The sequence below is a fragment of the Lacerta agilis genome, chromosome 12 (assembly GCF_009819535.1).
Source record: "Lacerta agilis isolate rLacAgi1 chromosome 12, rLacAgi1.pri, whole genome shotgun sequence".
Taxonomy (NCBI): domain Eukaryota; kingdom Metazoa; phylum Chordata; class Lepidosauria; order Squamata; family Lacertidae; genus Lacerta; species Lacerta agilis.
Window position 1 is genome coordinate 501,262 of NC_046323.1, and position 72,089 is coordinate 573,350.

The following is a 72,089-nucleotide window of genomic DNA, read 5'->3' on the forward strand; positions in this document are numbered from 1 at the left end:
GTGCTCTTTTCTGATGAGAGCAACTTTTGCATCTCATTTGGAAACCAAGGACCCAGAGTCTGGAGGAAGAATGGGGAGGCACACAATGCCAGATGCTTGAAGTCCAGTGTGAAGTTTCCACAGTCTGTGTTGATTTGGGGAGCCATGTCACCTGCTGGTGTCGGTCCACTGTGCTTTATTAAGTCCAGGGTCAACGCAGCCGTCTACCAGGAGATTTTGGAGCATTTCATGCTTCCTTCCGCAAATGAGCTTTATGGGGATGCTGACTTCATTTTCCAGCAGGACTTGGCACCCACCCACACTGCCAAAAGGACCAAAACCTTGTTCAATGCCCATGGGATTACTGTGCTTGATTGGCTAGCAAACTCGCCTGACCTGAACCCCATAGAGAATCTATGGGGCATTGCCAAGAGAAAGATGAGAGATATGAGACCGAGCAATGCAGAAGAGCTGAAGGCCGTTATTGAAGCATCCTGGTCTTCCATAACACCTCAGAAGTGCCACAGGCTGAGAGCATCCATGCCACGCTGCATTGCGGCAGTAATTGATGCAAAAGGGGCCCAAACCAAGTACTGAGTACATGTGCATGCTTCTATTTTTCAGAGGTCCACTTTTGTTCTATTTGGAATCCTTGTTTTCATGATTTCATTTAATATTCTAATTTTCTGAGATTGTGAATTTGGGGTTTTCATCAGCTGTATGCCACAATCATCACAATTATAATGAGTAAAGGCTTGACATCTCTCGCTTTGCATGTCTTGAGTCTATCTCATATATTAGTTTCACCTTTTAAGTTGAATTCCTGAAATAAAGGAACTTTTCCACAATACAGTGGTGCCCCGCTAGACGAATGCCTCGCTAGATGAAAAACTCGCTAGATGAACGGCATTCGCTAGCGGAAGGCTGCCCCCCCCCCGCAAGATGAAAAAGTCAATGGGGCTGCCTCGCAAGACGATTTTTTTTTTTTTAGTGAAAACTAGCGGTTTTGCATTGGTGCTTCGCAAGACAAAAAAATCGCTCTACAAAGACACTCACAGAACGAATTATTTTCGTCTAGCGAGGCACCACTGTATTCTAATTTTTTGAGTATCACCTGTATACTTTACGGGTTCGGTGCATACATTTCCCGGTGGCTGTCTGATAGTTCATCATGCTGTGGCAATTCTATTGTCCAGATGGTTGAGCATGGTGCTGATAACACCAAGGTTGTCAACTCCATCCATTTGTGTGAAGTCAACATTCTCCCAATTTTCCACTCACAGAAATATGATGGTACCCATTATTCAGATACCTGCTTTTAACATGTAATTAACTGCAGTGTTTCAGGCATCTCTCTGGGGAAGTATGATTTAATTCTTAAACCCACCTCTAATCCCAGTTCTAGTGGGTCTTGGGTTCAAGATGGGCCAGGGAGGTCTGGCGTGTCACGCAACCAATCCTTCTCAGCGCCCACGAACGTGTTCGCAAGCATCGTGGTCCGGAACATCCAATCCCCGACCCATAGTGAGTAGGTCTTGTTCTAGCAATGTTAACCCCATGTCTTCTCAGTCTCTCCAAGACTTCCCTAGCATCCTGCAGGTTTGCAACGCACCCCAGCTGCGGAAGGTGCACGAGCAGCCTGTGGAGCACAACGGGGGGGGGGGCGGCTGTGCCTTATTGTAAGTATGCATATGAGGAGGCAGGGGGTCAGGGCCGTCTTAGAGGGATCGGCCGTTGTGGCGCAGCGATCCCTCAGTGGCCCCGGCCTGCCGCCTCTCCACCCGCCTCCCTCCCGCGCTGGCCGCCCCTCGGGAGGGGGGGTGGGCGAGCGGGGGGTGAGGGGCGTGGCGTTGGAGCGGGCGCTCGCACGCCGGCGGGCGTGGAATGAGGGAGGGGCGGGCGGACGGGTGCTCGCGCACCGGCGGGCGGGCGGGCGGGCTGCAAGCCAGACGCCCTCGCCTCCCGGAGCCCCAGCTCCTTTCCCGTAGCAAAACGTCACAACTTTGGCGGTTTCAGGCCTTGGGCAGAATCCTTTAGTCATCTTCTTAAATGGGGGGGGCATGGGGCGGTGACTGCATGCCCCTAGTGTGGCAGCGATAACAGGGTTCCCCGTTAAAGGGGTATTGGGGGGAGGCATTGTCCATACGCTGAGAGGTTGTCATTGCTCTCCCCCACCAGTGGTGGCAAACGGGGGGGGGGGGTGGGCTCTCTGCTTGAACATATGTTCTGCAGAGCCAACCCAATCCCCACACATTCTGGATAACCCTGCAGTTTCCCAGATTCCCGGCTGGGGGGCTGGGAAGGATAAATGCCCAATGCCTGAGCCAAGGTCTCCCTACATCTGAATTATAATAAAGTTGTGGCCAATTTTAATCCCAGAGCATGTTGTCTTGTGTCATTATTCCGCTCGGGGGTCGCCTGGGGTTTGGGGGACTCCGCCTGTTCATGCAAACAAACAAACAAACAAACAAACAAACAAACAAACAAACAAACACAGTGGTATATTTATTGAATCTCTCAAAGCAGTTTTCATAAAGGACTCCTTAAGTTCTATGTGATTCTGGAGTCTCCTTTCATGAATCAGGAAGCATGTTTTGAGTCATTCAAGAACTTTGCCAACATTGGAAAAGTAGCTCAGAGCACTTAAGCTCAGGGAAATCAACGAGTTGTAAAGTGCCCAACTTAACTTCTTGCTCATGGTCCCGACATTCAGGAGCAGGAATCTATCACCCTTTGTATAAATCAAAAGATACTTTCTTCTTGAAGAACCATCATGTTTTATTTATATTTTTAATATATTTTTATTGCTGTCCAGGGATAGCTCATCCCCCACAAACCTTCAAATAATGACAAGCCAACTGGAAACATTGCTCCAGGCTGTGAGGCATTTCAGAACATTTTCCCAAGGACAGAGGAAGAATGTTGCTTGCTTTTGCCTAGTCCACATCTTCAGCAGATCAGAAATAAGGGCCAATATGCATGACAACATGGTGCTCTTCCCTGTGCAAGGGCCCTCAGCCCATTGTTCAACATCTTTATAAGTGGCTTGGACAAAGGAATTGAGGGGATGCTCATCAGGTGGGCAGATTTTTGCAAAAATAAGATAGGTGGTATACAAAAAGTTGTCATCCTTTTTATTTGGTTATGTGCTTCCCTGGGGTCAAATGTTTTAATAATAGGCTCTACAACTTGAGAGCTACAGGCTGTGTCCAGTGGAGGCATTGCCTCACAAACAGAAATCAAACCGGCTCTCTTCACACTGTTTATTCAGACCTCTCAAAGAGTCTCCTGTAGTAATGGAGAGATCCAGAAGAATGACACACTTGCCTCTTATTTGCATAGCCGGGTTGCTTCTATTACAAGAGATTCTGGAGTAATTTGGAAAAAACAGCAAGAAGAGTCCCTCTCACCTCAGCAACGCTGCCAGATCCCGGGGTGCTTTAAGTTGAAGCCAAACATCACTTGGAAAAGGCTGGGAGAGAGGAATTATCAGTTGACAGAAAGACTGCCCCTGCCACAGCCTCCCCACTCAAGAGCTCTAAGCAGTCCCAAACCTTCCTTTTTCTTTTCACAGGTATTGCACAAATCTGCCCACTTGAGATCAAATGGAAGAATGGGTTGGGCAATAGAAGCCACTCACTAAAATGCAACCCCCAAGTTGTGCACCCCCAAAAAAAATGTGCTAAGGAGTTCCCATGCCAGCAGTTATTGCCAATATATAAGAGGTGGCTTGAATGAAAAGGTATGGGTTGGAATTTTTATGAGGACACGACTGTGTGGACGTTGCAAAAATCTTCCCAGCATAAGGAGCACAGAGTCCACAATGAACTGGCATGTGGAAGCACCGTGAGTGGTCAGTGCAGTCAAGCTGATTTCCTGGCCGCAGGTCCCATGGAGGGGGGGCATTGGCTGGATGTGTGGCCTGCTAGACATAGCTACTGTCCTGTTGCAACACCTAAACACCATTTTAAGAGCCTTTAATTCAGTTGAGCCTATATGTATTTTCAGCGACGCGGGTGGCCTTGTGGTCTAAACCACTGAGCCTCTTGGGCTTGCCAATTGGCGGTTCGAATCCCCATGATGGGGGTGAGCTCCCGTTGCTCGGTCCCAACACCTGCCAACCTAGCAGTTTGAAAGCATGCCAAAAAAGTGCAAGTAGATTAATAGGTTTCCGTGCACTGCTCTGGTGTCGGTGTTCCGTTGTGCCAGAAGCGGCTTAGTCATGCTGGCCACATGACCCGGAAAAACTGTCTGCGGACAAATGCCAGCTCCCTCGGCCTGTAAAGTGAGATGAGCGCCACAACACCAGTCGTTTGTGACTGGACTTAACTGTCAGGGGTGCCTTTACCTTTTTACATGTTTTTTCATCTCAGTCTCTGAGGTAACTAAAATCCTCCTTTTCCAATCCGCCGAGTTAATGGCTTAATCAATCTTATAAACACTTTGGATAGAGCTGATCAGATTAGCTCAGATAAGGTTAATTTAGGAGTGAACACCTTTCCTGAGCTGTAGTTTAGACATATAGAGCACTTAATGCAAAATAATATTCTTAGTATGGCAAATATAAATCTCCTCTTAAAATAAGCTTCCCTGCTTGCTTTTCAAAACCCCTGCCATTTTTTTGCTCCATGGACTTATGACATATTGAAAGGGTGAGTAGTCTCCCTATCAAGAATACTACACTTATCTTGGAGATATAGATGCAAGCTTTGGAAAGTATCCTGGGGAAGAAAATTTGAAAACATATGCTATAATGATTGTATAACATTTATGTTATATTTAAATAGTTTATTTAAAAAACAATTATATTAAATACAGACTAACAGAATATTCATAATAAGTATATTTTACAGAAAAAATAGCCAAGTAGAAACATGTTTCTTTTAAAAAAATGTTCTTTGAGCTTTCTTTTTAATAAAATATTTTACCCGTGAAGATAAAAGTTTCTCATCAGACCTGTATAAAGACAAAACAAAAATGCTTTTACTTTGAAACCTTGGGTGTGATCCACTCCACACTATATTACTTATAAGTAATTTCAATGGAATAAAAATCAGCTCATCCTTAACTCCCCAACTGAAATCCAGGCAACTAAAAAAGTGCTTAGCTTGGATTGGGTCTTATCCAATATGTTTAATATCTTTACAAAGCTTATAGTCTATAAATTCTTCAACATAGAAGGAGAGTTATCTTTCAGGATCAAATTGGTCACAGGCTGTTAATTTTAAAAAAAAAGTCAGTGGAGACTCCCTGAATCCATTCTGAAGTGCCCTTTAATTTTTTTCTGGGTATCCATAGTGCAGATATAGTTGGGATTTCAGAACTCCTTGTGTGACAAGATGGAAAGCCAGAAGTGTGTCAGTGGCAGGTTGCAGCTGCAGAGACCACAGAGATTGACTCCCTGCAGTATAAGAAGGGGCCAAAACTCAGAGCTCCCAAGTCTAGTGCAGTCTATGCTGCAGCCCAGTCATTCCAATGCCACACGCAGATTCCACAGAAGGTGGTGGATATCCCTCATTTGCTTTCTAGATTGTAGCAATGGACATCTCCTTTCCCCTTCCCATCATATCCAGGGAGTCGCTGCCCATATTTATCCACACACCAGCAGTATCCTCTTTTTCGGCCTCTGGATGGACGGCACTGCAAGACAAAAGACGAGATTTGATTAGTGGCAACAGATCTACTCAAGCCAAATGTTTTTGGTGGCATTATGCCTGGCGTATGGCATGAAAGGCAGATTGAGAATACATGGATAAAAACTGTAGGAGAGAAACAGCAGTGACCTTACTGTGGGAGTCTGCCATAGATCGCCAAGCCAGACGGCAGACTTGGATGATGCCTTAATGGGGAAATTACCAAACATTCACAAAGGAGAGATATACTAGTCATGGGAGGCTTCAACTTCCCTGATATCTGTTGGGACTCAAACTCTGCCAAGAATGTATGCTCCAACAAATTCATCCATTGCCTCACGGACAATTTCATTTCCCAGAAGGTGGAAGAAGCAACAAGTCCTCACCAATTGGGGGGGGGGGGACTGACTGAAAGATGAAGCAGATGTACTTGGAAACTTGGGCGGAAGTTTCATGATACAGAGGCAAGGGAAAGCTGAGTGTAGTCAGACATGCACTCTGGACTTTAAGGCGGCCAATTTCAAAAAGGTGAAGCAGTTACTGGGTGAGGGGCACCTTTGGCTCCTACCAAAGGTCTGCTTTCCCCCAGTTCAGTTAACCCATACACAAAAACCTTGGAAAACTCTTTGGTGTTTTCCCTAAGTCTGAAAAATGTGCATGCATCTGGAGGGCATCAGCAATATCTAACTACTTCCAGCACTTTTTCAATGTTTTGCCTGCCTTCACTCTTAAGACTTGCTTCACTTGCAAAATCTGCTCATAAAGCAGGATGTATAGAGAAACGTGTTAGTGGTGTGCTGCCATAAACTCATTTCCACTAAGAGGAGCCATGTGGGTATCTGCGCACCTTAATGATGAAGGCACAATTCAGACAAGTCTATGCACTTTTAAATTCCACTGATCTCTGTGGGAAAGGTTTGTGATAGTCATCAATGCTCCCGTTTGAATTCAGCAAAACTTAAATGTGTTATAACTTTGGGTAGATATTGCCCTGAGGACATTGCATGAGGATGAAGAATCCCCTGGGGCCACAGGCACAGTCATGCATTTTAAGATTGGGCTGTAGGGTTTGAATCCTCAAGCCCAAAGGAACTCAGAGAATTTCCCTTGAGCATGTGGTTTGAGACTCAAAGCCTAAGTTGTACATCGTCATCTTATCAGCGCTGCCAGTGCTGGGAATGAGTGGAATTTTGATGATCCACATAGAAGGCATACAATCGAAGTTTACTTCCAATGCCAAATGACTGTTAAGGTCAGGCTTCCTCAAACTCGGCCCTCCAGATGTTTTGAGACTACAATTCCCATAATCCCTGAACCCTGGTCCTGCCAGCTAGGGATAATGGGAGTTGTAGGCCAAAAACAAGTTTAAGGAAGTCTGGTTAAGGTTCTAATTACCGCACCATAAAAGCTATTCATAGCAGCCCCAAAATGTGAAGAAGCCTTATAAATCACATTAGTGTGTGACATTACACACTACAACTGTCCACCACCACGGAGCTACATCAACCTTTAATGAGCCTATGGTAACCTCATGAGTAAGGGAGTTGCACATGGATCCTTCATTTGGGAAAGAAAGGCAGTTGATTTTTTTATAGGCTGCAAAGGGAGCACATGCCTGGCCAAGCCACTCTAGTTGCATCTGCTTGCCAGAGGAATTCAAGGCTTGCAGCTGACATTTATGAGCAGATACATAATCCCCTGCAACAGAGTTATCACTTCATAATGAAGGCCTGCATGCCCCTGTCTTTGTAAATAAATAAAAATAATTTCTAGAGAAGAAGAAGAAGAGGAGTTTGGATTTGATATCCTGCCTTTCACTCCCCTTAAGTAGTCTCAAAGCGGCTGACATTCTCCTTTCCCTTCCTCCCCCACAACAAACACTCTGTGAGGTGAGTGGGGCTGAGAGACTTCAGAGAAGTGTGACTAGCCCAAGGTCACCCAGCAGCTGCATGTGGAGGAGCGGAGACGCGAACCCGGTTCCCCAGATAACGAGTCTACCGCTCTTAACCACTACACCACACTGGCATTATTCCCTGACATGATTTATCCAAACAGCAAAAGCAGAGGTTTGCTCCAGAAATAATAATTTAGTAAAAATGGTGGGAAAGAAAGACTATTTTCCTGAACTCCCCTTTACAAGTTTAAAATAGCAAAGGTTATGTTTGGACTACATATATTAGGAAGCATCTCAGGTGGGGATAGAAAGCTCTCTCTTTAACACCTGTGAATTGTCATATCGTGTGATCCTTGGCAAACCTCCTTCTCCCAAATTGTGGAAGCTGCTGTCCACATGTTAAATTATCATCATCATCATCATCATCATCATCACCATCATTGTTGTTTTATTTATACCCTGCCCTTGCAAAAATAGCTAAGATGTATAAAAACCTTGCAAACAATTACTGGAGCTGTGGAGAGCCTGGTGGGACTACATTGCATATGTAGCGGACATGCAAAGGATTAAACCATTCTGGAATGATATTTATCTTGAACTTAAAAGAATATTGAAAGTGAATATCCTGGGGAAGAACCATAATCATTTTTACTGGGCATCACTGGTTTGGAAATTCCTAAAAAGATAAGGAAAATCATTTTGTATGCCGCCACGGCTGCGAGGGTTATAATAGCTACACATTGGAAAAGTGGATACGTGCCCACCAGATTTGATTAGACATTGAAACTGACAGAATATGTGGAGTTAGATTATTTATCAGAAAGAATTAAAGATAAATCCAACCAGGAGTTTTTTTTCAAATTGGAAATGTTTTAAGGAATATTTAAAAAGTAGTTCCTGCAATCTGAAAATGGTAGTGGCCTTTGAGTAATTTCTGTAGATAATAAATATCAAAAGGGAAACGGATAGAAATGGCAATATCTTAAATAATAAGAAAATAGACAAATATAGGCAATAAGTTTACTAGCACAAAATGGAAAGGGACAGGAAGTCATTTATTTATGAATAATATTATGATTTTAAAAATGGCATCTTTCTTTTTATGCGTGTGTATGTAACATTTGATGATTTAGGGTTGATGATAACAATGAATATAAATATACTTTGGAAACATAGAATATATATATATATATATATATATATATATATATATATATATATATATATATATGATGTAAAGTTATGCTGTAAAGATACAATTGTGAGCAATAAAGCAGAAAAGATTTTTTAAAAATAAAGAAAACAAAAACGTGTTCGCAAAGGAGGATTATCTTAAGAAAAAGAAAACCTATCCATCGCCAAGGACTGTGGCCTCCTCCAAGCCCACCATGATGGTCTTTGAGAGCCATATGAGATGTTCCGGTTTTTGCATGTCTACTATTGGGAATCTGACTGAGTGTCTGCTCAGAGCCTCCCTTTCTTCCTCACAGATGTCAGTCACACTTTCAGCACTGGCGGTCAAGGGGTAGGGAAAGGAACCATTTCGCCAGTTGTATTACGGTGCCTGGTGGGCTGCTAGGTGCTTAAAGGACAGAGGTTCGTGACACAGATTTGCACAGCCTAATTTATCTGTAGAGATACCTCTAGGCAAGGCAAGTGTTGGGGGTCTTACCAGCAGTGCACTTTAAGCCAAGTTACTACATGGAAAACATCCACGCAGAAGATCCAATGAGGACACAGCTGGAGCAGAGTGAGGAAAGTCCCTGGGTGTCTCATAGCAACTGAATGACAAGGAGACCAAACTAACTGATGCTTTTAAAATGGTGTCCCAAATTAGTGATGCATTTCACAAATGAGACCAGCTTCCCTGCAAAGACTGCTGTCCTGGCCCCCACCCCCAGTTGTGAGGCAAGACTCAAGCCTCATCCACATGAACTATGACAACCTGAAGATACTCACAAAACAAGACATTTATTTGCATGCTGAGCTCTTTGGGCTATTTCACCCCTACTTTTTGCTAGGTCTACAATCCCTCAGCTAGGACAGTTTGGGAACAGCGGGTCCCTCTTTCCCTTCTCTGGCTGCAGCCTCCTGTGCTGGGCAGACTCCTCTCCCTCCCAAATGTTTGCTTTATCCATGTTTATATCATTACAGTATATGAACTAACACCGCCTTATACTAGCTGAAAAATAAAGGGTGTATTCTTAGACTTTCAGGCAGGAAAAGCAAACATCATGCCACAATGCTGGCTGTCCTACAGAGAGATCCTCAAGGGGTTGGCCGACTGGCACTCTGTGCATGCAACAATCCTATGTGCTGAAATGGAGCCCTGCCCCAGAACGAGAGGAAAACCTGTGACAAGAGGAAAGCACTAATACTGTAATTATTATTATTATTATTATTAATAATAATAATAATAATAATAATTTGTACCCCGCCCATCTGGCTGAGCATCCCCAGCCACTCTGGGCGGCTCCCAAACGAATGTTAAAACAATACAGCATTAGATATTAAAAACGTCCCTAAACAGGGCTGCCTTCAGATGTCTCTTAAAAATAGGATAGGTGCTTATTTCCTTGACATCTGATGGAAGGGTGTTCCACAGGGTGGGTGCCACTACCGAAGAGCCCCTCTGTCTGGTTCCCTGTAACCTCACTTCTCACAATGAGGGAACCGCCAGAAGGCCCTCGGCGCTGGATCTCAGTGTCCGGGCTGAACGATGGGGGTGGAGACGCTCCTTCAGGTAGGGGAAAGTGGGGCACGTTGAGCCATTTTTTACTTTAAGCTCTACACACCTCAAAATAATGCACATAACAGAAAACTTTTGCATTTAATATTTATTAGGTACTATTCCAAACAAAATCAAAGGGTTAATGTTTCACATTTGATGGAATAAAATGACAAAAAAATCACATTTAAGTTTTTCAAAATAATGGATCAATGTGTCCCAGTAGTGGGGCACATTGATCCTTCATTTGGGGCACATTGAGCCATTCCAATTTAAGAGCAAATAAGGCATTTTTACTACACAGTATAAACTTCCAAAAGAGTTTCAAAAATATCTCAAAGTTCTTAAGAGTCACTTCAACTTGTACTCATTAAGTAAACATGGAAATGTTACCATCTTAGAAACACGAGCAGTTCCTCTGAAGCAGAGTGGTTTAGGCAACAATTTTACAGTATCCTCAAAAGGAATCAAAGCCTCTGGTTCAGAAGAGGGAGTGAACTTGGGCTGGTCATTCACTTTGGACAGAACACGTTTTAGAAATTTTACAATGAAGTCCCCATATTCATCAGTTCTGGTAACTTCAGCAACATAATGGGAAATTGTGGTTTTTCCTAAAATCTTCACGATAACTAAGTTCCCCTCTTTCACATCAGTCTTGTTGAATTCTATATTTTCTTCTTCCTCTAGTTCATCTTTAGAAAAGGTTTCAAAATCAGTCGAGTCACTTTCAAGCAGCTGGTTCGCATTCAACTTTTCTTTCATAATTTTTGACAAAGCACTTGTCTTTTCTTGTTCAGGAAAAGGTCAGTCTGTCACAAAAGATGACAAATATTCGTCATCTCCAAATGTATCTTGGTTGAAAGGACTGATATCAGTGATGGCAAATCCTGCTTGGATGTTGCTAGGTGTAAATGCAAGAGGGTAGGCTTTGGCAACAATTTCTGGTATGTTGTAGATTGTCATTGGTTTCCCAGGATTAGTGGTCATCCATGAATCACAACTACTGTTGTAATATCTCTTAAATGGTCCCTAAACACATCTGCCGAGAGGTTGCAACTTGTGGCTACAATGGGGTGGGAATGCGAGCATTGTCACTCCATTTGCCTTGGCGAGATCCAAAACCTCAATAGAGATGTGGCTGTCATGGTTATCTAGAATCAGAAGCACTGGGTGATCTTTGGAACTTCTAGAGTATTTGATGAAATGGTTCATCCATCGAATAAAATTATCAGCTGCCATCCATCCACTGGGATGTGTAGCACCAGTGCTGTCTTTTGGACCATTTTTTATCATATAATCTTTGAAATGCACCCTTGGAAATATGAAAAGTGGAGGAATGCTGTTTCCCAATGCATTTATACACGCACACATTGTCAAAAGAGTTCCCAGTTCTGCTGATGTCATTCAGCCAACTTGCTTTGCACCTTTCACAGCAATGATTTTGGATGGTTTCTGCACTGTGGTTACACCAGTTTCATCTACATTGTATATATCACCTGCTGAGAAATTACTTCTTTCTATAATGAAGTGGAGTTTATCAAAGAACTCATTTATGTTAACACGGTTGTTGTTCTTGACAAACTTGTTGCCTGTGGAATGCGAAGTGACAGCAAAGCACAATGACGTTTCATAAATCCTTCTGCCCAATCTAAGCCAGCCTTTTCCATTTAACATATTTTACTATTGTTACGAGACATATAAATTTATTAATTTAAAAATTTGAAGAAGTGTAAACTAACAGAATGTAACACAAAAACTAATAAACTATGAATTATATTTCCCATGGGGTACATTGATCCAGGCTCAATGTACCCCATTCCCAATTAGATCAATGTGCCCCACATCGCCATTTCAGACATACATCTATTTTACGCAAAACAGGCTGGCAGCCATGACAAATATTTTAGTACATACTGCAGCTATGTTAACTATGATCACATAAATGAAAATATATTTCAGCTACCTTTACAACTTTTAGAGCTACATGGTTCACAATAAATATTTTTTTTTTACTAAAGCTTACCTAATTTAACAAATCTGGATTTTTAAAAAAACTTCTTTGAAAACACAAACCCAAACACAATGACAGTATGTAGTATCACTGTTGTTGTTGTTGTTTTGCCACAAACTTTGTATAAAAGCTAAAGTACGGTTTTAAAATGGAAAGGATCAATGTGCCCCATGGCTCAACGTGCCCCACTTTCCCCTATACAGGACCAAGGCCATTTAGGGCTTTAAAGGTCAGCACCAACACTTTGAATTGTGCTCGGAAACGTACTGGGAGCCAATGTAGATCTCGCAGGACCGGCGGCAACTCCCACTCACCAGTCTAGCTGCCGCACTCTGTATTAGTTGTAGTTTCTGGGTCACCTTCAAAGGTAGCCCCACGTAGAGCGCATTGCAGTAGTCCAAGCGGGAGATAACCAGAGCATGCACCACTCTGGCAAGACAGTCCGCGGGCAGGCCTGCGTACCAGATGGAGCTGGTAGACAGCTGCCCTGGACACAGAATTAACCTGGACAGCTGTGAGTCCAAAATCCATGGACAGCTGCGAGTCCAAAATGACTCCCAGGCTGCATACCTGGTCCTTCAGGGGCACAGTTACCCCATTCAGGACCAGGAAGTCCCCCACACCCACCCGCCCCGTCTCCCAAAAACAGTACTTCTGTCTTGTCAGGATTCAACCTCAATCTGTTAGCCGCCATTCATCCTCCAACTGCCTCCAGACACTCACACAGGACTTTCACTGCCTTCACTGGTTCTGATTTAAACGAGAGGTAGAGCTAGGTGTCATCTGCATATTGATGAAAACCCAGCCCAAACCCCCTGATGATCTTTCCCAGCGGCTGCATGTAGATGTTGAAAAGCATGGGGGAGAGGACAGAACCCTGAGGCAACCCACAAGTGAGAGCCCAGGGGTCTGAACACTCATCCCCCACCACCACTTTCGGAACACGGCCCAGGAGGAAGGAGCGGAACCACTGTATAACAGTGCCTCCAGCTCCAGCTCCCAGCCCCTCTAGACGGTCCAGAAGGATGTTATGGTCAATGGTGTCAAAGGCTGCTGAGAGATCCAGCAGAACTAGGAAACAGCTCTCACCTTTGTCCCTAGCCCGCCGGAGATCATCGACCAGCGCGACCAAGGCAGTTTCAGTCCCATGATGAGGCCTGAATCCCGATTGGAAGGGATCCAAATGGTCCGCTTATTCCAGGCGTGCCTGGAGTTGTTCAGCAACCACCCGCTCAATCACCTTGCCCAAGAATGGTAGATTTGAGACTGGGTGATAGTTGGCCATATTGGCTGGGTCTAAAGCTGGTTTTTTAAGAAGCGGTTCAATGATCGCCTCTTTCAGCGGGTCTGGAAGGACTCCCTCACAGAGGGAAGCATTCACCACCCTGCAGAGCCCATCGCCCAGCCCTTCCCGGCTCGCTTTTATAAGCCAGGATGGGCAAGGATCAAGGAGACAGGTGGTCAGTTTCACTCATCCAAGCAGCCTGTCCACATCCCCGGAGGTAACAGATTGGAATTGATCCCATGAAACATGACTAGACAGGGCTTTTCAAATTCAAATTTATTGCGGCTATAAGCCCATAAAAACATAAAATATGGAATATATGACATAAAGTTACAGCAAACCATAGACCCTGGAGTCATAGGGAAACAAACCACAGCACAAATACAAGTTTTAAAATTGCAACCAGGGAGCAGAAAACAAAAGTATTAGTGGTCGTGTAGTTGGCCACAGCGCCTTTTTTGAGATATGACAGAGTTTAGAAACCTTGCCACCTGCAAGGTTGTATAGGAGTCATTGTCTTGCAGGAGTAAGGCAAGGTGTGACTCAGCTGGTGCACCTGTAAGTTTCTGAGCTATTGGTCTTAGTAAACAGGGCTCTAGCACTAACAATTGGCTGAGCACTGGTGGGGAAAAGATTTTTCTTCATTTGTCCCTTTGCTACATAGGTGAATTTTGGATCAACTGGGTTTAAATATGACTTCTTCAATAACTGTTGTCATTTGTGAGTGCTTTGTTAGGGGTGTGTGGGAGCAATTGATATCCTAATGGACCACAGCGGATCACTGGCACGCAAAGCCACTACATGGCACCAAAATCAGGACGGTGCATTGTCAGGGTGGGACAGAGCACAGAAGAAACCACTTGCGTACATCAGCTCAAAAGGCTTTCTGCAATCTCACAGCCAGGTACATATAATCACAGTATTATGTTGCTGTGGATGTGCATCTCATAGGGCAACACAGCAGGAAGGAAACTATATGATCTCAAAGAGCAAGCTAGAGAGCCTGTTTTTCTGCCACCAGAGAATGAGTAGGTAGGTAGCCGTGTTGGTCTGCCATAGTCAAAACAAAAAAATAATAATCCTTCCAGTAGCACCTTAGAGACCAACTAAGAGAATGAGTACCTAGGGCAGAGGGTTATGGCAGAAAGTGTCTAACCAAGCAAGATTAATAAGTATTCATTGCTTGAATACTTAAGTTTTCTGCAGATTCACTAACATAGAATCACAAAATTGTAGAGCTGGAAGGGACCCCAAGGACCATCTAGGCCCCTGCAATGCAGGAATCTCCACTAAGGCAGGGATCAGCAAACTTTTTCAGCAGGGGGCCGGTCCACTGTCCCTCAGACCTTGTGGGGGCTGGACTATATTTTGGAAAAAAATATGAACGAATTCCTATAACCCAGAGATGCATTTTAAATAAAAGGACACATTCTACTCATGTAAAAACACGTTGATTCCCGGACCGTCCGCGGGCTGCATTTAGAAGGCGATTGGGCCGCATCTGGTCCCCAGATGGGGGACCCCTCCACTAAGGCATCCGTGACAGATGGCCAACCAACCTTTGATAAAAAACCTCCAAGGAAAGAGAGTTTGCAACCTCCCAAGGGAGACCTTTCCACTGCCAAACAGCTCTTCCTGTCAGAAAGTTCTTACTGATGTTTAGTCGGAATCTCCTTTCTTTCAGTGTCTCCTCGAACTGCAACGGTGCCTCTTGCTTGCCTGGGTGGAGACGTTCCTATAGAAACCTCTGGCTGCTTTGTGGCTGCCGTGAAGGCCAATGTCCTGCTGCTTACACTCCAAGCTCAAGTGGCGACGGACTCCAATGGTTAGTTCCCTTGGAACGTATCTCAGCAGAGACCATGGTGTCTTTAGGGTATGTGGTTTTCTTTGCACATTTTTAGCACTTCAGTGGGTCTTGCTTCTCCATTAGATTTCTAGGGAAGCCCCCAATTCAGCTTTGTGTCCAGCACAGAGCAAGTCATGCCCCTTGGTATTGACTTCCAGCATCAGCCAAAACTCCTCGGCTCATTGCTACCCATCCTAGAGGGACCTGGCATCCAGCCAGGTAAAGGGTGGGCATGTGAGGAAATGCCTACCTCCTTCTGGGAGAGCAGCATCCCTTCATTGCCACAGCGGCCACACGGCTCACTCTGGGAGATGCTGATGAGAACACTGAAGTTGCCAAAGACAACAAAATGTGAAATTCTGGTACGATCTTTAACAGACCACAATCCAATTATGGTCAGAGTAAAAGAGTATTCGGGGCAGAGTAGAAGATGGCGCCTAGATGAAAGAATCTTCAATGATGAATTATTTATAGTAAAGGTTAAAGAATTATTGAAAGAGTTTTTTGACAATAACGCTTCAGAGGAAGTAGACTTAACAACAGTTTGGGATTCAAGTAAAGCTTTCATCAGAGGTATATATATTCAGCAAAGAAGTAGAGTAAGGAAGGAAAGGGAAAGAAAGGTTGAAAAGATTAAAAAAGAAATAGAGGAGAAGGAGAGAGATTTAGCAAAAAATCTAAAGGACACAAAATTAGCAATGCAATTAAAATTTTTGCAAAAGGAATTAAATATTCTGGTGAGTCAGGAAATGGAAAACAAAATTAAATGGGCAAAACAAAGGACCTTTGAATCTGGAAGCAAGGTAGGGAAATATTTGGCATGGCAATTAAGGAAAAGACAAAGTGAAATGACAATTATGAGTATTAAAGAGGGGGGGGAAAGTTGGACAAACCTGGAAGATATACAAAAATGTTTTGTTAAATTCTATAAGAAATTATATAAAGGTAGGAAATTAAATGAGGTTAACTTAGAGAATTATTTCAAGAATCATAAGATAAGCCAGATCAATGATGAGGAAAGAGAATTATTAAATAAACCAGTGTCTAAACAAGAAATATATACAGCCATAGCCAAATTGAAACTAGGGAAGTCCCCAGGTACAGATGGCCTGTCAAGCCAGCATTATAAATTATTCAAGGAGGAACTAGTAGGAGTGTACCAACAACTGGTGAATAAAATTATGGAGGAAGGAATATACCCCAAAACATGGCAGGAGGCATTTATAATTTTAATCCCAAAAGGGAAAGCAGAGAATGATCAAGTGGAAAATTTCAGACCAATCTCCCTGCTGAATGTAGATTATAAAATCTTCGCTGAAATATTAGCTAATAGATTAAAAGGGGTCTTGAGTAGGATTATAGGACAAGACCAACAGGGATTCTTGCCAAAAAGGAAAATGTCCAGGAATATAAGAATCCTCTTAGATTTGTTTGAATATTTGGATTGGCACCCGAGTGAAAAGGCGGTATTCATCTTTTTAGATGCCGAGAAGGCATTTGACAATCTACTTTGGGGGTTTATGAAAAAAGCTCTGGAAAAAATAGGAGCAGTGGGGAAATTTCTGAAGGGAGTGAATGCAATCTATAGTAAACAAACAGCCAAATTAATTATAAATGGAGAAATAACAGAGGCATTTGAAATATCAAAAGGAACCCGACAAGGATGCCCGCTATCCCCTTTATTATTCATCTTATCGATAGAGTTCCTATTGAGAGAGATTAAGGAGGATGGAAATATTAAAGGAATAAGAGTAGGAAAAAATATTTATAAATATAAGGCCTTTGCAGATGATATTATCTTAATGTTAGAGGAACCAAGGGTATCAATAGATAATTTGAAAACTAAATTACAAGAGTATGGTGAATTGGCGGGATTTAAAGTAAATGGGAAGAAAACCAAAATACTTATTAAAAATATAAGGAAAAATGAATTGGAAAAACTTAAGTTAGATTTGGAATGGGAGATAGTTAATAAGATTAAATATTTGGGGATTTGGGTTACCCCAAGTAATATAAATTTGTTTGAAAACAATTATTCTAAATTATGGAAGGAAATTAAGGAAGAATTGGAAAGATGGAAGAGGTTAAATCTGACTTTATCAGGGAGAATAGCGGCATTAAAAATGGCTGTATTACCGAGAATCCTGTTTCTATTTCAAATGTTGCCAATTATGGTGAAAAAAGAAACATTTGAGTTGTGGAGAAGGGATTTTAGTAATTTCATTTGGATGGGGAAAAAGCCGAGAATCCAATATAAAGTGTTAATGGATGTAAAGGAAAGGGGCGGTTGGGGAGTTCCAAACCTTAAATTATATCATGCTGCCGCCTGTCTATGCTGGCTGAAAGACTGGATCCTATTAGAAGATCAAGAATTACTAGAAGTAGAAGGTTTTAGGAATGTAGGAGGATGGCATTCATATCTATTAGAGGAAAAGAAAGGAAATAGTAAGAATTTTAGAGATCATATATTTAAAAAATCATTATTTAATATTTGGGTGGAGTATAAAAATTTATTGGAGACCAAATTTCCGTGGTGGGCATCGCCAATAGAAATGACATCAATTAACAGCAGGAGTAAGGAAGGAAGATGGCTAACATACAGAGACTTGCTAATGAAAGAGAATGATCAATTTGTATTAAAACCATACCATCTAATTAAATGCCATTGTGATAGCTGGTTGCAATATTATCAAATTCAAAGTCTATTTCGGAAGCACAAGGAACTAGGAATTAGAGAAGAGAAGTCTAAATTACAAGAGTTATTGATTGAGAATTCTAATAAGATATTAGGAAAAATCTATAAATTTTTATTAGAATGGGATTTAAAAGAGGAAGAGGTTAAAAGTGTTTGGATAAAATGGGCACAGGATTTTGGAAGAACAATTTATAGAATCCAGTGGGATAGGTTGTGGAAGGTAAACATGAAATTCACTGCTTGCATGGGAATTAGAGAAAATATGATGAAGCTAGTATACAGGTGGCATCTGACACCAGAAAAACTAGCAAAAATCTATAAAAACAATTCGGATAAATGTTGGAAATGTCAGGAGAAGGTAGGTAGTTATTTCCACTGTTGGTGGAAATGTATTAAGGTTGCTAAATTCTGGAGCGAGGTGTATGACAAAATGAAAAAAATGTTGAAGGTGACGTTTGAGAAAAAGCCAGAAGCCTTCCTTCTAAGCTTGATCCCTGAGAATATCCCGGAAGATAGGAGAAATGTATTTTTATATGCATGTGCAGCGGCGAGGATGTTGATTGCTCAAAATTGGAAAGGGGAGAAGATCCCAACAATTGAGGATTGGCAGATTAAATTAGTAGAATATATGAATTTAGCAAAGATAACAGCAGCAATTAGAAATGTCCCAAAACAAAAAATCAAAAGTGAGTGGAAATATGTGGAGGATTACTTGATTAAAGAAGGTATGAAAACAAAATTGGTGATTTGTCTAGAATGAGACACATAAGGGAATATATAGATGGATAGTATATTATATGACAGATTGATGCATTTGCTGGATGGTGGTATTGTATTGTATGGTGAGGAAAAGTAAGAAATGTTACAACGTAGAGGGAAACGATATACAAATGACGGGGAGTCATTGTTTTTAATTTTTTTTTCATTGTTTTTTTGGGGGGGTTATTGGTTATCTTTTTTGTGATTGTGTTTGTATTGTATGATTTGCATTTTCTTTGTTGTATATTTGTGTGTGAATGTATTCTTTTAAAATATTTTGAAATAAAGATTATTTTAAAAACTAAAAAAAAAAAAAAAAAGAGAACACTGAAGGGGCCAAGCAAGGCCAGTCAATGCCTCACAAAGAAGCCAGCCAACTGGTTCAGCATGTTCCCCTTGCACAGATTCTCACCATCGTACATTCACAGGCTCCCTGGTCTGGAAGGGACCCTCAAGCCTGTAACAATATAATGCAACTTCCTCCACACAGGAAACTAGCATATCAGGGAGAAGGGTTCTACCTTAGCCCTCTACCTGACACTGTTTTTTCATGACAAAATAAAAATTTCTTTCCAGTAGCACCTTAGAGACCAACTAAGTTTGTTCTTGGTATGAGCTTTCTAAGGTGCTACTGGAAAGAAATTTTTATTTTGTTTTGACTATGGCAGACCAACACGGCTACCCACCTGTAACTGTTTTTTCATGTGAAAGTGTTGGCAGGAGATGAAAGAATGTAAGCATACAAATCTCTACTTGCAGTCTGAAGTGGGACATCCCAGGAACAGGGTGAGTGAGAAGAAGGCCTTCTAAGCTGGTTTGCTTTAAATGCTGCATCATTTTCCTATCTGCTGCTTTTCTCCCACAGCTCCCTCTTCGAAATGTTTTTCTACCCCCGACTTTGGCAGAGCTACAGATGTACACACACACACCGACATGAAGCAACACACAGTACAATGCTTGCTCCAGAGGAATTAGGAGCTGAAATTGGGGGGAAGGGTGGCCAAGCTGGCAGTGGAGAGGACTGTGCATAAAAATAAAAATAAAAATGCTGTGTCTGATAGGACAGAGCCCCAAGGGGACATCTGAACGTATCCAAAGTGCTGGAGTGCAAACAGTCCTCCTGGAGCAGCACAGCTGCTGGAATTTCAATGCCCACCCCCACCCCTGCCCACCCCATGGAATAAATCCAAGGTTCACACTAATAAGGAGTGAGGCATCAGCTGCTGCTGCATGGAGCCTGTGTCTGAAGTTACTGCAAACGATAGCTGTGAGAGCCAGCGAGCACTAATTTCCAGGAACATGTACTCATTTATTGTTCTTGGTAATAAATCAGGCAACAGCCCAAAGTGGCAAACGCCATGCTTACTGTTGATTAATTTGATCAACTTTTCTTAATTTATTATGCCTTGGTTGTGGCAGTGGGAGAAAAGATTGTTAATAATGCCGTTATCTTTTAGGAGGTTATATTTTAGAGGGTGAGAAGTGAAGACAGCGTAGAGGTCAGGAGACCATCTGATATATATGCACTTTAAACACACTGAACTCACTTCTGAGTAGACACAGAGGAACTTACTGTTTCTTAAAAGAAACATGCATAGGATTGCACTGTAAAGAGTGTATCTGCCTCTTTTAGAAAGGACTTTCCCTGGAAAAATATGTTTTGCAATGCAACAATTGTCACCCTGATCTCAATTGTCTGCCTTGCTTTCCAGTCTCCTGCTCATGCTTTCAGGGGACGAGGGAAGGTGGATGGGTGTCACCCTCCTGAGTGCCAGTCAGTCAGTTAGCACATGGGCACATGGGGCTCCTACTAAACATGGACACAGCTGGTATCCCATGAGCTTTACCATCAACAGGTAACTGCATGCTTGCATAGTGTTAAGTTGTTGTATCTGGCCACCAATCCAGAAATATTTCTTGGGTGCCTTACAAACAAGACCAAAGCAGTATTAAAAATATAATGTATAAAAATCTAAAAACTATTTTTTTAAACAAAAATTTCCTAGCAACTGCATAGTTTACAGCACAGATTAAAATTATAGCAGTCAAATGTTAAGTTTAAAATGCAACTAAAAAGGTCTCTGCTTGGCACCGAAAAGACCACAGAGAAGGCACCAGGTGAGCTGTGGAAGCATGAGTTACCACCATGGAAAAGGGCCCTTGTTTTCTTGGTAAGCCACAACTCCCATCCCTTGGCAGAGAATCTGCAGCATCTTCAAGTTTAAATGCATGTGGCTTCGAAAGCTCCTTGCCAACCTCTCCAGCCCCCTCTGCCCTGAAGAGAGCTAGCCCCTTGCCTATCTAGCAGAAATCCCACCCCTGCTTCTTCAATTCTGGATAAAAAGAAGCTAAACGCACAATTCCAAATTGTTAAAAGCCAGAAAGAAGACCCTGCAAAATGATATCATGACTATTGTAAAGAATTGGAAGACAATGTGAACTATCTGAAAATGGTTCTAATTTGTTACATCTGGTCCATGCGGTCATGAAGAGTCGGACATGACTAAGCGACTAAACAACAGCAACAAATTTGTAACAAGGACCAACAAAAATTCACAAAGTAGCACAGACACTTTTGATTTAAGCAAATCTCTTCTTCAGGATGGACGTGAAACAAAAAAAAAAAAGGGGGGGAGAATAAGATGTTCCAAGTGGAAGCTCAGACTTCTCTCCCCAGAGTGATTAAGGCAGATTGCGCCTGGTAATAAATATTGCTTTCTCAGAAAATCTAAAAGTCAGCAGTTATTAGAATCCGTTTGTTGCCCTAATATTGGTCTATTGTAAGAAGATAGCAGAGCTAGGGGAGAACATGGTCACTGTAAAAGGAACAAGATCTAGATTAAGTACTTGAAACCTGAACTACAGCCCCAAATATAAACGGAGGGAAATCCTCAGCTGTTCAAGATAAGCTGTAGGGGTAAATATAATGCAAGTGTTGCACTCCTTCTACTTGGACAATGAAGAAAAATGAAATCAAGGCCTTTATGCCTTGGACGATTGAAACTGCCTTTAAAGATGTCACACACAGAGAGAAAGTCAATACAGAGCACCATATTAGCAACATATAGGGAAGCAATTCTTTAACATAGAAGTCTGTATACTCTTTGGAATATACAGCAGGGGCATTCCATGAAAAGTGGTCCTGTGGTCTAAAATATTAAAATTAAAGATAAAATTCCCCAAAAAATATTTTATGTAGTTCAAGTGTATATTTTGTTAAAATGACAATATAATTTGATATAAAGAAAATTGGGGGAGTGAAAATTGGAAATAACTGTACAAGTTCAGAAAGTCACTTTCTAAAATGAAATCTTAATGATGAGTTCATGTTTTTTTAAAAATGCAATAAACATAATAAATAATAAAATATTAACATATATCATAACAAGTATATCTGTTCTGCCAAAAAATATTTGGCAGAAAAGTATTTTTGATTTTGATTAAATTTTGTCCATGTTAAAGTGACTGGTTCTGGCTTCCAGTGTCACACACGTCACAATAAGTTAATATTTTTTATCTAATAATGTAGCCATGAACTTCACCATGCTGAAATTTTTTTTTATAAGCTTACTAAACTTAAAAACACTAAAAAAAAGTTTGGAATTTTTTTTGAAAAAAATATTAAAAAATATTGGGCTTTTTAAATTTAGTCACACACGTCACTATTTGTGACGTGTGTGACTGTGACGTGTGTGACAGGAGCATTTTTTTAAATTAAAAATGCAAATACATGTAAATAATAAAATATTAGCATAGATCATAACAAGTACATCTGTTATGGCAAACAAATATTTGACAGAAAAATTTATTAGATTATGATTAAGCTTTGAAGTATTTTGCTCCATAATTTGGCATCAAAGGGCTGTGACTGTGCCATCTTCAAAACATCACAAAAAATTTATGCTCCATCAATATTCATTTGCTGACCAAATATTTTTTTCTATTGAGTAACAATTCACAAATTTGAAGTTGCATTTGCAAGTCAAGGTAAGAGTAGTATGCTTAAAAATAAATAAATAATGTTAAATGTGGAAGGCCTCCTTCCACCTGCCTTGCCCCACCCCCTGGCCCGGGGACTCTTCATAAGGGAGCTGTTCCTGAAAGAAGAACTGTGAGGGGAGATGTGGCTTGGATTTCAGATGAACAAAGAGCTAGAGAAAATTGTCCAAAATTAATTCACTTTGCCAGAGAACTGAATATATTTGAAAGTAAAGTGAATGTGTTCGAATGAACCAATGCAATGCTATTTTTGGTTCAGTAACTGTCAATAAAATAAGGCTGTTCTACAAGTTGTGCAGGGACCCAGGTGGTGCTGTGGGTTAAACCACAGAGTCTGGGGCTTGCTGATCAGAAGGTTGGTGGTTCGAATCCCTGCCACGGGGTGAGCTCCCGTTGCTCTGTCCCAGCTCCTGCCCACCTAGCAGTTCAAAAGCATGTCAAAGTGCAAGTAGATAAATAGGGACCACTCCAGCAGGAAGGTAAACAGCGTTTACATGCACTGCTCTGGTTCGCCAGAAGCGGCTTTGTCATGCTGGCCACATGACCCGGAAGCTGTCTGCGGACAAACGCCAGCTCCCTCGGCCTATAGAGCGAGATGAGCGCCGCAACCCCAGAGTCAGACACGACTGGACCTGATGGTCAGGAGTACCTTTACCTTTACAAGTTGTGCAAACATTAAAGATGATTGCTTTTTGTCCAATTCCACTTTTATGTTAATGTTTATTAATTTGTTAACCTCAATCTGTAAAAAGATAACAATTATCCACACAAATGATATTTTTAAGGGTTTCATTAGGAAAAAAATTCATATGCGGTCACACACGTCACGTTAAATGTCGCACACGTCACAGTACTATTTGTTGTTTTTTAGCCTTAGTATTGCTACTTCATATTCCTAAAACCCCTCTTTTGGATTTACACATATATGGCTTAATTCTAATAATTTTTACTTCCATGAATGTTACAAGAACTCACAGAAATATTCAAAGAACTTGAGAAGAGAGGGAAAAACATTTGCAAAATGGTCACACACGTCACGCAAAATTAAAAATTTGTATCTCTATTCAGGCAACATAAAAAATATTCCAAATCAAATTAATTATATCTTAAGACATAAATGACAGGTGTCAATTAATTGCTTTTGAACCAGCTGTTGTTTTAGGGTCAAAATAATTACAAAAGTACTGAAAACGTTGTCTGAATGTCACACACGTCACGGTGGAATGCCCCAGCAGGTTGACTGGTCGCTTGATGTTGACTTTCTTCATTTCCAACTCCCAAACCACATAAAAGGCCAACTAAAACATACAGAGAATGCTTTACTAATAATATTTTCTAATGAAAGCACAGCAGTCATTGCTGTAAAGCTGCTGCAAAATGGCAACTGGAAGCAGGAGGTGTGGCCTGGGAAACCATTCATGGGAAAGAGGGTGGTTCAGGTGGCAAAACTATATTTAAAAATGCAATGCGTCGTGCAAAATAGCGAGGAAGCCTCATGCAATATCAGCTTTAACCACTTACATTTCTAAAAACAGAAGGTATTGGGAATCACTTGCCAGGAATGTCATGTGACAAAGACACATGAGAGCGGAAGCAGCAAAGCAGGCTGGGAAGTGCTGGGGCTGCACAATCATTTGGACCTACTAAAGTTATTCAGGCCTAACTGCTAACTGTTGAGTCACTCTGACATGTGACTCATTCTCCTTATAAGTAGCAGCCATTTTCTCTCTGTGTTCTCAGTAAGATTTCAGTCAGAGTCAGTCTGCCTCAGTTGTGAGCAGAGTCAGTATGTAATCTCAGTCAAACTGTTTGGAACCATGTTGTTTATGAAGAAGTTTACTTTAACTCAGGAAAGCTCTTATTCTTTCACTGAAAAACTCTGCATTATTAATTTACGCTGCGTGACAGGAAGCCATGTCTCCCAACTTGGAAATCATGATACAAAATTCTCATTCTCTAATGGTTGCCTGACATGTTTCAGAACTGACCTTGACACTGAAAACAGGTTAGGGATCTGTGACATCACTGTGTCACACATCACAAAGTACCATATTTTTTCCATCTATAAGACTCCCCCCATGTATAAGACACCCCCTAATTTTTTACATTATTTTTAAGGGGGGAAACCTAGTCTTATACATGGAAAAATACAGTAGTATCATCTTGGGATAATTGCTGGAGAAGAATAGCTTGACCACAATAGCATTGGTAAATTCAAGACTGGATTACTGCAATGCAGTCTATATGGGGCTTCCCTTCAGCTTGGTCCAGAATACTGCAGCACGACAACAGGGGAACACCTGGTACTGGGGATAATAGTTCCACTGATGCACAGGAAACTGAGATGGTCCTACAGAAACCTGCTAAAGGTCAGAAAACCACAAGAAGACCGCATATCAGTCTTACAGGATTTATCCCAGGACACCCTAAATCAGAGGAAAAGGCTACGCCCATGCACCCAGCGTCTCCACAAGCAGGGATCAAGTACTGATGGGGCTTCCCCTTCCACCTCATTGTAACAACCAGCACAACACAACACATGGCTACCAACATACCTGAAGCCCAGCAACTACTGGAGGACCTCAAATTTGACCTTCCAACGGAATGGCAACAGGAAGACCCACCAAGCTTCCAGTTGCCATTTTGCAGCAGCTTTATAGCAATGACTGCTGTGCTTTCTTTAGAAAATATTATTAGTAAAGGCCACAATGACGAAACAACAGCAAACAACTGGACGACAGTGCAGAGGAAAAGGAGGCAACAGAAGTGGCACAACAATGTGTATCAATACAACCAACTACCGCCACACACAGAACCATCCTGCCGAAGATTCAGCGCAAGAATCCAGACCAAGATCAACCAAACCAACACTTCACAGAGGAATGACCCTACAACAACAACCACAACTGAATGAAGCAACCGGAAAACACCCCAAACTGCAGGACTGGTGATTCTCCTCCCTCCTCTCCCCCTAAGCCATAAAAGTAGCTAACACCATCAACGTCCCCCCCAACACCACACCTCCACAGAAACCCCTGTCCCAACACCAGTCCAGACAACTTCAACCACGTTCCCCATCACCCAACAACCCACATCTTCAACACCCACACCCACACCCAGTGGGGGTGACTGTCCCCCACTTCACACCAAGGCAAAACAATCCCTCCAACCTTCATAACAGAACCCACAATCAGGATAAAATTTGATACCTAACCAACACAATGGTGGCACCAGAGCGTACAACACACACACACACACCCTAACACACCAATGATGTTGCTATTTATACTGGCAACATTGCTTCTGAACCTTATACACAACATTGGCATCACAAAGATGCTTCACACCGTCTCGCTGGACACCCCCTATTGCAAAAGACAAGGGGATGGCCTGTCCCTGAACACGGCCCTCCACACCAGCTGAGACCCAGGACCAACCGGCTAATCGCCAAAGGGTCCAAAATACCCCAAACAAACACATATATGACTACATATAGGAAACCCTTTACAACCTACCCCCCACTCTTTAACCCAAATCTAACTCCAACCCCACTAGCCCCCTACCCACCACACCCTAGGTCAGCGCAACTCCATTGGTTCACTAAACAACACAAAGTGAGAGACACAGGACAACCTGGACAGGTTGGCAAGGAATCGTCCTACACAATAGGAAGCAAGATGGCTAACTTAAAAGCAATTACACTAAACGTGAGGGGGTTGGGAAACCCCATCAAAAGAAAACGCATCACGTCATACATAAATAACATGAAACCACACATCACCTTCCTACAAGAAATACACAACCCACCCAAAGGGAGCAAACTCCTGAGCGACCCCCACTTCAGTCAACAATGGGTGGCAAATGGCTCAGGAAAAGCCCGAGGGGTAGTTGTGATACTTAGTGGAGACCTGAACTTCAAAGCCACAACAGTCCTAAAGGATAAAAAAGGCAGATTCATTTTCATTAAAGGGACATTAGATGGCAAAATTAAACTGGCAATCGGCTCTATATACGCCCCAAACTTGAAACAACTAGAATTCTTCCAGAAGACACTAAACAAGTTCCTCTCCTTCTCTGTAGGGAAAGCAATCATAGGAGGTGACCTCACCCTAAATATGAAAGGCATATCCCTGAAAAACACTAACCCTACAACCTCATGGGCAACCTTCCTAAAAAATAAAACACCCTACAGTCAGGGACTCTTACAAGCTACTAAAAATGCAAAAAAACAGGGTTCTTTATGACATCTGGGGCGAGCAAAACCCAGGAGACACCAGCCATACATTCCAATCCGGACGCCATGGTACAGCATCCAGACTGGACAGCATTCTGCTCACACAAGGTCTGATCCCTTTAGTGCAGGGGTGGCCAACTTCCAAGAGACTGTGATCTACTCACAGAGTTAAAAACTGGCCGTGATCTACTGCCTTTTGGGGGGTTCAGGTCAAAGTTGTTGAGGAGGAAAGCGACATTGAGCTTGTGTTAGGAAGGAAAGCCCTGTTTTTGGTGGGTCTGGTCATTTTAGGGGTGGGGGGCAAAGATGTTGAGTTTTTTTAGGGGAGCCAAAGTTTTTTAGTTTCTTTGTGGGGAGCCACTGATCTACCAGTGATCTACCACAGACATCCAGTGATCTACCAGTAGATCATGATCTACCTGTTGGACATGCCTGCTTTAGTGGAATCAACAAACATAGGCAACATCAAAATCACAGATCACACCCCAGTAGAAGTCATGGTTAAAATAGGAGAAGAAACACAAACCACCCCATCATGGTCCTTCAGTCCCACCCTAACTACAAACAAATTAGAGAGAGTCTCACAAAAACTCTCCAAAACTACTTCAAGGAAAATGATGTAGACAATATAACAGCCCCCCTCTTATGGGACGCAATGAAAGCGGTTACCAGAGGAGCTTGCATAAAAGAGAAAGCACTGCTTAAAAAACAAACCTCCTCAAAAATTAACAATTTAGAACAAGACATCACTGCCCTCTTATCACGCTACAAACAAACAGGATCTAAAAAACTCCTTCAACTTATAGAACAAAAAAGAAGAGAAATAGACTCCCTAGAAATCAACAAAACAATGATCAACATTTTATACTCTAAACAGCGCTTCTATTAATATGGAGGGAAAAACTCCACACTATTTCCAAATAGATGTAGGAAAAAAGCACTCAAAGCATCACCAAAAAAGATGGCAACACGACATTCTCCCCCAAAGAAATAACTTCAGAATTTGCAGAATTCTACTCCAACCTATACCTCCCATAACCCACCTGAGAAGGAAATCAGAGAATTCCTAACACAAGAAATACAGGACAAATAAATAGAAGACACCCCAATGCCCTGGTTAGCACAACACCAATTACACACCCTCTTAAACAATCCAGCAGTAAAATCAGCAGCAACTAGACCGCTGACAACCTTCGAAAACCTCATCCTAATGACAAAGGGACATGGCAGAGGGATAGTATCCACAATATACAAAATACTACTCAAGAATCCCACGAACCCCCTAGACACAGTCAAAAAACAATGGAAGGATGACATAGGATACGAAATCAACCCCACCCAATGGACCAGAATATGGTCTAAACCCCCCTTTAAATCCCTATCAACGAAAAGAAAAGAACGCACCCTAAAGCTAACCTACAGGTGGTATTTTAACGCCAAGAAAATTGGCACTAATACGCCCAGGAACCTCACCAAAATGCTGGAGAGGGTGCACCTCCACAGGCACATACTTCCACATGTGGTGTGAGTGCCCCAAAATCCAACCATTCTGGACAACAACCATACGAGAAATATGTAAGATAACCAAGCAAGTGTTAGAAATCACCCCAGAATTGGTCTTACTAAACATCTTCCAAGACAATAATGCCCACTTACACCACAAAGAACTCATAACCCATCTACTTTCAGCAGCCAGAAACATCATAACCAGACACTGGAAAGAACTGTCAGGAGTAAGCTTGGACCAATGGTACCAAGTAGTATAGGAAACAGCCCTACTAGAAAAACTAACCAGTAAGCTGAAAATGACACGGGGACAAACAGAAGACACCTTTACCCCAGTATAATTTCCCTTCATCACACACACAACCCAAGAGAATGACAAAAATCTACCGACAGCATACAAATCAATATGGCTAACCTGATCAAAAACACCCACCCACCCCACTCACACAGGAAACCAAAGATCACCACAGCCAACCACAAATGAACAATCACACCCTACGCCAACCCCGACCACTCTCACCGCCAAAGGAGCACAAGTGAACAACAGAGAACCTACATAAACAACGCTGGCACCAAACCCTACATATATTAAGTAAAATAGAAACACCGTTACCCCACCCCACCCATCTCCCCATCCCACTCACTTCTTTCCCCCCTTTCTTCCCAATGTCTCAACAACCAAAACTGATTTGTAAAAATGTTACTGGTACATGGAAAAAATACGAGAGAGACATTTCACACACCTTTGTAAATCAAGAAAATCTTTAATAAAAAATACTTTAAAAAAGAAGAAGAAAAGAAAACCACAAGAAGCTAGCAGTTGGAGAGAATAACTCATGCTTTCAGCTGTTTCTATCCTAATGCACAGAGTAAAGGAAACAAGCAGGGTGAATTTGAGCTCTTAATACAGGATGATGAATATGACCTAATAGGCATTACTGAAATCTGGTATGAGACTCATGACTGGAATGTAGAAATTGAGCAGTGTAACCTATTAAAAAAGGATTTACCAAACAGGAAGGAAGGAGTAGCATTATATACAAATGATGTGTACAACTTGTGAAGAGATCTATGACTTGGAGCATGGAAGGCAGATCTGGGTAAAAACTGTAGGAAAGGGAAACAACAGTGACCTTACAGTGTGTGCCTGCCACAGACCTCGAAGCCAGACTGAAAACTTGGATGATGTCTTCCTAGATCAGATCATCAAACATTCAAATAGGAGAAATATATTAGTCATGACAGACTTCAACTGTCCCAATATTTAAAGGGTACTAAAGGAGCTTGCGGATATAATCTCAGAGCGTCTGTCTAATATTTGAGAATTTTTAGAAAACAGGTGAGGTCCCTGTGGAATGGAGGTGGGCAAATTTCTCCATCTTCAAATGCGGGGTGGGGGTGGGGTGGGGAAGACCTATATTGGTCAGCTTGACATCAATACCAGGAAAGGGCAGGTTATTAAATGGTCAGTCTGTGAGCGCCTAGAAAAGGATGCTGTGATTACCAAGACCCAGCATCGGTTTCTCAAAAATAAGTCAAGCCACGTGAACCTCTCTTCTTTTTTTTGAAGGAGTTACAAGCTTGGTGGATCAGGAGATGGCATTGGATGTAGTGTATTTTGTTTCAGTAAGGCTTTTGACAAAGTCCCCCATGATACATGTGAGCTGGAAGAGATAATCATTAGGTGGATTTGTAGCTGGGTGGCAGACCAAACCCAAGAGTGCTTACTAATGGTTCCTCATCATCCTGGAAAAAAGTGACAAGTGGGGTGCTGAAGGGTTATGTCCTGGGTGCATAGCTGCTCAACATCTTTATAAATGACTTGGATGAAGAAATTGAGGAGGTGCTCATCCAATTTGCAAATGACACCAAACTGGGAGGAGTAGCTAATGCTTTGATTGAACAAAATGAATTTTAATAGAGATAAATGTAAGGTTCTACACTTAGGAAGGAATAACCAGCTGCACAAATATAAGATGGGAGACAACTAGGCTACATCAACAGAAGTCTTATATTCAAACTGAGGGAAATCACAGTCCTGCTATATTCTGCCTTGATCAGACCACACCTGGAATACTGTGTCCAGTTCTGGGCACCACTGTTTAAGAAGGTTATTGACAAGCTGGATCATGTGCAAAGGAGAGAGACCAAGATGATCAAGGGTCTAGAAACCAAGTCTTATGAGGAATGGTTAAGGGAGTTGGGTATGTTTAGCCTAGAAGAGGAGACTGAGAGGAGATAGGATAGCCATCTTCCAGTATCTTAAGGGCTGTCAAATGGAGGAGGGAGCATGCTTGTTTTCTCCTGCTCTGGAGGGTAGGACTTGAACCAATGGCATCAATTTACAAGAAAAGAGATTTCTGCTAAACATTCGGGAAAACTTACTGACAGTAAGAGCTGTTCGGCAGTGGAACAGACTGCAATGAGAGGTGGTAGACTCTCCTTCCTTGGAGGTTTTTAAGCAGAGGTTGGATGGCCACCTGTCATGGATGCTTTAGCTGAGATTCCTACATTGCAGGGGGTTGGACTAGATGACCCCTAATGCTAATTTTATGATTCTGTGATTGCCTACAGGAGTAAAATTCAGTATATTACACTCCTCCTCAAAGATCCTCAATGGCTTCAGTTTGTTATTGGGTCAAATTCAAGGTGCTACTTCTACCATATAAAGCCCTAAATAGTTTGGTGCCAGTATAAATGAAGGGTAGCTTTACTCTGTGTGCAGTCACTCAAGCACTTCAATTTGCAGAAGTCAAGAGAGCCTCTCGGGCAGATATTAACAAATAGGTAGGTTAATAGGGGACGAAAGACACCTTCAAGTATTGCAACACAGTTCTGATTAAATGAAAATTCTGCACTGTCCTAATTCATGTAAGTGAGGGTCAGTGCGCATACAGAGAAAAAAAATAAGAGGCAAAAGTGCAAAACTAAAAGAGAAAACAAGACGCAAAGTCTGCAAGGTTGGCTCTTTGGTGGTGCATGTTTATGTCTGAACTAACCAAGGTGTGGATAGGTCTGGTGGTCTGCAATTGTCAAGAAAGGTCATAATCTCATGGGGCAGGTGCCCCAAATCCAGACTGCTTCAGATGCCAGCATTACTTAGAAGTAAATGTTCTGGGTGCATATAACTTTCTTGATCACACGACCTAAATTTTGGAAGCAATCCTCAGCAGCATGTAAAGGATACATATGTGACGTTGCTCAGGTTGCTGTCTGTAACATTACCTACTCATTTTTTCTAGGAACCCTTAAGCAGCTAATTACTGTTCAAAGCATTGATCTATTACAGCCATATACTCATTTTGCTGTCCATCCTCTCTTCTTTTTCAGAGAGCGGCTTCTTTTTTCAGTGAAGGGTACTGGAAACTAGGGCCAGGGTCAAGCTCATCTGTGACTTGGCAGGGGTTTCTCCAATTTGATCTGTTGTTATTGACATCAATTGCATCTGACAAGAAGCATTGGAGCTAAGCCAGCAGGTGCCCCAAACTGCTGTTATTTGATAAAAATGGCATGGGCTGAATATTAATTATTTGTTGTTCAGTGATATTTTATTGGAATTACTGACTATAACAGATGAAGGAAGGAAAAACATAAATGGCCGAGAAATTTCACTCACCTGTTTTTTCTTGTAGAATCCCTTCTTGTCACAATTCGGAATATGCAATCCTCTCGGGCTTAAGACATTCAGAATCTTTAGGTTGTTTAATGTGTCTTCCATTTGTCTGCGACAAGGACCCTGCCAATTATAATGATTGCTTATTTATTCCCACAAATCAGAAAATCCTTATATGCCAATACTCTTGGCATTCTATTTTACACTATGCTAAACACTTGTATTAAGTGTTGTATTAAGATGGAGAAACAAATTTTGACTAAAATCGCAAAAGAACACTAAAGGGTTAAGGAAGGACATTTCCTTAGCCCTGGATGAAGCCTCCAGAGGGGTGTCACTGTGGGTTTTTGACCCGGGTGAAATAAAGCCTAGTTTCGCTCCGTCTTAGCTGAAGGTTTCTTGAATATTAGAGAGCCAACTTTGTCGTCACATAAAGGCAGCTGGCCTCACACATCTGCCTATCAAGCATTTGGCTGCTTTAACTACTATTTTACACAGCAGATTGTAACTAGGCTTGTATTTAAAAAATTAAAAAAATGCTCCCAAGCTAACTGTAACCACGTAGAGAACTGCATTTAGGGATCAAATAAACTGCCACCTCACTGTGAAGACATTTGGTGGGGAGAAGGGAACATCTAAATCCAGCACCAGCCCCCCTTTAGAGTAGCTGATTATCCCACGAACCTCATCCACACTCACCTATTGCACCACACTTTCCAGGCTCAACTCCACACTTTAAAGCTCTGCATCCAAGTGCCTTTTTTTGGGGGGGGGGGGGTATTTTTTAGCCCCTTTGCTTTTCCCAGGATACCTGCTCTTTAACACTGGATCAGAACAAACAGCAATTCGGATTTTCGTCAGATTGCAGTTTGCTCCAATTCAGTGGTAAAGAGCAGGCTTTTGCAGGAAACACAGCAGGGAATTTAAAAAGGCACTCAGAGACAGAGCTTCAGTGGAGCTGTGCCCAGAAACACAACACAAAAGGAAGTCTGCATGAGCCTTATGGAAATAAACTGTCTGACAGCCTCAGTTTGGGTGTGAAACTCACCATTGCCCTTGATACCTGCATGTGAGCATCTACTTCCGCATGTGCAAAGCCTTACAGGAAACCAGCCAACCCACCCAAGGCTGGTGCATTTAAAAAAAAAAACTATACCTAAACTGAACAAATGTTCTACATATTTAGGGCAATGGCTTGGATCCTAAGATCAACTCTGGGAGAAGGCCTGGGGGCTACTAGGATCCAAAGCAGATTTGGGACACTTCTACCACAGCAGCAGTCTCTCATGCCCCAAGCCCATGGTGGTAGTTTGGGGGGGTGTCTCCTGACCATCTGGAGTAGTTTTGGGGAGCACACATGGCCACAGGAGTAGCAGCAGAATTTCCTTACGTTAAGCTGTTTTAGGACCCACAAAATTAACCACAATATGGCCATTTTGTTTACACAGGCATTTTAACTCCAGGCAGCAACCAATTTGCACGGGGATTATGTTTGTTATGTTTTAAGGGCACTTCCAGGTTTCGCATGAAGCATGCACACATGGTTGCACAGATTGGACACACCTAAAATGTTTGCTGCCTATATCTCTGTTTGGCAATTGGCAATTTGGGGCTCAGGTAGGTAGCCATGTTGGTCTGACGCAGTTGAAATAAATTTAAAAATAAAAAAATTGTCCAGTAGCACCTTAGAGACCAACTAAGTTTGTTCTGGGTATAAGCTTTCGTGAAGAAGTGTGCATGCACATGAAAGCTTATACCCAGAACAAACTTAGTTGGTCTCTAGGGTGCTACTGGACAATTTTGGGGGGGGGGGGCTGTATTTCTTTTTTTTACATTTGTTTATTGTTTTATCATACACAACTGCAAACATTTTAAAGATGTTTAGCATAATTCTAATTGCAGTGTAATATTGCCAGGCTGCCAGAAAAGCCCTTCCGTCTGTAAGCAGAAACAGGCATGGCTTCACAGTACAGTGGTACCTCAGTTTTCAAACATCTCCATTGACGAACATTTCGGTTTCCGCACGTCATAAACCCAGAAGTAAATGCTTTGGTTTTCTAACATGCCTCCGAACTCAAACATGCCACGCGACTTCCATACTGAGTTTTCCATATTGAGGCTTCCATATTGAGTTTTTGGTTTTTGAACATTTCAGAACTCAAACGGTATTCCAGAACTGATTACGTTTGAAAACCGAGGTACCACTTTAATTAACTTTTTTGCCCAATAACCAAGTAATTCACAGCACATCCATCAGCTAAGCAAGTCAGTTGCAGAAGCTAAAGTTCTGTCCTCTCATCCCTCATATTTATACCTCCCTCTGTGCTTTTTTCACTCGGCTTTTCTCAATTGTTCTAGCCTTTTCTTGACTCTTCTTTCCTGCGCTGGGAGTGGGGAGGAGAAGGAGGTGAATCAGGACTGTATTGCAGGACAGGAGACACCTCCCCTGCTCCTTCTCTCTCTGTGTCTGTGGCTACCTCAAGCCTCTCCCCTTCCTCCTCACTCTCGGCTGATGATTCCTCCCTGTCTCTCCAGCCTGAACCTGGTTCAAAGTCCCCTTCCCCCTCAGGTGCCTCCTGGACCACCAGCTGCCACCCAGCCAGTCCCTGACACCAATTCAGTTCACTGAGCCAATATTCAAAATACCACATCATGGTTGAAACTTAAGATCAAGTTGCCCTGGGATTTTGCAGTGTGGTTTCACCACATGCTAGTTTAACAACACACAAAAGGCATCTTCTTTCTTCTTTAGTGGGGGCACAAAAAACACCTTTTTTGCTCTTTGGGGCTTCTTCATTTTAGGAAAAGTATTTGTGTAAAATGCAGATTATTTCCAGTGCCTTTGGCTGGTGCATAGGGTTTCAGATACATTGTCTCAATGATCGTTGTATCAACCCTGCAAGATCCCCTGGGCAGTAGATCTCCTGTAGGTGGGCTCTGTGTGTGCTGAGCTTAAGGTTGCCTCATGAGCTCGAGGCTGACAGATCTGAACAAGAGACTATCTGGTTCAGAACTACAACTATAACATCATCCAGATTGACAGACTTTTTTGAACAAGGAATACATGCTCAGGTGAAAACTTTCTCGCATTGGCATAGTCGAAACAAAATAGGAAATTCTTTCCAGTAGCACCTTAGAGACCAACTGAGTTTGTTCTTGGTATGAGCTTTCGTGTGCATGCACACTTCTTCAGATACACTGAAACAGAAGTCACCAGATCCTTAAATATAGTGAGGGAGTGGGGAGGGGTATTACTCAGAAGGGTGGTGGGAATGGGTGATCAGCTGATAGGTGTGGAAAACCTGGTCACTCTTAACGGCTGCAATTAGTCTTGCAGGGAAAGGCAAGGGGTGAGATGGCTAAAGATAGCTTTGTTATGTATAATGAGATAAGAATCCAATGTCTTTGTTCAAACCAGGTTTCTCCATGGTTTTAAGTTTGGTGATTAGTTGCAATTCAGCCACTTCTCTTTCCAGTCTATTTCTGAAATTTCTTTGTATTAAGACAGCTACTTTGAGATCTTTTATAGAATGTCCTGGGAGATTGAAGTGTTCTCCTACTGGTTTCTCTGTCTTGTGATTCCTGATATCAGATTTATGTCCATTTATCCTTTGGCGTAGGGTTTGGCCTGTTTGTCCAATATAGAGAGCTGAAGGGCACTGTTGGCATTTGATTGCATACACAATGTTGGAAGATGAGCAATTAAATAGTCCTGAGATGGTGTGTTTGATGTTGTTGGGACCAGTAATGGTGTTGTCCGGGTTTATGTGGCAGCAAAGTTGGCATCTGGGTTTATTGCAGGCTCTGGTACCAGTGTCCATGTTGAGTCCTGTTGTTGTATTATTGTGGGTGAGGAGCTGTTTGAGATTGGGTGGCTGTTTGTAGGCGATGTAGGGTCTTCCTCCCAGAGCTTGAGAAAGAGAACTGTCATTGTCTAGGAGAGGTTGTAGATCTCTGATGATGCGTTGTACTGTTTTAACTTGGGAGCTGTATGTGATTACTAGTGGTGTTCTGTTATTTTCTTTTTTGGGTCTGTCTTGCAGCAAGTTCTCTCTGGGTATCAGTCTGGCTCTGTTGATCTGTTGTTTAACTTCATCAGGTGGATATTTTAGTTCTAAAAAGGTTTGCTGTAGATCTCTTAGGTGAGAGTCTCTATAGAGTTGGAACAGATGCGGCTGTAACGTAGGGCCTGGCTATATACAATGGATTGTTTGGTATGTTTGGGATGGTAGCTAGAAGCATGTAGATATGTTTGTCGGTCAGTTGGTTTACGGTATAAGGTGGTGTCTATGTGTCCATCCTGTATTTTTATAGTAGTGTCCAAAAAGTGTATTTCTTGCATAGATTGGTTCATTGTTAGGTTGATGGTGGGGTGAAAGTCATTGAATGTCTGGTGGAAGGTGTCCAGGGTCTGGAGGCAAAATCTCAGCTGCTTCACTCTCCCATCCTGTTGCTGCCACACTCCCGAGAGCTAAGCCGTGATGGAGCAAAGGGTCATGTAGGAACCTGGGGCTGTGGTCGTCTCACTCCCAACAAACCACAAGCTGCTATGAGCCCGTTCTTCATTAACAGCTCACAGCTTCTTCAGGGGGGGAAAGCCCAACCCTGGACTCAGACGTAACACTAAACCGAACCACAGCTTCACTTTGGGCAGCACAGAGGAAGGAGAAGAAGAGGAGGAGGAGGAGGAAGAGTATGGGCTCAATATCCCGTCTTTCACTCCCTTTAAGGAGTCTCTAAGCGGCTAACATTCTCCTTTCCCTTCCTCCCCCACAACAAACACTCTGTGAGGTGAGTGGGGCTGAGAGACTTCAGAGATGTGTGACTAGCCCAAGGTCACCCAGCAGCTGCATGTGGAGGAGCGGAGACACGAATGCGGTTCACCAGATTACGAGACTACTGCTCTTAACCACTATGCCACACTGTCTCTCAAGGACTGGAAGAGGAGCACAGGCTCTCGGGTTTTGCTCTAGGCACCATGTTGTGGGCAAAGGAGACCACTGGCTTTGAAAGAAATCACTGCTTCCCCCCACCCCTTTATAGCCTGTTTGAATAAAAAAGAATGTCAGGCACAAACCCTCTGCCTTTCTCCCAAGCCCTGTGTCTTGCCACTCCTGAAGCAGTTGCGGAAAGGTAACAAAGGAGGCAAAACTGCAAGAGAGTCCTGGTTTTTCTCACTTTCTCCATTCTGCAGCAAAAGCCAAGCCCTGGTCTCTTAAGGAAGCCTCTGCACATGCTGTGGGCAGTGGGGGGAGTGGTGGCAAGGAGAGCCACATTGATATTTGCAACCCGCAGATAGCTCTAACCTCCAGAGCAGCTTTAGGAGATTAGGAGACAGAGCCCCTTTTAAAGCCAAGGTGAACAGGCAGGGCTTGGGCTATGACTATCGATTAAACAGCTGTTTTGGGAGACCAAAGAGAACATGTCCCAAGGAATCCAATGCTTCTGGCTATATCCCAAAAATGTACAGCAAGCCTGTCAGTGACAGAACTTGGGGTCTCAACGCCAGCCCCCCCATCTCCTACTCGAGTTGGCACGCTTGCCAGAACTCCAAGCACGTCTGAGGCTATTTAGCAACATATTTAGGGTCCTTCTGACCAGGACACCCCCTCAGCTATGTGGGGACTTGCAGCAGCCTAGTTGTCTCATGCCACGGAGATAACATCAAATGCCTGAGTCGTGTGGGAAGGGTTCCCAATGGGACGGTTTCCCAGGAATGGGGAACTCATGGCTCTCCAGAGACTGCCCAACTCCAACTGCCATCAGCCCCAGGCAACACAGCAAAAGATCAACAATGATAAAGCCACAGGCCAACAACATTAGGAGGATCCCAGGTTCCACATCCTGACTTACAGCATCATCCTAGTTCCTGCCCTGCTAGGATGAGATCAGAAAGGGCCCCTATTCACAAAAGAGCCATTGTGGAGCAATATGATTACTAAAAAATTGTGATATACTTCGTTAGCACATTTTGTAGCACAGTATAGTAAACTTCCAATGAAGTTGTTCTCATTAATGCTCAGGAGAAGTAGTGAAACGATGGCAAAGCAGTTGCTAGCAGAAAGCGCATTGAGAGGTCCGTGCTCCAGCAGATCTCACTTGGGCTTTCATTTGGCACTTTTTTTACAGGTAACTTGTTTCTGAGGTAAAATGCATGAAAAAAATATTTTTAAATGCTCAAAAATAATTGCTTTATTAATTAAATATTCCAATTTCTCAATTAATCTGAATTTAACCACATAGTAAGGCATAGGTAAAGGGCCCCCTGACCATTAGGTCCAGTCGTGTCCGACTCTGGGGTTGTGGCGCTCATCTTGCTTTATTGGCCGAGGGAGCCAGCGTACAGCTTCCAGGTCATGTGGCCAGCATGACTAAGCCACTTCTGGTGAACCAGAGCAGTGCACGGAAACGCCGTTTACCTTCCCACTGGAGCAGTACCTATTTATCTACTTGCACTTTGATGTGCTTTCGAACTGCTAGGTGGGCAGGAGCTGGGACCAGGCAATGGGAGCTCACCCCATCGCGGGGATTCGAACCGCCGACCTTCTGATCAGCAAGCCCTAGGCTCTGATCACTGTGGTTTAACCCACAGTGCCACCCGCGTCCCTATTGTAAGGCATAGGAGTTTCTAAATCTTCAGGCCCTTTTCCTTCTGGTCATCCAGCTGGTCATCCAGCAGACAGCAGGTGCAGTTATTGGGGAGCAGCCATCACGAATGAGGTTTTGCTTTTGTAATCACCACTGTCCTCTTTTCTCACCCATTGCCTGGATGGACTTTATCCTACTGGTCAAGTTTTTGAAATTCTGGCTGTCATCTCTCAATGAAACCAGGTCTGTTCATTGACATATTATCAACAATATTTCTGCTGCTTCCACTATTGCCGTTTCCCTTTTTATTTAAAAGAAAAATGCTGAGAAGATGGTCTTTGTGCTGTTTGCACTCAGAATAGACTGCAAAATTAAATCAGCATCTCTAAATACAAGTTATTGCAATGTCAGAACTTGAAGTTCCCCAGTTCGGAATCAGTCAACCTGTCTATGACCCTGTGAACACAAACCTTTGTGTTTCCTCCTTGTGAAAGAGAAGCAGCACCCTCTGAAAGCCGGGCACCCTTGGGCTCCCACTGGAACATTTTGTGACAAATGAACCAGGCAAGGCCACTTTTCACTTTCATCAGACTCTCTACATTTTCCATTTATGTAGGTTTTTGGAGTGGTCCCTCCCTAATTTTTTTCCTTTTCAACAGCACAAAGTTGTGTCTGAATCAGCCGTGAGTGTTTTGATGCACAGCCAAGAAAAACACAGCAACATTTTGTGTGCTGCTGGCATGGGGACCTGCCGCTTGCCTGCCAAGAGCAGTACATGAACCAGAGTATTCTCTGCTTCCGTTTCCTCCAGTCCGGCAGGTCTGCAGACTTTGTTCATGTCCTACACATAAGGAACAAGAAACAGTGGCCACTTCATCCTCTATGTGTGGTTTTTTTGACCCAGAGGCATTTTCAGCATGGCAGAGCAATCACTAGCAAAGCTAGACACTGCTTTGTGTGCAGAAGAAAACTTCTGATAGCCAGCCAAAAGTTGATACTAAGTCCTGCATTCACAGCACTTGCTATGACTGATTGCTTGGGATTACAGGCTCACAGACATAGACAGAAAGCAAGGAATTTTTATTTATTAGTCAATCTGTTGTGTCTGTAAGGGGAACAGGACATTGCCACCATAAAATCTTGTCCAGCCAGGCAGCTTAAGTATGGACTGGTGTGGAGAATCCTCTCTGAAACGTCACTTGTCTTCCTCAAACTTTTCCTTCCTTCAGGATGACTCAGATGTTTCAGCTAAACACAAACCTCATTTACCTTAACGTTTTGCGTTAGGAATGAGACAAGCCACGATTTATACCAGCTTTGCTTACTGGGCAGAGATATTCTCCACCAGCTGTGGATTCCCAACAGAACCCTCGGCTGCTGGTGAGAGAGATGGAGGAACACCCTCAGCATCACGTGACTAACAACCTCCGGGAATATTTGTTGTGGGATATTTAAAACTCCCTTGGGAAACAAGCCAATGAAACTCACTTTTCTGCTCTCAAAATTCCTCTGATATTTCTCCCAAACAGGAAGCTTCCACTTCTGCCTCAAAATTTCATTCGAGACAAAACCTGTGTCACCCCTGGTTCAGAGCTGTATGCAATGATCAAAAGAGGCACAGGGACTCTAACCTGCCTGTGAAGTGACTGCTGGTTGACAGATTAAATGTGATTGCAATGGTTCTGTGTAATTCAGCTGTCGTGATCAGTTCTAGTAATTCTGACCGCAACACAAGCTCAGACAACTAACAATATTTAGAGTCTGCATCCATTTAAAGTGATATTTAAAGAACACATGTATGTTGCTTTTTCTGTTAAATAAAAATTACTTACATATTCAGTCTCCTGCTTGGACTCAGAAGAGAAATTCAGTGTGTCTGTGCTTTGTGAATCGTATTTGTAGCGTTGGGTATTTTTGGCGTGCTCTTTCCTAATGACATCTATTTTGGTGTGGTGAGCATGTGACTTGGGTTCCAACAGTCTCTCTGTGTTGGAGACAGACTGATTCTCTGTGCTGCTGATGTTCTGGTCTTCCTCCGAATTGCTGGCATTCCCTTTAAACAAAAACAAATGTTCAAAAGTTAGCCCATTGTTTATTCATTGTAGTGGAAGAGCTTCCACATGATAATGTCTCCGAAGGTTATCATCATGGTACATTAGGATGGTGCACGGAGCATTCAGGATAGCAAAAATAAGAAACTACAACCTACTTTTTTACAATGGGGAGACAAAACAGGGGAGGGCAAACAATAGGGAAAAGGGGGTGAAAGTGAACGGACGAAGCTGCGCTTATGGAGGCTTTCATAAGCATAAAAAGGTTTCAGCTACTCAGGCCACAATGCTTAAAAACCAGGCACTTGTCCAGGAGGACTCCGCTGAAGTCAGTGCAGCTATTTTGGAGTAAGTGGTTTGAAGACAGCAGCCTCAATATCATAGAGACGGCAGAATCTATTTCCTGAACAGAAAGAGTTCAGTATTTTCATGACTGAAGGAACCTAGTGACTTTGCAACCAATCATGCCAGTGTTATTATTGGGTTGCAGGAGTTGTGTGTATTTCATTTATATTTAGATGTTTGAAACCTGTCCTATAAGTTCTAAATTGATTTGTTTTCACAGTCATAATTTTTAAACCACTAACATCTACCTTGCCTGAATTTGAAGCATTTCTACTTCTTACCAGGAGAGGGCAGATTTTGTCATGACTTGATCATTTCTGAAGTCTGGACCCCAATGAGAAGTTTGTCAGCAACTTACCCCCCTGCAAGGCATGCAAATATCTATACAGGTTATTTGTCCCTTGCAGGCATATGTTCATGTTGCATAAAATGCACTGTGAGAGTGCTTATATTTATGATTAACATGAAAAACAATGTGTTTTCTTCTGAATGAGGAGGAAACTAATAACGGAAGGTGACCCACCATCTATGACAAATGGGTTGATATTTATTTAAATGGCTATTCTAACCAATTGCTTATACAGCTGCTGTCATTGGGTTTTATTCCATGTTCTAAATTATTTCATATTTAATTCTGTTTAAATAAATCTATAATCTATTTGAAAGCTGTGAACATTGTTCTGCTATGATCCAGAAATAGACATTATGCTGATTTGGCTTTTGCTAAGCATTACAAAGAATTGCTTTCAAATATGGGACAGACACAATGCTTCCAGGTCTGCACAATATTTCGTCCTTGTGTGACTGCAGCCGGTTGCATTTGGTCTTGGATATTTCTAAAGGGAGCATCTCTCAAGCTCACTTCAGGCTTCCATTTCAGCTAAATGTCACCTGTGGCAATTACACTGGGAATGCACAACTATTAAATGAAGAGCAGGGAACTGCCTGGATTTAGAACAGACCACAGCAAATGTGTACTGACAGCTTTTTTCAAAATCACACAAGGCAAGAAGTTCTGCACTGGAGCTGAAGGCTGGAGCTGCAGAAAATGCAGCTGGTTGGCAAAGAGGGGGACCAAGGCATCACCTTCTGTCAGGTGGTTTTGGCACAGCTACCACTGACAATGGGCACTGGGACACACACAAAGCATAAATGTTTAAGATATGGGATTTGAGGAAGCAGAATATTCTGTTGTCTATAGGTGTTATCCGGAGCCTCAGCAACGTTTAAACCTCACACTGTTTGGAGTTTAAACAAAATAGAAAATTCTTGGTATGAGCTTTCGTGTGCATGCACACTTCTTCAGATACTTCTTCAGAAAGCTCATACCAAGAACAAACTCAGTTGGTCTCTAAGGTGCTACTGGTAAGAATTTTCTATTTTGTTTCGGCTATGGCAGACCAACACGGCTACCCACCTGTGTTTGGAGTTTGTTAATTTGGGTATTTTGCACAATTCAATTTAAAACATACACAAATAAAGTATGTTAATAAAGTCTGCACAAATTTTCTGTTTAAAAACCTTATTTTTGTTTTTAGATTTTTTTTCAAACATTCCATGTTACTTCATCATTCCCATCTGCATATATATATAGCTTTAGAAAATAGTTTGCGTATCTATTACCGGATCATGACTAACTTATTTATGTGATATGACAGGGAACTATTCATAAAAATAGCAACCTGATTTTCCCTCCCCCTTTGAACTTTGTGCATAGTTAGAAATAATTAGGTCCCACTGCCCAGGCATATATAGGCCTTTCCAAAGTTCAGAAGAGACTGAATGAGAAAAGACCCTGTTATTTTATACAACGGTTGCCAAGTTAGCTTCATCTCCTTTTATAGTTGCCTCAGTGTTATGTCGCGGGTGCAGTGTCTATACGATTTCAGCTCTTCGTGTAATCAGCTCTGGGTAGTGATTCAGCATGCTAGCAAGGATATGCTAGGAGTCAAGTCTAACAAGAACAATCTCCTTTATTGCAGTACGAACTTGACTGACTGGAGGGAAAGGGCGAGCTCCTTTTATACTCAGGAACAGGATTTGGGGAAAGGATACATTTAGATTTTGGCGGGACCCAATCAGAGTAAGGATCCAAATTGTGCCAACAAGTTAACCAATAGCAACTGTCACCGAACCTGTTTGAATCACCCTGGAGCAGGAAAGGTAGTTACAGAATTAGCAGTGAAACTCATGTATGCATATTAAACCAATACCTAACACCCCTCCCCTCCTAGTGTGCGAAGCACTCAAAGTCTCTCAAGTAATTTGGTGGCTGACGCTCCTGTTGGGATCTTCTAGCAAAAGGAGTGGCTGGTATCTGCTGCACCGGAACTTGGGGTGACGGTGGTGTAACAGGCAGGCTGGGCGCTGGAGACACATCACTGGCTGGGGGAAGCATCTCTGGAGAAGCAGCGATGCTGCTACCTTCCAGCGGAGGCATGTCCGAGTTGCTGGAACTGACCTGGCTGGGTGGTTGAATTAATCCGGTACCTGGCAAAATTTCTTCCTGGTCAGATGAATTACTGTCATCTTGGGTTTGATTGGGGGCCTGCCGATGCAGCTGATCTATATGTCGTCGCATCACCCGACCGTCATCCAGAGTAACGAAATATGAGACTGGTCCACTGGTGCGGGTGACAACACCTGGCACCCATGCCGGACCTCTGACGTAGTTTCACACCCAGACTAGGTCTTCTGGGGCTAGGTAGTGTGTGGTGTCCCTTTCAGCCTCTGGCCGAGCTCGAACAGATCGGGTCGGGTTTTTGTTCGGGTGTAAAAAGTCCTTGAGGGTGACCAGCCGACGGCCCATCAATAGTTCAGTGGGCGACTTGCCTGTGGCAGTGCAGGGTGTGGCGTGTTGCAAGAATAACATCCAGGCAATTCAGGCCGCCCAGTCCCTCTCCAGCGAGCGAGCGGTAGCCTCTTTCGCCATACGTACCATCCGCTCTGCCTGTCCATTTGACAATGGGTGGAATGGGGCAGACGTTGCCCTCCTAATGAAGTTGTCCGCCAGGAATGCCTTAAACTCCTGAGACACAAAGGCCATTCCATTGTCCGACACAACAGTCCCTGGCAGTATGACTGCAGCGGAGGTCATGCTGGGAACTACTGCCACTTCCAACCACTTTGAATACCTTCCCTTGGTGGGGTCCTGCAAAGTCAATGTGCAGACGGCTCCAGGGAGTCCGTGCCTGCTTCCATCAGTGGACTGGTGCCCAAGGTGCATGGTCGTACCCAAGTCTCAATGTCCTGGTCCATTCCCAGCCACCACACATAGCACCTAGCCAAGGATTTCATTCGGACCATACCTGGGTGCCCCATGTGGAGCGTGCCCAGCACCCTGTTCCTGAAAGGTTCCGGAATGATCACTCTGTCCCCCCACAGCAGGCACCCCTGGTGCAGCGAGAGCTCATGCTGCCTGGTCTTGAACGCCCTGAAACACTCTGGCTGGGGACCCCCTGGCCATCCCCTCCCCACCCAAGCAAGGACACAGGCAAGGACGGGGTCTCTCATTGTATGGGCGGCAATTTCGGGGGCCGTGACCAGAGGGCCTGGCAGCGCCGCCAACATCATGACGCGCTCAGCAGGCGCAGGGTCCCCATCAGAGATATGGGGCAAGGGCAGACGGCTTAGGGCATCCACATGGCAGAGACGTGTACCCTTTACATGACACAACTCATACTGATACCCATTTAAAAATATGTACCAACTGAGCATACGAGGAGAGAGCATCTGAGGGGTCTGTTTGTGAAGGAAGAACAACCCTAGCAGGAGCTTGTGATCGGTCTGGGTGGTGAAAGGCCGGCCGTATACATAATCATGGAACTTCTTAACACCCGCCACAATGGCCAAAGCCTCCTTGTCTATTTGAGCATAGTTGCACTCTGTAGTGGACAGAGTCTGTGAGTAAAATGAAATTGGCTGCTCTCACTCCCGTCAGGGTCCCTGTGGCTAAGGACAGCCCCCAGACCATACTGCGACACATCGCACACTAACACCAGCGGCTTGGACTCGTCAAAATGGGCGAGAATGCTCCGATTCGACAGCATACCCCTAAGCACATCAAATGCCCTCTGGTGGACCTGGGTCCAACACCAAATGCTTTTCTTTTCTAACAATCTGTGGAGGGGCTCCGCAATGGTTGCCTTATGAGGGAGAAAGGCGTGGTAAAAGTTGAGAAGGCCTAAGAAGGCCTGAAGTTCAGTTTTGTTCCCTGGCCGAGGAGCCTCCGCGATGGCCTGTGTCTTGGCCGCTATAGGGTGGATGCCAGCTGCATCAATTTTGTACCCCCCCCCCCAAATCGACCTTGGGCACCCTGAAAACGCACTTCTTTTTAAGCTTAAGCCCCGCATCCTGCAATCTGGTTAATACAGTGCAGACGCGCTCAAGCAGGTCCTGAGCATTTTCCCCAGCGATAAGAACATCAAAATAGGGTAAGACCCCTGGAAGCCCCCATAGGAGGTGCTCCATAAGCCCCTGAAAGATTCCAGGTACCACATTGACCCCAAACTGGAGCCTTTCTACGCTAAATGTGCCTTTGTGGGCGACGATGGTCTGAGCCTCAGCAGAGTGCTCTGACACTGGCAGTTGTTGGTACGCTTGAGCCAAGTCAAGTTTTGCAAACACAGTGCCCCCAGATAATGTAGCTAACAACTGAGAAACTACCAGAATGGGATATGAGTTTCCCAGTAAAGCTTTGATAATTGTACACTTGTAATCTGCGCATATGCGCACCTCCCCATTTGCCTTCAAGGGCATGACAATCGGGGTCTCCCATCTGGCTGATTCAACAGGTTGTAACACCCCTTGGGCTACAAGTTTGTCTAATTCTGCATCAATTTTTGGCTTAATGGTGAAGAGAACTCGCCTGGGCTTAAGCCGCATGGGAGCAATACTTTGACCAAGGGCAAAATCAATGGGCCCCCCCTTATAACACCCCAGGAATCCATCAAAAAACATTGCAAACTCCTGGTACAATACATCAAATTTTTCATTAGTAGCTGTAACAGAATTAAGGCCCGAGATCCCCAGTCCCAATGCCGGAAACCAGTCCGTGCCCAACAGATTGGGGTGGTTACCCCTAACAATCACGAGCTTCAGTACAGCCATCCGGACTCTGAATTGTACCTTGACGGAGCACATTCCCAAAATTGAGATGCGGCGGTGTATGACTGCAGCGTGGCTGGGAAAGGCTCCAATGAGGGAAACTTACCCCCCAAAAAGAAGGCGCGGGCAGTTCGGCCGGAGACCATGGAAAATCCCGACCCAGAGTCAACTTCCATGTCTCAAGGATGCCCTTCAATCTGGACACGGATGATTACCTTCTCCTGCACAGGGAAGGACACGGTCTTTCCGTTTATCACGGTGAGGTAGTTGCAGTCGTTGATGAGGTGAGTACTGGACACAGGTTTGCGGTGCAACGTCGTTGGGGACACTGCAGGGTCGGCGGTGGTGGAACGACAGACCCTTGCAATGTGGCCTAACCGCCTACATGCCCGACACGTGGAGTCGTGGAAACGGCAATTCTTCCTGTTGTGGAGCCCCCCACAGCCGGCACAAGTGGGGCGATGGTTCCTGGACACAGTGGTGCTCTGGCGGACTAACTCAACCCCTTGCATGGGGCTCTGGTCTGGACTAGCTACAGGATCTTCCATGAAATGGGTGGTGCTTAACGGTGCTTTCATTGGCTTGAGTGTTTCGGTGGACCCTTCCTTCTCCATGGCTTCCTGCAGAGCGGAGGCGAGAGTGACCTCTTCTTTCGCCATGATGCGGCGGTGGGCCTTGCTGCTACTGAGCCCACAGACAAAACGGTCTCTAAGGCTCTCCTCGACATTGGAGAACCCACAATGCTGGGCAAGCTTCCGCAGCTCGGCTAGGAACATCGCCGCAGACTCCCCTGTTTGCTGCTGCCGCTTGTAGAAATTGACCCGCCAGGACATCTTGGTCGCAGTCGGAGCCAAGTGATTGGTCATTTTGGCTGTGATGTCTGACCAATCGGCAGCCTGTAGTTTAACCGGCGCCAGCAGTGCCTTCGCTAGCTCGAAGGTCTCTGGGCCACAACAGCTGAGAAACGTGGCCCGCTTCTTGGCGTCATCTGTAATACCATGCACAGTTGCGTAGAACTTGAAACGCTGTACGTAATCTTCCCACTTGTGTGGACAGCTGAGCTGGAAGGGTTCCAACACTCTGACGGCCTCCATTCTGTTGCTGGTCTGGGTGATTGCTGCTGGTCAGTATAGATTTTGGCAGGACCCAATCAGAGTAAGGATCCAAATTGTGCCAACAAGTTAACCAATAGCAACTGTCACCGCACCCCGTTTGAATCACCCTGGAGCGGGAAAGGTAGTTACAGAACTAGCAGTGAAACTCATGTATGTATATTACACCAACACATAACACTCAGAATCACTCTAGAAAGGAAAAAAGGGATTGTATAAGCAATGTAGCCTTTTATGGGGGGGGGGAGTGGAGGAGATGTTTCGCCATGTCTTTGGAATCTCTGCAAGCCAAAAGCTCTGGCCAAGGCAATGGAAGAGGGCAATTGTTTCACCTACATAATCTTCAAAATATGAACACGTCACACAGCGAACAGGTCTGTGAATAATAATAATAATTTATTATTTCTACCCCGCCCATCTTCCTGGGTTTCCCCAGCCACTCTGGGCAGCTTCCAACAAAGATTAAAATACATTAAAATGTCACACATTAAAAACTTCCCTAACAGGGCTGCCTTCAGATGACTATCTTGCTTTGCTAAACATCCACACATGAAACCCCCAGCTGTGATGGATGAATGCTTCCCCTTAGACAGGCACAACACCGGTCTTTAGTTTTTTGTTGAACATGTAACCACAGAATCATAGAACTGTAGAGCTGGAAAGGACCCTGAGGGTCTTCTAGTCCAACCCCCTGCAATGCCGGACTCTCAACTCAACCACGGCAGATGGCCCTCCAAAGAGGAGAGCCTGCCGCCATCTGAGGGAGCCACGCTTCTTCTCTTCAGACTCCCTGCCCCTTGAGATGGAAGCCGAGGGGGAGCTTCATGGCTGAGCTGATTGGTTTGCCCAGGTTCTCCCATAGCAAAGCCCAAAAAATTATATACATATATTTATACAATGATTTTTTTACTTTTTGGAGTTTGGACAGATATTTTTGCTGTTTTGGAGTTAGTTAAATAGATTTGATGGTTCTTAGAGCTTGTGTTTTTGTGTTTTGTTTTGTTGATCCTCTGTACTCTGCATCAGGGGGTTTGTGCTGTCCTTTTAGGAATCAAAGAAACAGACAGCATATATATTTTTCATATACTTCTATCATAAAAAACAAGCTGAAGAAGGCATCCATGCTGAAACGGGGCCCTGTCCTGGTCTCCCTGGTTTACATCTGACACGTATTTGAGAAGCCTTGACATCTATCTCTAGAAGACTTCAAGGAAAATTTCCATATGAAACTATTTTATGTTTAAGACTGTAATTCTTTACAGAATTGATATTACATTTGGAATTACATACGAGTAAACGTATGCTTTTTGGTTAAAACTTTAGGCCAGAGTTCTTATTTGGATTCATTACAGCCTTGAAGAGTCGCCAGCCAAAGCGGTGGGGTGGACAGGGGGCCACCTCTTGCACTTCTGCCACCTGAGGCAGGAGCTACCCCCACCTCATGGGCTGGCCAGCTCTACCCAGCATGTGCCAAAGATTCTGCAGCACATTCCAAGCTGCCCATAGTTCATGCGGCACAAGGGCAAGTCTTCCGGAGCCTTGCCGCTGTCCCATGCCACTAGCCAGTGTGACCTAAGACAAGGATTCCAAAACTATGGTACATGAGCTTCATTTGGGGAGTCCACAAAATGTGTGTTAAGAACACGTACACTGTGAAATCCACATTGTGATGGATTACAATAAAAGAAGCCCCCCTACCACACACTCTTAAAAAAAATAATCATACAGCATCTAGCACAATGCATTGCAACTGCAACAGCAGGCTGAAAACAATATTAAAGTGATCCACCCAGCCCCTCTATGCTTTTCAAGTGTGTGTGTGGGGGCTGCAATATGTGTGGGATTGAAGCTGCAATCCCACACATATTTACCTGCGAGTAAGTCCCATGTGTGTGGCACTGCACTGTGAGAGTCCTCTATGCCCCACTGCAGAGAGATGGGGTCTTGCTTTTATTCGCCGTTAGGGAAGTCAAAGGTGAAAGAAAGATCAATCAGGGCATGTAGTATCCCTAATGTGGAAAAAGCAGCCAGCCCGGCCTGCCCATTCCCACGGCTGATATATGTGGCCACAAAATCCACCTTTTCCTCTTCTCAACAGACAAATAGGCTCAGGTTTGATTTGTACATTTGATCAAAAAGCAGCTGCCTATTATTCTGAGTGGACTCCAAGAAACGAAAGAAATTGATGTAGCGCAATGTCGTTTGCAAGCATGGCATATTTAAAGATCTTCCTCATTCAACTTGTCAAAAGGTGAGAGTCAGAAATGTGCAATTGTTAATGGGTCATGTTGAATTCCAAATTCCACATTGGAGCGATACCTTTCTGAGGCCCAATCAGAATGCATGGCTTGCTTTAGAGTTCTCCAGAAGTCTTCACATCAGGCAAGATGTTCAAAAGGACGGGCAAGAGGAATGGAATTAGAGTACAAAAACTGGGCTGATACTGTAAGCCATGAGGTTTGCTTGTAGGTTCAGTTCCAGGGTAGATATTGCAAGCTAAACAAATCTGTGGCAGGTGCTACAGTCATCAGGTTACACACCTAGATTCTGGGATAAAGAAGCCATTTCTACTCATCATCTGTGAGAAATTAAAGTCTGGTAGTAATCCAAATCTCAAACAACAACAACAACTTTTTTATTTATACTCCGCCCATCTGGCTGGATTTCCCCAGCCACTCTGGGCAGCTCACAACAAAAATTTAAAAGCACAATAAAACATCAAACATTAAAAACTTCCCTAAACAGGGCTGCCTTCACATGTCTTCTAAAAGTCAGATAAACACAGGTTCCTGGGAGTAGAAGTAAAGAGAAGTATGACAGTCTTTATTTGAGGAAAGGCAGGAATGAACGTTGGGTGGCATACAAAGTTTTAAAAAGTCAACTGAAACAGCTGATTGGAAGATAACCCTCGAAGTGCAAAGCCCATCTCTGGATGGTGAAAAATTATCTTTCTCTGTTGTAGATTCAGCCTTGAATGCTTTCTTTTTTAAGCCTATGCAACTTTTCCAATCCTGAATCCCAACCTTGTTTTCTGAGAAAAACTGTGTATAAGAAAGTTGACTTGACCACCTGTGCTCAGTTACAGGCACCACTGTAAAAGGAGTCACTGGTTTTCTTTTGCAAGTTTTTCTGGCAATTTACAGTTGTTTTGTTAAAAAAAAAACCTGTAAATTGAGAATCCTCCTTTTTTGGCCCCTTAGGAAGTCACTGGAAGTCCCCAAATTTAGTTTGAAAATGACAATTTACACCATCATTTGCATCATACATAATTACTATACTTAAGACTGCAAATCCGAAACCTGCTGAGAGTATGTCCAACTGAAAACAATGGAACTTATTTCTGACAGGAAACATGTAGGACTGAACTGTACAGTTGCAATTCTAGGTAAACTCACAAGGGCACAAGCTTCTGTTGAGCATTAAGCTCCACTTCCAAGTGAATATGAACAGGGTTGCAGGGGCGGAGGAAGGGGGGGCAATAGGAGCGCACCGCCCCCATCGGCGCGATCCCACGGGGGTTCCATCGCGGCTGTCCCCCCCACCAGCACTGGGCGCCCCCCCCGGCAGACTGCGCGCCACACCCCTTTGGACGGTGCACCATGCCCCCAGTATACGTGCCCCCCCTTTGGGCAGCGCGTCACGCCTCCAGGATGCGTGGCAGCCCCGCCCCCGCCTGCTCTCCACCCCCAGTGCGTGAGAATGAAGCTCTGCCACTGCAGGCAGGGTTGCACAGCACAGTTTTTGCTCCAGGCAGTGCTTCCCTCCTCCCCTCCACTTTCTAGGAAGGCTGCAAATAAGACACTTGACTTGCTTGCTTTAGTCTCCTGAGGTTGAGGAGACTGACTATTCATTCATCTGGGAATTGGGAAGGCTCTCCCTCCCTCCATCTTTTGCCTGTGCAAATAATGGTTTTTTAAAAGTTATTTTAAAATATATATATTATTGAACTGAGCCAGAGTTGACACATTTTTGCAACAGAATACAGTCACAATTGTGACCAGAATATAGAGCAATTCAACACTTAAAACTTTTCTCTCATTTGGGAGCTAAGTGTTCCCAAAGGGGGGGGGGGGGGAAATGTGTCAAGTGAGAAGGTCAAAGGTTATTTTACATCATCATGCCCTTTTTGGTCTTAAAGTCAAGCATTTTGGTCACAGGTGATATACCGGTACATCAGGCACAAATCAAACACCAGGGGGCGATACAGCAAAGCAAACTTCACTTGCTCTCGGAACAGCCGAGCCAAAATTGCGCAGAAAATCGCCCGCACAAAATTCGCCCAGCCAAGCGCCAACTCCGCTCACAACGAGGAATTTCCGCACCCAGAGCAGGACAGGCTGAGCGCCAGCTTACTAACTAGAGGGCATTTCAAAATGCAACTTAACGAGAGCTGGGTTTATTTATAGCATTTGTATGCCACCCGGTAACATAAAGGTCTCCGGCTGGCTTACAATAAATAAGGAAATGCCACTTACAGCACAACACCAGACGAGACGTGAAGTCCAAAGCGCCATAAATACCTCTGAAAACCATCACAATCTTAGAACACAGATTTCTAATTACCATTAGTGTGCATGCATGCACAGGAAAGCTCATACCAAGAACAAACTTAGTTGGTCTCTAGGGTGCTACTGGAAGGAATTTTTTAATTTTTAATTTTGTTTTGACAGATTTCTAAGTAAATGACACGCGGCGAGAAGCTCCGCACATCACGAACTCACGGCATGATATGGAAACTGAGCGGTGCACGGGAACTTCCATTCCTATGCCGACACGCAAGAAGGTGCCGCGTGAAGTTGCCCCGGACACTTTCAGCGAGAGGCGCCGAGAGAGGAAGCCCACGGGCGCACGGAGACAGGAGCGCCCGCCTGTCCCGGCAGCCGGGCTGAGGGTGGGGACAAGGCTCCTGCGGGCTCCTCCCGGCCGCGCCGCCTCCCTCCGCGCCGCTTACCTGGCCCGCGGGTCCCTCGCAGCAGCAAGGCTCGTAGTTCTCCGCCTCCGCCGCCTCCTGCTCCGGGCGCGGGTTCCTCGTGGGCGCCGCTGACGTTGGTGCAAAGCCCTTTGCCGTCGAGCAGCGCGTGGAGGGGCTTCTGCTCGCCCCGGCGCGGCCGGCAGCGCAGCCCGGCGCCGCACAGCTCCGTGTACACGCCGCACGGGCGTCCCTCGGGCAGCGCGCACGTCTGGCAGCAGCCGCAGCCCGGCTCGGGCACCAGCTCGGCGCACGTGGCCGCCGGCGCCTGGCACTGCGCCCGCGCTCGAGAGTCGCACGGCTCGCAGCGCACCACCGGGCCCGGAGCTCCCGCCGCCGCCGCCGCCGCCGCCGCCAGAGCCCACAGCGGCGCCCACAGCAGCGCGCACAGGCGACGCACCATCGCCGTCGGACGGACCGCGGGCCGCGCGCGCACCGAGCTCCCGCGGGACCCGGGGCGGCGGGCGGGCGGGCGGGCGCGAGAGGACGCGGGCACCGGCTCCGCGCCCGCTGAGAGCAACGGCCGCGGCAAGTCACTAAGCGCCCGGGGCGAAGAAAAGCGCGGCGCGGCGCTACGGAGCGAAGCTGCGGGGCCCCTCCTTGGTCACGGGGCGAAGGGTCCCTTCTCGGGCGGCCCAAACGTCAGGCGCGGCAGGAGCCCGGCGGAAGGAGCGCCAAGGCAGCGCGAAAGGCAGGGAGGGAGGCGCGCCCGCAGAGACCTCGCTGCTGCTGCCGCCAGACAACGCTGCTCGTCCATCTGCCGCCTGCCCGCCTCCAGCGCCGCCTATATAGCGCCCTCGCAGGACCCGCCCGCCAGGCCGAAGGGGCGGTGCTGGGGGGCGCTCTCTGCGTAGCCGGCGGGCAACGCGGCGAAGAAGCGCCTGCCCGAGCGAAGGATCCGGCCGAAGAAGGTCAAGAAAACGGCAGGACCGGCTTCGGAACCGCTCCGTCGACTCCGCCGTCCGCTCGCTGGACCCTTGGCGGCACCCAGGGACGGGCGCGCGCGGCTGAAGCTCGTGCCCTTTTGGATTGACACTTCCTATTCAGTGCCTACTACCGTAACTTAATCAAAAATAAGTATTTGGGAGGGGGGTGCTATCCTGTACAGTATTCTTAAATCTAGCAATGTGTGTTGTCTTCCTTACAGAAAGATACCCGCCTGCTTGTGCAGAGCTTTCATTGAAGCGTTATTCGCAGTTTTGCCGTCTATATCCATAATGCAGATGCACCGAAACGATTATTCAGGAAGCAAGTGTACTGTATTATCCTATTAACATGCAACAAGACTCCCGTTTCAATCACTTGAAGGACAATGCCATTCAAATTGCGTGCAAGCACCGCGTCTTGTCATCAATTATGCGGGGCGGGGCTTACCTGTCTCCCCTCCCCCTCATATTTTTCTAGGTTGGCACCCCTGCATCTCAGAATCCCAAGGAAAATTGAGAAGATTTGTTTCTTAAAAGTTGTGCCTCTACCAGTCATCTGCATAAGGCAAAGACTGCCTTTTTCAAACAAGATAACATAAAACCACATGGGAAATCAGTGAATCTCAGAGAGCTACTGAATCATTGCTTTTCTGACAGGGATGGTCCTATTAACTTCTAATTTCATCATATAAAAGAACAGGGCAAGGAGGCTTCCGTTTATTGAAGCTTTAAGCGATGGGATACTGTATTATTTTTCTCTGTGTTTTAATCATCTGATGTTCAGATTTCTTTGTCTCTCCCTTCTTCCTAAAAACACAACAGCAGAGGTCGCTGGTTGCCCAGTCTTGAGTTGAGGGATTGAATAAATGAGGAAATTTGCAAAGAAGGGATTGGGTACTGACTCCAAATGGAGAAAGAATTTTTTTCTGTTCTGTTTTTAAAACCCTCGTGGCCTTTTCGGGGTCTGAGAAGCTTTGGGGTGATTATATAGATTGTGTCCAAGATCCAATAGCAAAAACAGAGCATTTGAGCCATTGATGTCTGCATCTTCCTTCCATTGTAACTGGGGCTTATTTTTATTGCACCTTTTCTGCTCCATTGCTAAATAAGGAGTTCATCATATTTTAAATTTGCAAGTGCCAAGTTTACACCTAGTTAAATAAATATTTAAGTTCTACCACAATCCCTTGTAAACCACCAATCTGCATATTCAGTCTAGCTCTCCCTAGTATAGATTGCCATATACCACTCATTTGAAAGTACACTTTGAGAGAGAGATAAAACTTTATTCACATTAGCCAATGGCCATAGCAACAGTAAAACATTACAATGTATACAGAAAAGAATTTGATCTAAAAGCACATTTTAAAATCCTGAATCATCAGTCAGTTAGTGGCCCTTATTCTAATTGCCCTGCTATGACCCTGGCAACCTTAGCTGCTCATTTTGGTCTGTTAGAAGAAAGGACATTATGGCCGTGGTTGGGCACCCTGGAAGCAGAGCCGTCTCATTCATAGGGGCAGGTGGCGCGGTGCACCAGGGCGCCAGGCCCCCCAGGGGCGCCCCCGCGAGCCCGCCGGCATACCGGGCGCCCCCTCACCAACCTGCCCCCGCCCCTATGGGGCGGGGGATGAGGGGCCTGGCACTGCAAGCCAGCCACCCTCCGGAGCCCCAGCTGGAGCGCTGGGAAGGGCGCGCAAAGCTCCGCGCCGCTCCAGCGCCACGCCCCTCATCCCCCGCTCGCCCGCCTCCCTCCCGCGCTGGCCGCCCCTCGGGGGATGATGGACGTGGCGTTGGAGCAGCGCGGGGCTTTGCGCGCCCTTCCCAGCGCTCCAGCTGGGGCTCCGGAGGGTGGCCGGCTTGCAGCGCCACGCCCCTCATCCCCCGCTCGCCCGCCTCCCTCCCGCGCTGGCCGCCCCTCGGGGGATGATGGACGTGGCGCTGGAGCAGCGTGGGGCTTTGCGCGCCCTTCCCAGCGCTCCAGCTGGGGCGCCGGAGGGTGGCCGGCTTGCAGCGCCACGCCCCCCTCCCCCGCTCGCCCCCCCCTCCCGAGGGGCGGCCAGCGCGGGAGGGAGGTGGGCGGAGAGGCGGCCCACCGGGGGCGCCGAGGGATCGTCGCGCCAGGGCGCACGATCCCTTTGAGACGGCCCTGCCTGGAAGGGTTAATAGGAGTGGGTTAATGATCTCATTCATCAGATCTTGAGGGTGCAAGACAGGAGGACGGGTGTGCCACTGTTTCTGTTTCTCTGCAGGGGCAAAGTCGTTTCTCAGGTAAGATCTTTTGAAATCGATTCTCAAGTACAGCAGATGGCAAAACATCCAGTCTTGCAAGTGTAAAAGCATGTCTGTATTTTGGGATAATAAGTTTATGCCGATAGAATCGAAATGGGAGGGTGAAAAATGAGCATACCAGGGGCAGAATTTCTTTATAGTGGCCAGGTTATTCTGATACTCTGTGTCTTTTAAATGTTGGCCAATTAGACTGTTTGCTTTGGTAGGCCCATCGTGAACAGGTGTTGCGGGGATAGGCCACAGGAGGGGAGTTTTTGGTGAACGGTTTTAGTCCAGGCGCTTTTATGGGAGTCTTGAAGTACTAGAGATAATAAGCCGGGGGGGGGGTGAATTTAGGCGGGGCCAGAAGTTAAAAGTTATTTGCCAAATCCGTACTTCTACTGAAGGAAGATTTGCCTCAAGTCGCAATGATGCGTTTCAGACTCATGGCCTTAAAAACTTTGATTGAACTGTTTCGAAAGAGCTAAGGTCCAAATATGGTCCCCATATAATAGCTGTGCTAGGGGTTTAGCTTGAAAAACTTCTAGGGCTGATGGTATATGCTTACCACCCTTTGTATGGAAAAAAATGGGTCAGAGTTTTGGCGCTTTGGGATGCTTTTTCTTTTGCACATTTTTGATGTGCACCCCATGACCCCGTGGACTGAAAAATAGGGCCCAAATATTTGAAAGCTTTAAACCTGTTTGATTGGCTGGTTGTCCATACGCCAACTGTGGGGCCTATATTTTCTTGAGGAGACCATGACTTTGGTTTTCTGATAGTTTGCGGCCAGCTGTTCTCTCTGGCAATACACTGAGAATTGTCCTATCAGTCTTTTAAGGCCTATTTTTGTTTGGGATAAGAGAACCGCATCATCAGCATATAAAAGCACAGAGATTGGTTTTGCAGCCAATTTAGGGGCATGGAATTCTGGAGATGTTAGCCACTGGACCATGTCATTTATGTATAGGTTGAAGAGTGCTTGACTCCCTTTGTGGCTGGTACGGGTCCTATGAGTTGACCATTTGGAGAACAACGTACATTCAGCACAGTGTCTTTGTAGAGACAGTTAATCAGAAAGAATAATCTTTTGTCTATGCTTGAGGTGTTCAATTTAGCCCATAGTCTTTTTCAGGAGACTGAGTCCAAAAGCAGCTTTCAAATCAATGAAGGCAGCGTACAGCAGACCACGAGATTGCTTAGCGTACTTATCTATGAGGTGGGCTAGGACAAAGCAATGATCTGTAGTAGATCTGCCTTGTCTGAATCCTGCTTGCTCTTCTGCCTGGATAGCCTCGGCATCAATCCAGTTGATTAATTTATTATAAAGGTGTTTTGCATATAGTTTACTAACTGTAGGTAGAAGACTAATAGGTCTATAGCTAGCCGGATCCGATGTGGGGCCCTTTTTGAATATTGGGATGATTACCATGATGGCCCAACTGTCAGGAAGTTGACCAGATGAATCAATGTGAGAGAATGTTGCCGCCAGCAGAGGGCCCACCATTCGGTGTCGGGGGCAGGTAATCGATGCCTGGGGCTTTATTATTTTTTAGCTGTGCAATTTAGGTTTTCTACCTTAGCTGTGGATACTGGGGGCCAAGCCGGTAGATCTTCTGAAGATATGGCTGAGTTATTATGCTGAGCAGCCTGGTCATGATAAAGTGAATGGAAATATCGCATCCACTCTTGGGGTTTGATGGTAGAAATTAGTCTGTTACACTCATGGTCCAGTAAGCCTGATATGGTACACCAGAAACAGGATGTGTCCTTGTCACATGATGCCTTTATTAGACTGTACCAGGCGATTCTCTCGGCTTTTTGTCTTTCCCCCTTTATTAGTTGTTTGTACCTCCGTCTAAGAGAGACATATGCAGTAAATAAGAGGGGCGACCCAGAGGTCCTATATTTACAGGAGGCTCTCTTCAAATGTCTCTTTGTCTGTCTGCACTCGGAGTCAAACCAGCTATATGATTCCATTACCCTTTTTGTGGCAGTGTTTTGGATCGCAGTTGTTAGGTGTAATTTTAGCCTGTCAGTGTCTTAAAAAGCTCCATGGCCTCAGTAGCGGAGCTAGCCAAAACAATGGCTATACGGATGTCCTTTAACTCAGCTGATTGAAGAAGGTAAGTCAGGTCTGCATCAAGTAGGGGGGACCATTTGATTCTTTTAGGTGCGGATATGCCTACATTAGCATTGGTAGTATATTGCGGATTTACGATGGAATTCTTGAAGAGTGGGCCTGCGAAAACCAGAATTAAAGGTAGATGGTCACTCTCGGTGTTATATCCCACTTGAAACTCCGTGACAAACTTGTGTGCAAATCTTGAGATTAGGATATAGTCTATGATGCCACCGCCAAACTTTGTGAATTGGGTGTATTCCCCAGGGCGATCCCCCTCTTTATTGCCGTTTAATATCAGCAGATCCCTCCGCTTTGCAGCCTGGGCTAAACAAAGCCCTGGGTAATTGCATCTGTGGTCTTTGGAGAGGCGGGCAGCGCCTGTATCTAAATGAATGTCAGAGTCCAAAAACTGGTTATAATGGGTGTATAGGCTGTTATCATTTATGCCCATGTGTGCGTTGAAGTCTCCACTGATGACAATCAGAGCAGCAGAATAGATGGATTCGAGAGACTCTATAAAGGACTCTAAATCTGCCCAGGTGTCCTTAATGATAGATTTTTTTTTGACAAGGAGGTATGTAGACGTTAACCAGCAATAAAGAGGCTCTCCTTAGTTTAAGTAGGACGGCAATTGCAAGCGAGGAGTTGCAGGTAGATGAGGCTGTTGTGATGTGGTCTAGCTCTGTGGAAATAAAACAGGCTATACCCCCGCTAGGTCTTCCTCTCCTTGGGGAGGGGGTGGCAGGCAGGGAATGCAACTGTGAGTAAGAGCCATACAGTGGATCTTCTCCTTCCCTCTGAACCCCTCAGCCAGACTGCTCTGTGACCCTTCAACAGGTATCAGCTGCCTTGGGGTGGCAGGCAGCCCTCATGCCTGCTGGGCGTTGACAGACTTCTTCACTCATGGCCTCTTGTAGCTGTGCTTGGCTGCAAGTATTTGCTCTCACCATTATTATGGAGATCCTTTTGATATTTTAAAAGCTGCTACTATGGTTGCCCTTAGTATGTTTTCTATACAAATTCCTTCAGTCCTCTATATTATAATCTTTGTTGCTCGCTTTAGAATCCTCACCAGTTAGATTTCACTGATAGTAAGGCAGTCAAAAGTACACAGTACCCTACAGAAGCCACATCCTGTCGTGAGTGCACTTCTGGGCTTTGTAAGCCAGCTGGGCTTCCAATATCAAGATCCGATACACAAAGGGAATTTGTGGTTCTTCTTGTCAGTGATGGTCAGCAACATCTAGAAGACCATAGATTTCCCACCCCTGCGAGACTTAGACCACATCCTTTGCCCCTTAGCGCAGGTGAGATTCATCCTAGGCCTCTAAATATCTCTGAGTACTCCTGACAATGCTTCTGGTAATACAATCTTATACAGGACGCGGGTGGTGCTGTGATCTAAACCACAGAGCCTAGGGCTTGCTGATCAGAAGGTTCAAATCCCTGCGGCAGGGTGAGCTCCCGTCGCTCGGTCCCTGCTCCTGCCCACCTAGCAGTTCAAAAGCAAGTCAAGTGCAAGTAGATAAATAGGTTCCGCTCCAGCGGGAAGGTAAACGGCGTTTCCGTGCGCTGCTCTGGTTCGCCAGAAGCGGCTTAGTCATGCTGGCCACATGACCCGGAACTCCCTCGGCCTATAGAGCGAGAGGAGCGCCCAACCCCCAAGTCGTCCATGACTGGACCTTTACCCTTACAGGATTGTTGTTGTTGTTGTTTTATTAAAATTATTTAGTTTTTCGGATTTTAAAATTTTACATTCAATTATCCAACCGCCATTATAAAAACAAGATTCCAAAGAATCTCCTGAACTTCCCTCCTCCCCTTTGTGAGTCCTATTGTTAATCATTTCCTCCTGCATCTTTTATATTGATCCAAATCTTTAACATCTCCATTATATCCAAAATTCAACATTAAACTACAAGTGTTATTACAATCCTGCTAATGATTTTAGTTGTTTACGGTGGTTTTTAAGCTAAATTACGTATTTCCCCCATTCTTTATTAAAATTTTGGTCTTCCTGATTTCTGATTCTTCCTGTCATTTTTGCCATTTCAGCATAATCCATCAACTTCATCTGCCATTCTTCTCTGGTAAGGACTTTGTCTTCTTTCCATCTCTCGACCATTAACATCTGGGCAGCTGTGGTCACATATGTAAATAGTCTTTTCAGCTCCTTTGGGATTTTGGCACCTAGAATACCTAAAAGAAAAGCTTCAGGGTTTGTTTGTTTGTTTTAGAAACAGGCTATTTTAAACATGTTTTTCCCTAATTTATTGTATATCAATCTTATACAGGATTATTGACTCACCTTCAGATTTTGCTCCAGGGCTGTAAACTCCTTCACAGGAGCCAGTGTGGTGTAGTGGTTAAGAGTGGTAGACTCGTAATCTGGGGAACTGGGTTCGTGTCTCCGCTCCTCCACATGCAGCTGCTGGGTGACTTTGGGCTAGTCACACTTCTCTGAAGTGTCTCAGCCCCACTCACCTCACAGAGTGTTTGTTGGGGGGAGGGGAGGGAAGGAAAGGAGAATGTTAGCTGCTTGGAGACTCCTTCGGGTAGTGAAAAGCGGGATATCAAATCCAAACTCCTCCTCTTCTTCTTCTTCTTCTTCTTCTTCTTCTTCTTCTTCTTCACATAATATTTTATGTTTCAGCTAACATTATTTAACCTCAATTAACATAAACTATTTGTTTATTAATTGCCTCGATCTTCCCTACAAAAATAACCAAGAAGCATGCCACAGGTAGTTTAAAATGCTTTCTTTTTATTGGACTTTAAATGATGTGACTTGTGTAACAGTTTTACACTCTCAATAACTTATCTGTAACTTGGATAAGCGCTTCCTCTAAAAGTATGAATCAGTTTTTCCATCTGTGGCAATATACATAAAGAGTCTATGTTTCATGGGCAAGTGTCAAACTTACAGAAATGGAACTGTGCAAATGAACCATTAATGGTTCGGTCAGTCAACCAGCTACAAATCCACCTAACAGTTACTGTTGAAGTCAGAGTAGCAAAATTCCAGCAAAAAGCTCAAATCATATATAGGACTCACACCCTTCTTTGGAAATTAAACCAATGTCCAGACTTTAACATTCAAAAACTTTACTCACAGAAACTTATAGATGAAATAAAACACAATATTTACAGCCACATGGTTATAGAAGCATGGGCTTGCTGTGTCCTATTATATTTTCCTCTCTTTCCAGAGCTCAGCACTCAGCCTTCTGTATCTCCATTAGGCCATGCCTTGCTGCTGCTAGGAGAGATTTCCACTTTCACCTTCTCCTGCAGCTTTGCTCTCTTTGCGGGGCACTCAGAAAGATTGGGGCTCCCTCAGGCTGGGCTGGTGGATGATGCCAGACTGCAGGCAAGCAAAGGGAAGCGGGGATAGGGCCCCTGGGCAGTGCTGTCTGCGCTCGCTGTGACTTGAAGGGGTGTGGGCAGATGGTACCCCAGGTCCAGATGGACTGAGTAAGGCAAGCATGGCTAGAGCTTTAGCAGGGCTGTGGTGAGTTCCAAGCCTACAGCCACTGGCTTTGCTGTGGCTTTGCTTGGGACTCTAGGTGGAGGCGCCAAATGTGGTTCCCCTCCCCCCCCCCCGAGAGGGCAGTGCCCTGGTGCCATGTGCCAGTAAGCCCAATAGGAAAGGCTGCTGGGTGGAGCTTTGGCTGGGCAGAGCCTTGCCTCCACATGGGGGGTGTGACAAAAATAATTGTACCCAGGTTCCAATTTAACTTGCTATGCCACTATATATTGGGCATGTTGTTGATATACATATGAGGTAAAGGCAAGAGAAGGGAGGAGACTCTGCTGCCAGGAGGGGTCTCCCCGTTCCCCTTGGCTCCTCACCGGAGCTGCTACCTGCTGGCTCTTGGGCAAGGCGCTTCCTGGTCCCCTTGGCAGGCATCACCACCAGAGTGTGGAGCACAGGGCCTTCTAGGAAGCTGCCATTTACTGAGTCAGAGCTTTGGTCCATCTAGCTCAGTACTGTCAACACTGACTAGCAGCAAAGGAGCCTCTCCCAGCCCTGCCTGGAGATGCTGCTGGTGGGGACTGAACCAGAGACCTTCTGCTGCCCAGGCAGGCATTCCACTGCTGTACTTCCCCAAGCCTTTGCAGAGCAACATAAGCATTAAAACACAAAGTCAAGGGAGAGAGGAGAGAGGAAAAGAAAGGAAATGCACAAACTGACTACAGGAAGAACATGGGTGGCAGCAAGGAGAACAGCTGGCAAAACTCATGAACTTGCTCAGATGTTGGCCATGAGAAGACATGAATGGAGTGAGGCAAGAGCTGTAGAGGTTGCCCACGGACCAACACTGTTTTTCTGGCAGGCTTCAAGTGTATACAGTATTGGAAATATGGGCTTATGTAATGAAAACGGCTTAGAGTTCTGTTGCCCTGGCACAACAAATATACTTTTTAAAAAGTTTTATGTGGTTAGAAAAGTGGCAGGGAAATGCACTGAGAAGTGTACAGGCATGGCCAAACTTGGCCCTCCAGCTGTTTTGGGACTACAACTCCCATCATCCTTAGCTAACAGGACCAGTGGTCAGGGATGATGGGAATTGTAGTCCCAAAACAGCTGGAGGGCCAAGTTTGGCCATGCCTGGGTCACTAACAGGAAGAGGTATAAAACCATAGAAACAAATCAGGAGGGATTCAGGATGAATGCTCATTGTAGAATAATCACCCCATAAAGAAACCAAGACCAATGTGCAATAAAGGCGGGACATAGTCTAACCACTGCATAAGCTCTGTGCAATTGGGATGCATAAGGATGAATGCTCAATAAACTGGCCTCAAGGAGCCTTTCCTTACAGGACTTTGGAATGTTCTACATTTCCCAGCTGTGTGAGAAATGGTCTGAAACCAGAAATGTGATATTGGATAGTCAGACCTCAAGCTGAAGTGCTAAATGTTTTATATATTGAGGTAAAAAGGTAAAGGATGCAACAAGTTTATTTACCGTAGTATTGTGAACTGAATGGCAAAATGCACAAAAGTTAATCATGCAGATAATTTTACAAGGCTAAACAACAACAACAACAACAACAACAACAACAACAACAACAACAACAACAACAAATAGTGCCTTATGTACACCAGCTTGTGTATGGGGATAACAGACCACATATGTAGAGGGAATCTTGGATAGAAGAAAAAGAAGAGAAGAAGAGTTTGGATTTGATATCCCGCTTTATCACTACCCGAAGGAGTCTCAAAGTGGCTAACATTCTCCTTTCCCTTCCTCCCCCACAACAAACACTCTGTGAGGTGAGTGGAGCTGAGAGACTTCAAAGAAGTGTGACTAGCCCAAGGTGCATGTGGAGGAGTGGAGACACGAACCCGGTTCCCCAGATTACGAGTCTGCCGCTCTTAACCACTACACCACACTGGATAGTGCTCTTATGGAAGCAAAATAAGCCTCCCTTACACATGGGCTCATATCACCCCATTTCATTGAATGACTTTGATGCCAAGTTGTTTACCTTTGCTTTTGCTAAAAGACTAAACATCTTTATTGGAATGTCAGAAATTCAGGGTTCATTGCCAGAAGACATATTTCTGACTCCATTAGAAGGGTTTTAAGTATTATATTTCATGCTATTACATGGTATTTCAACCATATGTTACCTTTGTTGTTGTTCAGTCGTGTCCGACTCTTCGTGACCCCATGGACCAGAGTTCGCCAGGCACCCCTATCCTCCACTGCCTCCCACAGTTTGGCCAAACTCATGCCAGTCGCTTCGAGAACACTGTCCAACCATCTCATCCTCTGTCGTTCCCTTCTCCTTGTGCCCTCCATCTTTCCCAACATCAGGGTCTTTTCCAGGGAGTCTTCTCTTCTCATGAGGTGGCCAAAGTACTGGAAGCTCAACTTCAGGATCTGTCCTTCCAGTGAGCACTCAGGGCTGATTTCTTTAAGAATGGATAAGTTTGATCTTTTTGCAGTCCATGGGACTCTCAAGAGTCTCCTCCAGCACCATAATTCAAAAGCATCAATTCTGACTTCTGGCGAGGGCGCCATTGCCAGCGGCTGGGAGTCGTCTCGGCTGCGAGACGACTCCGGTTTACCCTGGGGCCAGGAGCTCCATGACCGCACAGCGGGCTCCGGTAAGCCGCGGGAGGAGCGTCCCGCGGTCAGGGCTCTCCAGCGGGCCCCGTTGCGACGACCCTTTCTTAGGATTTCCTCGTAAGAGGGAGTCCCGAGTGAAAGGGCTACGTCGTGGGGCTGTGGAGGCTGTGCCCAACCGGGTTAACGAAGCGGCGGCTGCCGGCGGCACTTGAGCGCCCCGTTCTCTCTCATTTGGGCTGAAATACAAAGAAACCCGTAAGCTGTAAGTACGGAGGTTAATTTGAGGCTAAAAAAAATTCAATTGGCTTTTGGGGAGGAACGTTAAAGAGGGAGTCCGTTCCTCTCCCCTGTAACAGGCGATTGTAACATCGGATCTGGCTGTTGCTATCCTTGGATACAACGTTTTGTTTTTGGGACTTTGAGATTGACTGATAAAAAGATCCCCTTTTAGGGAGGACTGAGACTTCGGAAGCATTTTATTGGAGAGATTGTGGATTATGAGGTGGAAAATTTCCGCACTCTGATTAGAGGGAAATGGCGGCTGTAATTTGAGATGAAGATGGAAAAGTACTGAACTTTGTTATTTCCTGCCTACTGTTGCCCTTTTCGGTTTCGTTTTTATGATGCCTACAGACTTAGCAATGATTTCAGAACAAAGGAATTTTTTGGAATTGGAACTTTCGCAACAGAATGTCAATGAAAAATTTGTTGAGACTGGTATTGCCTTTAGGAACTTGGCTAAGGAACTCAAAGAACTTAAAGATTTAATTTGTGAGCGCTATTCAGGGATTTCATCTGAAGTGGAGGACACGCAACTCCAGGATGAAGGAAGGTCCTGTCGACGTGAGAGGTCCAGGTCCGGCTATGGCGACGTTATAATTGCCCTTTGGGGTGGGAGCCCAGAGGAGCAGGAGCAACAATTTTGGGAACTACAATTGCAACTTGATTCGAAGACTGAAGTGGAGATGCTTGGTGGTGATGTATTACCTTCTCTGAATAGCTCAGTAAAAATGCTTTGGGACAATACTTTGATTTTTGGATTTTCTGGAAAGGCGGACATTCTGGACTTTGGGTCGGGAAAAGATTGGGGGGAAGTCTGGTGGGTGATTGTGATGGCAGGAGAGAAAATGGCAAAAAGGGGGGTGGGATGAAAGAACAGATATGATTAGCCAGGAAGGCCTATCACGGTACCCCGACGTCAGAGAGTGAAAATCGACTGAGAAATGCAGCAGTTTTATGGCACTGAGAGAAAGAAAAGGTTATAAGAAGTTAAAATTGGTAATAAGAGGTAATATTGTTTGTAGAAGTTATATGATGTAAGATTTTGAGATAAAGACTAAGAAATTCAGTGAAGGTATTGTTAAAATAATTAAATAAAATAATTAGATATGTTACTAAAGTAAATTAGAACTGAACGCAGGAGAAGAGAATGGGGGAAGTCCTCTTAACAAGATTTGGAACAAGATTATAATTAATAGTTGGTGTGTTCCTGTTTGTAGGTATGTATTTGTTTTCTTTTATTCAGTTGATGTTGTTTGTAATATTTGTTTTTTTTTCTTTGATTATATGTTGCTGTTTTGTGTGATTGCATTTGTTAATTTTTGTGGAAAACCAATAAATTTATTCTATAAAAAAAAGCATCAATTCTACGGCGATCAGTCTTCTTTATGGTCCAGCTCTCACTTCCATACATTACTACTGGGAAAACCATAGCTTTAACTATACGGACCTTTGTCGGCAAGGTGATGTCTCTGCTTTTTAAGATTCTGTCTAGGTTTGTCATTGCTTTCCTCCCAAGAAGCAGGCATCTTTTAATTTTGTGACTGCTGTCACCATCTGCAGTGATCATGGAGCCCAAGAAAGTAAAATCTCTCACTGCCTCCATTTCTTCCCCTTCTATTTGCCAGGAGGTGATGGGACCAGTGGCCATGATCTTAGTTTTTTTGATGTTGAGCTTCAGACCATATTTTGCGCTCTCCTCTTTCACCCTCATTAAAAGGTTCTTTAATTCCTCCTCACTTTCTGCCATCAAGGTTGTGTCATCAGCATATCTGAGGTTGTTGATATTTCTTCCGGCAATCTTAATTCCGGTTTGGGATTCATCCAGTCCAGCCTTTCGCATGATGAATTCTGCATATAAGTTAAACAAGCAAGGAGACAATATATAGCCTTGTTGTACTCCTTTCCCAATTTTGAACCAATCAGTTGTTCCATATCCAGTTCTAACTGTAGCTTCTTGTCCCATGTAGAGATTTCTCAGGAGACAAATTTCTCAGGAGACAAATGAGGTGATCTAGCACTCCCATTTCTTTAAGAACTTGCCATAGTTTGCTGTGGTCAACACAGTCAAATGCTTTTGCGTAGTCAATGAAGCAAAAGTAGATGTTTTTCCGGAACTCTCTAGCTTTCTCCATAATCCAGCGCATGTCCGCATGTTACCTTAGGTCTCTCTTATCAATAAAGGGACTTGACAAGGCTGCCAGGGTGTTTGTACATCCTTGTAAATTTGTCAGGTTGTTACAGGGGGAAAACACTTTTAAGCAAGATAATGCAATGACCTTGGTGTTTCAGGTAAAACTGTGCTCACCTGGAGTGACCCAAATAGTGCCTGTCAAACAAGTTTTGGGAGAATGGAACCCTTTAACCACACCATCTCTCTCTCATAAACAGCAAAACTACAGAGCAATGAAGAACTAAAACCGGGGAGGAGGGACATGTCAGAGAGATATTGGCAGGCTTCAGTGTGGAAAAGAAAACCACCTCTGAGGTCTCACTGATACCCTTGACCTATATTGTACTTGGGAAAACTAGAAGACTCTGAGAAAGGCAGTTTTGTCCCAAGGCGAAAAAAGAATTCCCAGAGAACAGACAGAGGTTGTAAGAGGAGTCACATTGAAACTGCAGCACAAAAGCCACAGCAAAAGTGCAATTTCCTTCCATGGGACTAGGAATACACTTTTCTGTCAATTGAATGAAGGCAAGTTGTGTATCCCACTGGGTCCAGAACCAAAAGTTGCAGTACAAAATTTAAGATGCAAACATGAGAGGGAGCAAATATGTTAATCTCCATTTTGTTTACATGTAGATTTTTCATTTGGAAAGGCTCTCGTCATGTCAGCCCATTGGGTTGTTTAGCTCAGTGCTGACAGCAGCTCTATAAAGACAGAGAGATGCTTCTGAAAGCCATTTAATTGGATTTGCCAAAGACTGGACTGCATATTGTTTTATAGATCTGGAGGGTGGGATACAATATTATTTATTATTTATCATTCCTCTTACTTGTGTGAGTTTAACATTTAGTTAGCAGAATTTAAAATTACCATCCCTTTGCAGCATAAAGTGTGGAAACATCTGCAACAAGGTTTCTTAACCTGATTAAGAAATCCAGGATGCTTTAGCCAAACTGGATCTTCATTTTATCCTTCTAAACAAAGGAACCACGCCAAAGTATGGAATGCAACAATAAAAATTGTAATATAACAAGACCAGATTCTACCAGAAAGCAGCAGTGAAAATAAGATGGTGAGAATCTACTTTTAGATTACAAAATTTTATATTTTTAGATTACAAAAGTCATCTGAAACACAAGCCTAAACACTTACAAAATTACAGCAAAGAGAAAGAAGACACTTGACACCTCCAGAGGTGAGACATTTCACTGGGATTCTGAAGAGAAGTCACCCTCATGAGTGTGGACATCTGCTTTTATACTTTTCTAAACTGTCTTAGGCCAGCCCCCCATTCACGATGCCCATCTTTTAGGGATCATAACTGGGGAATTTGTATCTATAATCTCATTTCAGAAACTGCTCCATGAGCTCATTTCAGATTACTTCCTCCTGATTCTGCAGAGGGGTACAAAACCAGTCCAAAAACAGCCTGGCTGTTAAACTTCCATCTAAAACAGCCACCCTATAGGCTCACTGAAACTCACAACCCTCGACTCTACACATAAGCAAAGTTGTTACTGGCATTGGCAAGTTTCCAGACTCAGCACTTCCTCATGTCTTATGAACATCTGCAATTACCTCATTCTGTTAAGAGTACTTCTGAAACGTCAGCTCATGATAGTCTCGGTACTCTTCTACTGTTGGGGCTTATGCCTTGTCACCTAGTTATACCATCAGGCAGTAACAAGATTGATTCATCCCAGTTTGTTGATTCTCAGGAAACATCTGGTTTCATTTCTGTTTTGTCTCCTTAGCCTTCTAGTTCAGCTAGATCAATTGGCAATTCAGCATGTTTGCAACTTCTAAGCAGCTTGTTGGTAAAATTAATCTTTTCCTTTGCAAGAACTTAAAGCTGTCTGCATTTAAAGTAATCTTAAAAAGGTAAAGGGACCCCTGACCATTGGGCCCAGTCGCGGGCAACTCTGGGGTTACAGCGCTCATCTTGCTTTACTGGCCGAGGGAGCAGGCGTACAGCTACCAGGTCATGTGGCCAACATGAATAAGCCGCTTCTGGCAAACCAGAGCAGTGCACAGAAACGCCATTTACCTTCCTGCTGGAGCGGTATCTATTGATCTACCTGCAATTTGATGTGCTTTCGAACTGTTAGGTTGGCAGGAGCAGGGACCGAGCAACAGGAGCTTACCCCATCATGGGGATTTGAACCGCTGACCTTCTGATTGGCAAGCCCTAGGCTCTGTGGTTTAGACGACAGCGCCACCCGCGTCTTACAATCCTTAAATAGTCATTGGTCACATTTTCCCCTCTTTGTGACTCTCCCCAGGTATGTATTCTAGCACCTCTGTAAGCCTATTATCCTGCATGCTGGGCACAACAGATGCATGTCTGCCCAAGGATGCTGCATCCCTCCTACAAAATCCAGCAATACTCCTGGATTCCAAACTGTCTAGAAAGGCTCAGGTGACCTCAAGGATGAGGAGTGCCTATTTCTAGCTGCAACTGGTATTGGGCAAATATATCGTAGCTGCAATTATCCATGCCCTGAAGGTCCATAATACTTAACACAGCAGTGAGATTGATATACAGTTTTCTGAGACTGAATCATGGAATCATGCTTCTGCCTATACGCTAACAGGGCCAAATTAAAAATTATTATATAAAGCCCTCAACAGCTCAGCCTCTCCCCAATATGCACCAGCCTATGCTATGAGATCAGCGGAGGAGGTGAGCGAACAACATTCCACAGCTTTAGTGGTGCCCTGACTATGGAATGTCGTATTCTAACAGTTATTATTTCTAGTATATATTTATTTATACAGTACTCTCCCTTTTCCCCTGATGATGACTCAAGACAGCTTACTGTACAGTCTAGTCATTCATTCACACACACACACACACACACACAAAACTTTTAAAGTGACTTTTATCAAAGGCGGAATTAGGGGAATGCAGCCGGGGAATGCAGTCAACAAAAGAGTGGCGAAAGCTGTACTGGGATGCAATTTCAAAAATGATAGAATGATCTCGATACGAATCCAAGGCAGACCTTTTAACATCACAGTAATCCAAGTTTATGCACCAACTACCAGTGCTGAAGAAACTGAAATTGACCAATTCTATGAAGACTTACAACACCTTATAGAAATGACACCAAAGAAGGATGTTCTTCTCATTATAGGGGATTGGAACGCTAAAGTAGGGAGTCGAGATAAAAGGAACAACTGGCAAGTTTGGCCTTGGAGTTCAAAATGAAGCAGGGCAAAGGCTAATAGAGTTCTGTCAAGAGAACAAGCTGGTCATCACAAACACTCTTTTCCAACAACACAAGAGACGACTCTACACATGGACATCGCCAGATGGGCAACATCGAAATCAGATTGATTATATTCTCTGCAGCCAAAGATGGAGAAGCTCTATACACTCAGCAAAAACAAGACCTGGAGCTGACTGTGGCTCAGATCACCAGCTTCTTATAGCAAAATTCCAGCTTAAACTGAAGAAAGTAGGAAAAACCACTGGGCCAGTAAGATTCAATCTAAATCAAATCCCTTATGAATACACAGTTGAAGTGAAGAACAGGTTTAAGGATTTAGATTTGGTGGATAGAGTGCCTGAAGAACTGTGGATGGAGGCTCGTAACATTATACAGGAGACAGCAACGAAAACCATCCCAATGAAAAAGAAATGCAAGAAAGCAAAGTGGCTGTCCAATGAGGCCTTACAAATAGCGGGGGAGAGAAGGCAAGCAAAATGCGAGGGAGATCGTGAAAGATACAGGAAATTGAATGCAGATTTCCAAAGAATAGCAAGGAGAGACAAGAGGGCCTTTCTAAACGAGCAATGCAAAGAAATAGAGGAAAATAACAGAATGGGGAAAACCAGAGATTTGTTCAAGAAAATTGGAGATATGAAAGGAAGATTTCGTACAAAGATTACCACAATTAAGGACAAAAGTGGAAAGGACCTAACAGAAGCAGAAGACATCAAGAAGAGGTGGCAAGAATACACAGAGGAATTATACCAGAAAGATATGGAGGTCTCGTACACCCCAGGTAATGTGGTTGCTGACCTTGAGCCAGACATCCTGGAGAGTGAAGTCAAATGGGCCTTAGAAAGCCTTGCTAACAACAAGGCCAGTGGAAGTGATGATATTCCAGCTGAACTATTTAAAATTTTAAAAGATGATGCTGTTAAGGTGCTACACTCAATATGCCAGCAAGTTTGGAAAACTCAGCAGTGGCCAGAGGATTGGAGAAGATCAGTCTACATCCCAATCCCAAAGAAGGGCAGTGCCAAAGAATGCTCCAACTACCGCACAATTGCACTCATTTCACATGCTAGCAAGGTTATGCTTAAAATTCTACAAGGCAGGCTTAAGCAGTATGTGGACCGAGAACTCCCAGAAGTGCAAGCTGGATTTCGAAGGGGCAGAGGAACCAGAGACCAAATTGCAAACATGCGCTGGATTATGGAGAAAGCTAGAGAGTTCCAGAAAAACATCTACTTCTGCTTCATTGACTACGCAAAAGCATTTGACTGTGTCGACCACAGCAAACTATGGCAAGTTCTTAAAGAAATCGGAGTGCCGGATCACCTCATTTGTCTCCTGAGAAATCTCTATGTGGGACAAGAAGCTACAGTTAGAACTGGATATGGAACAACTGATTGGTTCAAAATTGGGAAAGGAGTACGACAAGGCTGTATATTGTCTCCCTGCTTATTTAACTTATATGCAGAATTCATCATGCGAAAGGCTGGACTGGATGAATCCCAAACCGGAATTAAGATTGCCGGAAAAAATATCAACAACCTCAGATATGCTGATGACACAACCTTGATGGCAGAAAGTGAGGAGGAATTAAAGAACCTTTTAATGAGGGTGAAAGAGGAGAGCGCAAAATATGGTCTGAAGCTCAACATCAAAAAAACTAAGATCATGGCCACTGGTCCCATCACCTCCTGGCAAATAGAAGGGGAAGAAATGGAGGCAGTGAGAGATTTTACTTTCTTGGGTTCCATGATCACTGCAGATGGTGACAGCAGTCACAAAATTAGAAGACGCCTGCTTCTTGGGAGAAAAGCAATGACAAACCTAGACAGCATCTTAAAAAGCAAAGACATCACCTTGCCGACAAAGGTCCGTATAGTTAAAGCTATGGTTTTCCCAGTAGTAATGTACGGAAGTGAGAGCTGGACCATAAAGAAGGCTGATCGCCGAAGAATTGATGCTTTTGAATTATGGTGCTGGAGGAGACTCTTGCGAGTCCCATGGACTGCAAGAAGATCAAACCTATCCATTCTCAAAGAAATCAGCCCTGAGTGCTCACTAGAAGGACAGATCCTGAAGTTGAGGCTCCAGTACTTTGGCCACCTCATGAGAAGAGAAGACTCCCTAGAAAAGACCCTGATGTTGGGAAAGATGGAGGGCACATGGAGAAGGGGACGACAGAGGATGAGATGGTTGGACAGTGTTCTTGAAGCTACTAACATGAGTTTGGCCAAACTGCGAGAGGCAGTGAAGGATAGGCGTGCCTGGCGTGCTCTGGTCCATGGGGTCACGAAGAGTCGGACACGACTGAATGACTGAACAACAACAGCCGGCTTGGTCGCACTGGGTGAGGAACCATAGGGACACTGCGGGGGGCACCACAACTATTACCGTAAGTAGGATGGGGCGAGAGAGGCTGAGGAAGCCCCAAATTTTGGTGTTGCACAGGGTGCCACTGAAATTGGAGACCCCAAGGTCTGCCACTGCTTTTATCCACACATGCTTTGGGGCAGAGCTGACAATGGGAGGTTTGTTTGATATTAGAATGTCCCTGAGGCCTTCTGCTGTGTATGTTGTTTTAATATTAGTTTTAGATTTTGTTGCTATTCAGTTTTATTTTTATTCTGATTGGATGAAGGGCAGGGTAGGAAAAAT

At 44.4% G+C, this 72,089-nt stretch overlaps 1 protein-coding gene across 1 annotated transcript; it reads right to left on the reverse strand.

The window, feature by feature from the left end:
- Positions 1 to 5,264: 5,264 nt before the first annotated feature.
- Positions 5,265 to 52,756, reverse strand: IGFBP3 (insulin like growth factor binding protein 3). Its single transcript, XM_033165557.1, has 4 exons — positions 52,336 to 52,756; positions 40,603 to 40,823; positions 32,186 to 32,305; positions 5,265 to 5,619 (listed from the first exon to the last, which is right to left on the reverse strand). The coding sequence occupies exons 1-4, from the start codon at positions 52,754 to 52,756 to the stop codon at positions 5,494 to 5,496; spliced, it is 888 nt and encodes a 295-aa protein (XP_033021448.1). The 3' UTR covers positions 5,265 to 5,493.
- Between the last annotated feature and the right edge of the window lie 19,333 nt (positions 52,757 to 72,089).

Excerpts from the sequence above, each read along its gene's own strand:
- IGFBP3 (XM_033165557.1), bottom strand. The coding sequence starts at position 52,756 with ATGGTGCGTCGCCTGTGCGCGCTGCTGTGGGCGCCGCTGTGGGCTCTG. Across the intron at positions 40,824-52,335 it reads GCGAGGGACCCGCGGGCCAG|GGAATGCCAGCAATTCGGAG; the intron begins GTAAGCGGCGCG and ends TTTTGTTTAAAG. Across the intron at positions 32,306-40,602 it reads CCAAGCAGGAGACTGAATAT|GGTCCTTGTCGCAGACAAAT; the intron begins GTAAGTAATTTT and ends TATAATTGGCAG.